General features: G+C 38.8%; 1 protein-coding gene across 3 annotated transcripts; it reads left to right on the top strand.

Moving 5' to 3' along the window:
• The first annotated feature begins 44,481 nt into the window (after positions 1-44,481).
• On the top strand, positions 44,482-70,577 carry SNX16 (sorting nexin 16). 3 transcript variants are annotated; one of them, XM_059862994.1, is made up of 8 exons: positions 44,482-44,553; positions 49,093-49,557; positions 53,686-53,772; positions 57,061-57,209; positions 61,798-61,867; positions 65,651-65,787; positions 68,692-68,808; positions 69,070-70,577. In XM_059862994.1, exons 2-8 carry the CDS (start codon positions 49,186-49,188, stop codon positions 69,173-69,175), a joined length of 1,038 nt encoding a protein of 345 aa, XP_059718977.1. In that variant the 5' UTR covers positions 44,482-44,553; positions 49,093-49,185; the 3' UTR covers positions 69,176-70,577. The 3 variants fall into 3 exon arrangements, with proteins under 3 accessions (XP_059718977.1, XP_059718987.1, XP_059718968.1); XM_059862985.1 differs by lacking the exon at positions 44,482-44,553 and adding an exon at positions 45,720-46,012; XM_059863004.1 differs by lacking the exons at positions 44,482-44,553; positions 68,692-68,808 and adding an exon at positions 45,702-46,012.
• Positions 70,578-72,089: the final 1,512 nt, after the last annotated feature.

The raw sequence follows: 72,089 nt of genomic DNA, 5'->3' as shown, positions 1-72,089 counted from the left end.
CAGAATGTTCTAAATGTACTGAAACAGAAGTCTCGGGATCTCTAGCTGGTCAGAGTGACCCCGAGATAGGTTAGAAACTCTCTTTTCCCATTCCAGCGCTTGAAGAAGGAGTCTGAACTCTTCATTTCTCAGTCTCAAGGTTGTTTATCTTATCTATAAAATTCTTTCAACCTGTCCAGATTAGGTCCGCTCAGCAGGACAGTCTGAGGCACACACACTGCCCACCCCCGGGGTGGTGTTATATACTAAAAACTACATATACAATATTTACAATTACTTTCCAAAACCTATCACCTATGTTAGAGAGTGAATTTCTACTCAAAACCAATCTAAAAGTGCCAACATCATCCAGAAGATGGAGGCCAAGAAGAAGGAGAAGAGCTGGACATGCCCAGATTCCTCCATCTTGCCCCCTGAACCACCATTCTAAAAACCCCAAAAAATCTATTTTTCACCCTGTGATAAATTCACTATCATTCTACTTAAACTTTCATGGCTTGTAATTCTTCATCTAAGGTTGGTAATTGTTTTTTTCCAAGGGCTAAATCAAAGGCAAAGGGTCTTGGGCTCTGTGCCAAGGTCCTTGAGCCCCCTGGGCAGGGGCTCGAGTCCTCCAGGGCAGCCAGAGGAATTTCCCGGGTTCCGACACTGAAGTATAAACCCCAAGTCGGTGGTGAAGGGGACATCCGAATCTCAAATACTATGGTACCAAGGCTGGAAAATGTGGCCAGTGTTCAAGTTTGTAGCTGGACTGATTTGGCAGCAAAGAGCTAGAACCAGCCAGAAGGTTACCAGGAGGAATAAACCCCACTGGTGCAACTAGAAAGAAGCTGTAGTCTGGCTGGTAGGTGTTTTACACCTTCCCCTTATACCAACGAAGGACAAACAAAGGCAGAAAATATGACGAACGGAACAAGGGAGGAAAGCAGGACCCCCCACAAATGCCGCTTTCCGACCAAGCCGAGCGGCAGCACAGGCGGGCACTGGCAGTGCCGAGCAGCGGCGGTGCCAGCGCTGCGGACGGACGGACGGACGGACGGACGGACGGACCGTGTCGCTGTGGCGGCCGCGCACCGCCACCTGCGGGACAGCCCCGCCACAGCGCCGCCTCCCCCGGCGCTCACCCCGCGGCTTCTCTGCGCCAGCCCAAGCCGAGAAGCCAAGGGCACTTTTCTGCGGCCACTGACCCTGCGGAGAAGGAGCTGGGGGCGATGTTCGATGAAAACTGCCTGCGGTCAGAGTGCGCTCACAGCCCAGAAAGGCAGCAGTGTCCTGGGCTGCATCCAAAGCACCGTGGCCAGCAGGTCCAGGGAGGGGACTCTCTTCCTCTGCCCTGCCCTTTTGGACCCCAACTGGAGTGCTGTGCACAATGCTGGTGCAGTTCTTATGCCTCAACATAAGGACATAGAACTGCGGGAGCAAGTCCAGAGGTGAGCCACAAAGTTGGTGAGAGGGCCGGAGCAATTCACCTATGACAAAAGGCTGAGAAAGTTTGGACTGTTCAGCCCGGAGAAGGGAAGGTTGTGTGGAAACCACGTGGCAAACTTCCAGTCTCTGAAAAGGGCCTACAGAGAACCTGGAGAGGGATTTTTTGTCAGGAACTGTCGTGATAAAACAAGGAGTAATGAGTACAAACTGAAAAAGATAAAATCTAGGCTAGATATTGGAAAGAATTTCTTTACTGTGAGGGTGGTGACATACTGGAAACAAGTTCCCCAGGGAAGTTGTGGATGCCCCAACTCGGGAAGTGTTTAAAGCCAGACTGGGGCCTTGAGCAACCTGGTCTAGTGCCAAGTGCCCTTACCCATGGTAGGGCAGGTTGGGAATCTTCAAAGTCCCTTCCAATCCTCATGATTCTATGATAAAACTGTACCTACACTGCTGAGCAGAGGCAGGACTGTTACCTCCCAGCAGAACAAACCACACAGGGTAAATGCTCATGTTACTCAATCTCCCTGTCTGTGATGTTGGCAGGTCCCAGGCAATGGCAGGCACATTAACCTCTTTGGAAATTAACATTCTCACTTTCTTTTAATGTCTGTGACAGGGGAGAGAGGAAAAAGAGATATTTTTAATTAAAGATGGATACAGGAAATACAAGATTTAGAGGAAATACTATATTAGTTGGCTTTCAAAGAGTCTAATTCCCCAGGATGATTTAACTAACTCTGCCAACCAGCTGCATGTCAGATGAAGACACCAGATATCTTTTCAGAGCTTCTTTAAGATGGGGGAAGGAGAATCAAGGAATGCAAAAATGCATACTTTATGCTATGCCATGTGGATTCTTGGCCATCCTGATCACCAAGGCAAAGCTTTCACCAGTCCATATGACTATCCTGCTATATCCACAGTTTGGATATAATGACTGTGTGAGATTTTTCCTAGTTGAGGCTTTATAAATGTCAAGGGCAAAAATGAATGCTGCAGAAAGAAATTCCAACTGTTTGATGCCAGACATAGTTTGAAAGGTGCTTCTTTCTGATGACATGCTGGAATAAAAACAGCAGCAGTGTCTGTGCTACAAAGAAAAACCATCTGCTCACATTCTCCAGAGAGCTGGTCCTTTCAGCTTACTATTACTAACTACTGGAAACAGAAGGAATTTTTATGTAATCAATCCATTCAAACAAACTTCAAGTAGTAGATATGAGACAGAGTGTCAGCTGAGCTACAACAAGCAGTGCACAGCAAAGAAATGCCCCACTTTCCTAGGAAGAACAGCACTGGAGTGTGCAAGAAGGCTGCCTGGAGGCAGAGCTGTCTGATGTGCTCTGCTCCTAGAACACCTCACATGGTTGGGTCCTGTTCTTGACCCTTCTTGAAGTACCTCATATCCACCATCATCATTAACAATTTGAAAAAAACCAAAACCCTCTAGCAGAAGTGGGCTGAGATGCTATAAACTGCACTGGAGCTCTTGTACAATGCTGACACAAAAAGCAAATGCAAATCTGGGACGTGTGGATGTGGTCCATCAGACACAGAGGTGACAATTCAGGAAATTAGGTTCAGCAGAAATCAACAATCCTGATGAAGAGCGTGTGTGAGGAGAGAGTATAGAGCAATAGAATTGACTTAGTTTCAAACAGAGGAGAGGGATAATGAGATTATGGGAAATTCTGTCATAAACACATCAGTGATAAATTGTTTTCTGTGTATCACCTACAAGAAATCAGCAATGTTGGCAAAGAAGAAAATTTCTATAAGGTGTAGGAAAAATCTGTTTTTAAGGAGAGTTAAGTGCTGAAGCAGCTGGGGAAGTTAAGAAAACCTTGTGTTCAGAGATTTTTAAGAAAAAATGCAGCCGTATTTGGACTCTTTCCACTTGGACTTGTTACAGTGCCAGTTCAGGAGATGCAGTGATATTCCAGATTTCTCTTGATTCTTTCTTATCAATATCTCTTTAGTCATGGGCAGATTAAAAAGCCATGACCATATTGCAACTATAATATGACACATACGAATGTATGAATATTAATACAGAAGGAGAACACATGCACATTATTTCTTTTTCACATTTCATGAAGCCAAAGATATTTCCACAGCTTCCAGTTTGACTCATAATTTTTAAGACTGAGAGAACAACCACCCTGGAATCAAAACAAATACTAAAGAAAAACAATACTAAATGCTCAACCATCTTTTTTTTTTTAATAGGTAGACATACATGAAACAAAGACATATTTACTGTTCAGGATGTGTAGTATTTTTACATCTGTATATTTCAAAACTGAGTAACACAATAATGTGCTTTTATAAACTCTTAAAGATATCCAGAGAACTATAAATATACAACGTAATACTTGTATCAATATTGCTTGAAATAGACTACTTTGTAGAAAATAAAAGATTTATCACAAAATGAAACACTAGGAGCCAGTGAAGGTACCAAAAATAGGAACCTAACACATCAGTATTCACTCTGAATTGTGTACAGCAGCTCACAGATGTCTTCTGCATTACAGGCCTTAAGTTTCATGTGGCTATAGAAAACAGATGTGCCATATGTTTAAATAATAAAATCCAGCACTTTGTGCTATTTGGAAATCTCAGACACTGGGCTTCAGCATATTGAAAATATTCTAGAAATTATCTGGATATGAAGAGAATCACAGAATGGTTGGGATTGGAAGGGACCTCTGGAGAAGTCCAAGCAGGCCTCCTGCTAAAGCAGGTTCATCTGGAGCAGGTTGCACAGGATCGCACATCCGAGTGGGGTGTGAATGTCTCCAGTCAAGGAGATTCCACAGCCTCCCTGGGCAGTCTGTTCCAGTGCTCTGCCAGCCTCAAAGTAAAGAAGTTTTCCCTCACATTCAGATGAAACCTCTTGTGTTTCAGTTCGTGCCTGTTGCCCCCTGTCTTGTCACTGGGCACCACTGAAAAGGGTCTTGGCTCCTCATCATGACACCTGCCCTGGAGATATTTGTATGCATCAGTGAGAATTCCTCTGGGTCATCTCTTCTTGAAGCTGAACAGGTTTCAGCCTTCCTTCATGAGAGACACTCCAGTCACCTAATTATTTTGGTTATCTTCCACCAGCCCTTCTCCACTAGTTCCTTGTTTCTCTTGAACTGGGGAGCCCAGAACTAGACACAGCACTCCAGGTGAGGCCTCACCAGGGCTGAGGAGAGCAGCAGGATCACCTCCCTCAACCTGCAGAAAATGCTCTTCCTAATACACCCCAGAATAGCCCTGGCCTTCTTAGCCACAAAGACACATTGCTGGCTCATGGACAGCTTCTTGTCCACCAGGACCCCAGGTCTTCTCCACAGAGCTGCTTTCCTGCAGGTCAGCCCCCAGCCTGTACTGGTGCATGGGGTTATTCTTCCCCAGGTGCAGTATCCTTCATTTGCCTTTGTTGAACTTCACTAAGGTACCCTCCACCTAACTCTACAGCCTGTCCAGGTATCACTGAATGACAGCACAGCACTCTGGGTATCAACCACTCTCCCAGTTTTGTAACATCAGTGAACTTCCTGAGGGTACACTCTGTCCCTTTCTCCAGGTTGAACATGACTGGATCCAGTCCTGATCCCTGGAGAACACCACTAGCTACAGGTCCCAGTCAGACTCTGCACCACTGACCACCATCCTGTGAGCTGTGCCATTCAGCAGTTCTCAATTCACATCACCTCCACTCATCCAGCCCACAGTGCCTGAGCTTACCTACGAGGTTCTGTAAGATGTGTAAGGTTACAGAAGCACCACAATGACAGTTCCACTTCATCCCTGCACCTACACAAGCAGTTGGCTGAGATGCCTGAAATATCCTGGGTATTTGTTTCCTGGATATGACCAATAGTGTGGGGCATTTAGACATCTTGCCAGGCAAATGCTTTCTATTCAGGAGCATCACAGCCTCTTCCCTGCTTTCCTGCAGAATTGGATATTCAGAAAATGGAAGATACATTTCTAATTTGCAAACTGACAATTTAGAGTCTGGTGTGGTGATGCATACTTGAATGCCTTGGTGTCACTTGAGACACACCAGAGTATCTGACAAATCCCTGAGGAGCTGGTATGCATTTCACAAGAACTCTATGGGACCCCTTTCCTTCTAGAGGCTGCTGGATACTCTCGATAGCTCAGACATCACTGGATGTTCAAGCATGAGCTAATCAGTCAAGCCCAAGGACAATAAATTTGGATTTCAGCCCTTTCAACTTATCCACCAGCATGAAATGTTCAAACCATAAGAGAAAATGCTGACAGAAATAGCTCTGTAACTCCTTCTTAAATCTTCTGACCGAGTGGAAAGACATGAAAAGGGGTAAAGGGGTCAGGGATGGTGGAAGCAAGTTGGCATTGCTTAGCTCCAAGGACAGACAGCACAGAATCTATTATTTGGGTAGAAATTCACAGTCTGAATGGCAAAACACAACATAACGGGGCCCTCCTCCTGTGAAGCCTCTTGAGAATAATTATGTGATCACTTTTTTCTTATTATTATAAATAGATTGTTACACAGCCCTGACTTCTCTAACCTCCATAGAAGTATTAGAAGTATTACTCCACCAGCACAATAAGAACACACTGGTAAATTATATTAATTCTACAAATAGTGTGAGAAATTGTGGATAACCAGAAAGGTTAATCCCTGTTTAATCTTCAGTTGCTGTGCTAGTGTGGTATAAATCTGATGGTAAATGGGGTGGCAGGAGAGCAGAATGAAGTGCTGCATGTAAAATGCAGTCATCTGAAAGTTTGCCTCTTCCTCTGCTTTAGCACTATATTCTCTCACAAATGGCTAGTGAATTAACAATAATTGGAAAATAAGCACTAAAAAGAATAGCATATTTCTGCCCTTTCTAGTATGCTCACTTCAGATGCAAGAGCATAGGGAAAGATTGAAATACTGCAGCTGAACTGCACAAACCATTTGTTTTCAGTACAAGAAAAAGGTTCCTCAAGGGGTGGCTAAAAGACTCAAAGGACATATTTTGTATACATCCAAACAACCCTTAGATTACTCTGTCCATAGCACTGCAACACCAGGCAAGGCAGATACTGAAAACAAGTATTTATTCTCTGCATTGTATTTTTTGTCTCTCCCTGCTGCTGATATTATTCTTATGACACCAGACACCGCATAATGTGACATTTCAAATGTATGGCACCATCACAATGATACATGAGGAAACATTTACAGAGCCTGGCACGAGAAGCAAGATTAATACTGAAAAGCAAATGACTTGCTTAGATTAGCTGCCATTTCTCAGTTTGCAGGGTAAATATTCAGTTTAACAGTTAAGCTTGGGAACACAAATAATTGATAGCTTTCAAGCAATGTCTGTAGATATTTCCACCTACCTGTTTAACTGCCTGGTTTTTGCCAGCAACAATGTTATTTTGTTGCAGGCATGTCTGGCTATATGACCAAATGTGTCTAATAATACACTGTGAATTCATTATGTTCTTTATGTAAAGAAATTATCTGTAAGATTTCAAGGAGAAGCTGTTGCATAAACACAATCAAAGAAATAACCCATGGAGGTCATTCAAGGGAAAATTAAAAAAAAAAAAAAAAAAAAAGGAATATTAATAAAGTAATGCTCTCTGCCCAAAGTATTTGTTCTTCTTTAGAACAATTTTAAAATCAACTTGTGAAAAGTTAATCAAGAAATACACTGAATGTTTCCACTAGGCTGCCTTGCCCCTCCACCCTTCCCACTCCCTTGGGCAGCATTCATTCAAGACACATCCTCACGCTTGGTTTGCCTTAAGCTCAATCATCTTAAAAGTTTTTCTGAAGGTCAAAAAGAAACAAAAAGCATGTATCAACATTAAGGGAAGAGGAGTAATATGAGTGTGAGTGCCAAGAAAGAATCAAAGAGAAACCAATCATGTCCTGGGTAGCAGAAGGAAGACAGAAAAAAAAAAAAAAAAGCTTCACTCTCCAAATTCCAACACTCCAAACAATCATTTCTCATAATATAAATCAGCAGAATAGATCATGCAAAAATTATAAAACCACCAGTAATATGTCCAATGATCTCATCACAGCTAATATGAGTGCATAGAATGCTTTGGTCTACATTTTCAAGTCGATAGCTAAAATGCACAGCTGCATTGCCAAGAACTAAGACCAAAAGATCAGTATTTTACAGTGATGAGAAAGAAGCTAGACTCCTATAGCCTTGAGCACGGCTAGATTAACTTTCTGCAGGTGATAATAGGTCTGTAATCTCCACAGAGTGGGGCTGACTCAGCACCATCACAACACACACAATGCCTTATTACAATCACAGCTAGGACTTTGAGATGTTTAGGAGGTTATCAGCCAAGGTCTTCCTAATGCAAGATCAAATCTCCACATAATTCCAGCCTTGGATCTAAAATTCCGTTTGGTCAAAGGTTTTAGTCTATATTGGTTGTAATAAGCTTTTGGTTGAGAAGCTTTTGTTCATGAGTGATTCTGAATGTAGATCTGTGAAGGAGAACAAGGACTGAATACTCTGTTCCTATTTGTTTCATACTCAGTCTCAAATTAACAAAATCCTGATGTAATTTCTGGGCTAGTTCTATTTTATATTACCCTTCATGGTATTTAGTTTTTCCTTAGCTAAAAAGACAAACTCAACAAACACTGGTACAAACAATTTTTGTCATTCTCTAAACACTCAGATCTGCCATCAAACATCAAGCTGAGTTTTGAAATTTTAATGATAAAGAAAACAATCTTTCCTTTAAATCACATATTTTAATGTCCTTTATTAAGTTCTGCAAGGTTTTCATTTTTATATTTTTAGTAACTGCTAAAGAGCTTATTAACTGACCAATTCATTGTGCAATCACAATAATATAATTTATTTCTAAAGTGGAACCTAGAAGCACAGTAAATCTCAGCCACAAATTCCTGTTAAGCCCTGACCCTGAAAAAGAAACCACATGGAGAAAAACTGGTTTTAGATAAAGAAGAAAAAAGATAAATTTGGCTGTTCAGACAGAAACAAAGCTACTTCACCTGGTCCTGTGTTGAAGGGCCTTTTGTGAAGACTCTACACAGAGCATTTTTCTTCCTGTAAAAGGAATGATCAATAAATATCAATTTGCTTTAAGAAAAATTCTCTGTCTATAAGCAATCTCTCACCAAGCTGACAACGCTTTTTTCTTAGAGTCTCAAAGCAGAGCTATTAGACTGCATTTTGGTGAGAGCTGTGTCCTTCAGGAACACTTTCAAAGTCAAGTGATGTCTCACCTACAAATTGCATCTAGGACTGGCATTGAAGGGATTTAAGTTGGTAATAAAGGCTCACATGGCCAGTTAGATCCTGCAGCTTAGATGGCTCCCATGAGCTCCTACCCCGGGCCTTTACTGGGGTGATACATCAAGACCTTATCTGTTCTCTTCTTAACTCAGATGACTTCCACATCCCCTTGTCAGCAGGTAAGAGTCCAGCTCTGATCTCGAGACTGACATGTCTTTTGAGATAATCAAGATGAGCAATGAATAAATGTAATATATATATATATATATATGCTTATTTTTGGCAGGTTGACAGTGTTTGGCACTGAAAAACAGAAGTGTCGTGGGAGGGAAAAATAAGGCCTGATTCCCTTTGCTTTAAAAACCCTGTGCTGTCCTGTGGGACCTCATTGGGGGCTATGATTCATTAGACTAAAAAGGCCATCCCAGATAAATAAGATTAATAAGTAATAATGCCAATTATGCAACTGTCTGGGCCAAGCAGTGAGACTGAAACAATTACACTGAGCTTTACATTATTGTGGAAGAAAAGACTTTATAAGTGCTGTCATTGGATGCGTGACACAGCTCACACTGCAGTCCTGTCCAGAGACAAGAGCACAGTGCCAGTCACACTGCCCAGTAGCAAAGTCAATCACAGACATACACCACTAAGAGCTTCATTGGAGAGGGCTGGAAGTACAGAGGAAGAGATTGAAAAAGGAATCTTCTCAAGACAGGGAAAGGGGAAGATTGGGAGAGAGAAAGAACATGGAGCAAGATAGAATGGACAGAATTGATAGAATGAACGTGGACTGCATGACAAAACCTAAAAAATTTGTCAGAACTCAAAGGTATGGTTTTGATACAAAATTGCTTGGTGTAAGTGAACAGATTGTATTCTGCTGCAGGATAGATCAACTCATCTGGACACAGAAAGCAAAACCAGCAGTCAGCAACAGAAGGAATTAGCTCTGTGTACATTGAAAGAATTCTGAAGCTGTTAGAAGTTATGTACCTCCAATCTGAAATAAGATGGGAAAACCCTCTATCTTCCAAGGTAATATCAAGGGCCTAATGTCTTATGTGTTTTGTAATCAATCACATCCTTAAAGCAATGCAAAATAACTGCTCAAGTGAATATCGACAAAGCTGTGCTCTTAGAATTGTAACAATTAATATCTTGCATGATGAACTGAAAGAATAATAAACACTTTAACAACAGACATCAAGACTGATTTGTTCAGCATAACTTGCTTGATGCTGGTAAAGCCAAGCTCCATGAAAAAAAGAAGACAGATTTATGTATTCTCTTGTATGAAAAATGTCAGAAAGTATTGGGGGAAAAAAGCTATATTCAGTCTTGCAGGAAGATGATTCACCATCCACCCCTTGTAGCCACTGAAGGCAGACACATTCATTACCCATTATGCTGAGGAGTTTTATTTTTCCTCTTTCAGTGAATAAGTGCTGAATTACCCATATCACTGAGCCATCTCACTAAATGTGGTGGCTGCTGTTTGCCAAAATAATCATGAAAAGTTTATCTGTGAGGAACTCCAGACATTTAAATCCATGGAAGCTGCCTCTGCTAATAACAGAGATTTATATTCCATTCTGAGAGGGGTGTACACAAATTCTAAAAATCACTAGTCAATACTACATGCAAGTATAAATGCTCTGTGAATACTTGTGAATTAAGCCTCTTCCTTTCATAAGAAGAATTTAGCAATCTTCAGGGACAGCATTGATGAAAACGTGAAAAGAAATCACTAGTGAGGATTTATAATCTTCTAAATTCTAAGGGTCCCCTGTTCCATATGGATTAGATTTTTAATTGATAGTCAGGAGCCATTCCAAACATCAAATTTACTATTTTAATGAAATATTTAATTTCACTTTTTGTCTAACTTCACATTATTTTTAATTTTCTCCTTTTAATCAATTTACTCCACAATAGCAAAATGCAACCATTAGGCTGGATTTTTTACCAGTCTGTATCTTCTACTCTAACTTGATGCTACCTACGTACTAATGTATTTCTGTAATTAAATTTACTTAAAATAATAGAAATCACTTAAAATGTACTGCTGCTGTCACCTAAACGTATACTCTACTGTGCCACACAAAGATCTGCTTATTAATGTATCTGTGGAGCTTGAGAATAAATAAATTTATATCAAGAATATTTTTATTGAGAATAAAAAAATCACAGCGGTGTTATAGAACTGTATGGAAGAATCCTCCAAGCTACTATATATAAGCCTTTCCATGTATTTTAATTTCTGTTTATACGTGGAGTTAACTGCTTCGTTGCTTGCAGAAAGAGGAACAATGAGGCAGGTTCAGTCACTCTATTGAAAATAATGGAATAAGATCTAGGCACTGGAACAAATTTGACCCATTTAGGATTTTCACTTATTGGATGTGCAGTGGACTACCATTTTATTTTTCAGCAAAAAATTTTATTAATCATGCGCAATAAGCTCTGATAAACGTAGCCAAGAAAGACACACAATAATTCAATGCTTTTCCAATTGTCCTTCACATTTTTGGACAATTATTTTAAATGTTTCAGTGGCTTTTATTCTGCTCTCTTAAAACTAGAACTTTACATACTAGTCCAAAGATGGTGGGGTCCCTGCCCAGGAAGTGGTTGAGGCAGAGCTCAGTGGTAACTCTCCAACCAAACTTCAAGCAGTGATGAAATCAGTTTGACTACTGTACAAGAAAGAAATACTTCTCATTTTCCTAAAATTTTAATGTAGCTGATTAATGCCAATTAGCTAAGTCATGTATTCCGTGTTTTCAAAAGCATCAGAAAAAGTAAGCCTAAATAAATAATCCATTTTGGCTTGGTAACTGGAATAAAGATAGGCCAGCCAGGTAGGTCAGATCATCATAAAGCAAAGCTCAGTCCAGGCTCAGTCCTGAGCATGCTGCAAATTACATTGTTTGCTTTGGCCTTCAGACATTTTTAGGCCATGTACCAGAAATGCAGATTTCAGTCATTTATCAGTCTTTTGTATTGAACTTCATCAATTGAACTTCAACAATCCAAAAATAACTCAATCTATTTCCACTCAGTCAGATTTTCTCATCCTTTATGTCAGAGAAACTGCTTGCCCAGTAAAGCATTCTATCATATGCAGCTTCCTTCTCCTCACAACTCATGTAGGGTCTGAACACAAAAAAAAACATTAACTGTTAAGCCATTAGTATTACATCTCAGTTTTCAGCTCACCACTCCAATAAATACATAACAACAACTGCAATAGATAAATGTACTACAAAAAAAAAAAAAAAAAAAGGAATTGATTTTAACGCTTTTCATCTTGTACTAGTCTGCTGAATAAAGATCTTGCATACTTTCAGAACACAGATTCAGGTTAAGATTCCCAAAATTGCTCTGCAGATATGAAAGAAAACTGACTAAACTGATTTCTATACAACTGCCCTTGGTTATTGGAAGTGAGGTGCTTGTACACCTCAGCATGCTGCCTCTGCCAAACCCAGCTGAACCCAATTTACAGAGAAAAAAATTCTATGCAGGAATTTCAGACAATTACAAGTGAGCAGCAGTTTTAATTCTGAGCATATTAAAAAACCTAGAGTAGATAAAATTCCCTATACAAATGGCAAGACTGAAGAAATTATTCAAAACAAAGTGTGTTAAGTACAATTAGAAGTTTAGGTGGAATAAATGCACAGTGTGACACAAGAATGAGAATGACTCACTTTCCTGTTTCACAATCTACTTTTCCTACCTTCTTGGGATCTGATTACAGATCTGATCTAGTAACGTTATTTTTCTCATTATTTCCCCAAAATCAGCATTTTTCTCATCATTTCCCCAAAATTAGCTCTAGATCTACTCCAAAAACGAGTTCCAAAAGGGTGTTTGATGGCTGAAACTGAACAGAGTCAACTCCTGTGAGAGCTCACCTCTGTGCTCCCACCTGGTCCATACAATCACTTCAAGAGACACCTCACAGGGGCACGATGACGTAGCCACTCCAACTTAGTATCCTAAAAATATCCCCCTGCCACAGCCAGGGTGTATCAAACTCAGAAACTCTGAAGAATTTGGTTCAACAAGTCAGACATGGTTTGTCAGGACATTTCAAATCTTTCATAATTCTTGCTCCTAAAACAAATTTTGAGTTTAATCAAGTCTCCGAGGGAAATACATTCACTTTCAACTAATGAACTTAATGGAACATTAACTTATAAGAACTAAGAAAAATCCTGTTTTCCTCTTCTTTTTTTTTTTTTTTTAATTCCATGGTGTTGTGAATAACAGTGCTTCTAACTAATTCAGTCTCAAGATAAATTCAAAATTTCAACTATACTCCTCAGAAATTAGCTGTGGTGACAAAACCAGCACATATTGCATGTTTTAAAATGCTACTGAACTTTCTGATTACAAAGGAAACATTTTAAGATTGAATCACATTCACCTTCAAAAAAAAAAAAAATACTCTCTGTGAACTGCTGCTATCTACTGGAAATTAAATAGAAAGGCATTTGGTTTATATATGACTAGAATAAGAGTCAATCCAAGGAAAATAAAGCAGCATACTCCCTACAATCCTACCCATAATATGTGCCTTGCTGACTTGATCTAATAAGAAAATAGTTTTAGCTCCTTGTGCTATTGCTTCATCTAGATTCATAGACTGATTTGTCTGAACTCCTGGGCTTTGTGGCATTTTCAAGTTTGTTTTTCTCTTAAATGGTCCCAGATGGTTTATCCCCACATATCACTGTTTCATCACTTCAATAAACAAGCTGTTATTTATACTAGGTAGTACAGTTCTTCAGACTAGGAATATGCCTCTTCTTTTACAATACCCTGAACATCAAACGTTCCAGCACGTGGCTGAGGTGACGCTTCAAATACCAGAAGATGCACCTCACTGAATTCCAGCTGTCACAAAGACCAGCATCAAGTTCAGTGTTACCATTGAGGCTTCTCTGCAGTCAATGGAGAAAGACAGACACCTCCAGAGCATGATTCATCTCTTCTGTTCCAGGAGAGAGAAAGCACTCACTGGAAGTGCCTGCCACTCTCCTTTTGAGCTGACCAACCAGTCCAGAACAGATAGCTAAGCCTCCGACACCTTCAGTTAAATGAGATGACTCCCACCCTGACAGCCTGAGGCTCTACCTAATTACCAAGAAAAAACCAGGGCATGCTCCAGGATTGTTTGATTGTTGATCTGGGATCCTCCAGGACTTTGCTTGGTTTTCCTTTCTGCAGAAATCAGAGCAACGAGATGAAAGGAGGAAGCAGCCTTGTGCGCTCCAGGGTCACAGCCTGAGCAGGAGCCAGGATGCAGTCTCTGAGAGCCCCTCAATACGATTAGCAATGGCAGCTTACAGCTGTACAACCTTTCCCTGCTGGAGGTGTGCCTGCTCAGCGTGGTGCAGTGCTGCAGAGAGAGCCCCGAGGCTCCTTGGAACAAGCCAGTCCAGAAGCAAGGCAGCTGCCTTGACCCAGCCCTGTGTATCAGCTTTTCATCACAGCTAATTAGCTCCTTTAATTCAGCACACTATCCTTGTTATACAGGCTCTACACAGTTCAAAGACAGCTTGGTTATATCTTCATTTTGGATTTAGCCAGAATGCCTGGGAGCTCACACAGATTTAACTCGCTTGTACTTTTAAAGGTGCCTCTGCAACTAAAGGATTGGAAACACATTTTCCCCACATGAAAATTTATTTTCTGGAGCACACTTCAGGCTCAGGGAAGATAAGGGAGGAGGCCAGTACAAGGACAAGCCCTAAACTACAGGGCTAGAGACAGTCTATCAAAACACAAGAAAAAGATATTTCCATATTCAGGAACCTCCACGACTCCCAGGTCAACCTGTTCCTAATACTTATAGGCTCAGATAAGTTTATAAAGTGGAGGTGGAAAACAAGTGTCTCTTTCTATTCCTTCAAAAATTTTGAATGCTAAAAATTTCAGTCATGTGTTACAACCAGGTATTATGCAATTTTTTTTCCTTTTTGATCTATGTTTCAATTAAGAGGTTTTGAGAGGGAGGTCCCTTGGCGATCTCCAGCAATGACAGAGTGGCCGCTCCACACTTAGGTCTGGGATAGCTGAGGCATGGGCCCAGAGTCACCAGAACCAGTGAGTTCTGTGCAGAGTCTCACCCTGCACAGCTTGATTTCTTCCAAAAAGTGGCATGAAAAGTACAATTACCTAGGACAGTCAGTGAATTCAGTGCACAGTGATGGTATATATGCTGTATGTCTTTCCCACATATCATCTCTTTCTTTTGTTGGCTTTAGCCTGTGTGTTTTTTGGGAAAGAAGGCTTCTGGCTCACAATACACTGAGTCAACAATGCAATGACTTTTTTTGCTGTTTTTGTCTGGGCTAGAGTTAAATTTCTTCACAGTGTGGGGCTATGTTAACACTGTTGATAATTCAGGGATGTCTTTGCTATTGCTGATCAATGCCAAGGCTTTCTACACCTCCCCCACTGCCCCAGCAGTGAGCAGGCTGGGCATACATGGGGAGTTGGGAGGGGAAATAGCCAGGACAGCTGACCCCAACTGACCAAAGGGATATCTGATACCATATGCTATCATGCTCAGCATAAAAAGCTGGGGAAAAGAAGGGGGAAGTGGTCAGATATTCAGAGCTGAGCTGTTTGTCCTCCCAAGTCACCAGTATGTGCCATGGAGCCCTGCTTTCCTGGAGATGACTGAAAACCTGCCTGCCTATGGGAAAAGTGGTGAATTAATTCCTCCGTTTGCTTTTCCTGTGTGCACAGCTTTTGCTTTACCTGTCACACTGTCTTTACCTCAACCCACAGGTTTTCTCACTTGTACCCTTCTGATTCCCTCCCCCACCCCAGCAGGGGTGAGTAAGCAAGAGCCTGTGTGGGGATTTATTGCTGGCTGGGTTAAACCATGACATTTTCAGAGTATTCACGAGCAGACATCAAAATGACATGAACTTAACTTTGATATATACATTTTCTCAGTTTCTGAGGGCAAGGAGCAGTTTAACACATCTACAATATGTAAGGCCAAATGCTCCACTTCCACAGTCATGTTCATAGTGTGAAGAAATGAGTTGTACATTCCTCCTTCTCATAACCCCCCAGGTAAAGGGAACTCTCAAAAGAAACAGACCCTCAGCATCACCTTTACAAAAGGCTCTAAAAACAGTGATGGGGACTGAGAGGAACACAATATTTCCTGCCAGTCTCCAGCTAGTATAGAAGATATTGCAAACTCATAAAACACTCAGCTTCAAGTTTCATATTTCCCCACCACCAATAATGGCAGCTGAGCAATCCTCCTTTTTTCCTCTTCCACACAGCAGAAGAGAATCCATTCCAGAAAAATTTGATCCTTTGTCCATTAGGAACAATAAAGAAATTTGCTAGAGGTAGATGTGGGCTTTTGATGGTTCACTGAAGTTATATCTGTGCAATAAAACTACCTAGCTTTGAATTCTGTATTCTGAAGATGATTTGGTATGATATAAAAAAGAACCAGTATTCTTCCATGGGTTTCTGAGAACAGTAATTCCACATTCTGAAAGCTTCCATTTTCACCCTCACAATAAACATACCAGACCACTCACTGGCATCCACTACTGAATATGCATAAGACTTCAGCAAAGTTTACCTTGTTGAAGCCTGATACACTGTGTCAATGAAATCCAAGTGCAGTTTATTTAGGACCTGCAAGAAAGGGTTCTGAGGTATATCAGCATGCTCTGACTCTCAGCACGAACAAACTCAGTCACTGAATAGAGTAACCCTGTCTGCTAATAGAGTCTTGGAAATAAATGTCAGGCATGCTTTCATCTGCACTCAAAACTGAACCAAGTTGTCTAAAGGGACAACAAACCCTTTCCCATACTCACCAATCTAGAATGAAACACTCACCATGGAACACGAGACTGGGGAAAAAAAATAAGCAACTAATTCCAACTCCGAGAGGAACTCTTTTTATTTTTCGCTTTGTTTTTAATTTACAGATTTTCACACATTACTCTCTCTGTCTTGTTTAAAATGTCTGATGGAAATTGGCTTCGGAGTTGATGACAGATCTCGATCTCATGGGACATAAGGAGACAACAGCTTGAGCTACAAATGAAAGTGCAATTAGAGTTAGTTACATCATGCTTTAATTTTTAGTCACCCCACAGTATCAATCACACATAGTTTGTACTGGAAAATAAACACCAAGGAACATGGGTTAAAAATGATGTAACCAAAAAGAAGTAAAAGGAAAGGTGTGATTACTGTCTTCAAGACGGATGCCTTGCTCCACACAGAGTGTTTGTCCAAATCAGATTCAACATACATAGGCCCTGAAGGAAACACTCAGCTGCACCAAATATAACTCAAAGTTTTTAAAATACAGAGAAGATTTTTTGAGAAAGGATATACAGTTTGTTATAGTCTCTTCCCTGTACAACTAAAATATTAGCAGATTTTTATTTTTAATTATTTTGCTGTTTGGATAGTTCTAATTCTAACTACCCTCACATAGCTCCCACTAATCATTTATTGAGGAAAAACATGTGTTTATCAATTCATATTTCCTACACAATAATATGAATCCTAGCTCCTCAATGTTCAGGAGAAATGCCTAAGAGCAAGCATTTTGTTTAAACACAACTTGGTTAAAACTAAACATAATGCAATTGCCCATAGGTGATGAGACAGCTAAAACAATCTCCAGCTCCCTTCTGAGCAGTGGGGGGAGAAAAGGGATTCAAAATGAAAAATTAGTTTCAGATTTTAAAATGAAATTATGTGAGCCATCCAGACATAGTGTAAACACCACTGAATGTTAAGCCAACCAGATAATCTTCTCCCCAGGGAAGAAAAAATAAATTCTATCTAAATTAATGTTCAAGCATGGGATTAAGTAAGTAAAATTACAGTCTAACCTGTGTTCTACCAACTTCAATCGTGAGCAGCCCAATTCTGCAAAGAAAGAAGTACTCTGCTTTCACACTGATTGCCAATAAATCCAATGTTTGCCAGGCCTGCATCTCGGGTTGTTATTTACACCACGTTCACAGTCAGCACTGACTGGCAAAGAGACCAGACCAGACCTGACTCCCAGCTGGGCTCTTTGGCTCACCATTGGGTTAGCAAGACAGAAACAGGGAAGAACTCACAGTCTCAATTTCTCAGTAGTTTCTGACAGTAGCTGCTGACTCCTCCTTTGCAGACAGTGGGACAAAGTCATTCCCAGTTTAATAGGATTGCAGAGTAGTTTCACATGCAACCCTGGTATGATGAAATCAAAGGAACAGGATCATGATGAAGTCAAAGAAACAGACCATAAATGAATCCTTCAGTGTGATAATAGGAACCTCAGCCCAAGCTCCAGACACACTGTGGCAGCAGAACTGCTGTAGGTCCATCATCCACTATTCACTGATGTGTGAAAGCATTTGTGCAGTCATGAAAGAGAGCCCAAGACAAAACAAAATGTTCTCAGCTGTGTGGTGATTATCCCAAGTGGCCTTGTGCTAAACACCCTTCACAAACCATTTTTACCACTCAAGCCTTCTGAACTCTCTTTCCTTGCAGGTGCCCCAAAAAAGGGTACAAGCACAGGCACACTCTCAGGATGCTTCTTACCTTGGATAATCCATGATCTTGGTTCAAAGAATTTAATGGCATATATCTATGCTCTTTTAAGCAGAGCTCTAAACACACACTTAGACTTCTGATACAGTGGGACCTAAGTTATGTTTAAACACTCTGCAAAATAAGCTTTTTCTAAAAGAAGAATGGAAGAAAAGATGAACTATCAACACTCCTCCTTCCTTTTAACAGACAGGGAAGGGGGCTCAGGACCAGTCAAAATGTCATTAGCAGAGCTCTTGGTACTAGTCTTACTGTCAGTAAGTTTAATAATTTTAGCATCAAAACATTTTATGTATTAGAAGAGTAATTTTAGCATGCAACTGGATAGAAGAGTAGGCAATAAGGTGAAATGCAATACTCCAACAGTAAGAAACCATGCCTCCATCACAGAAAAAATGTGAAAACAAATATAAATGTTTTACTATAAAATACACATTTTTTAAATGTTTTGACTACTGATCAGACAGAAAAAAAAGCTTTCAGCAGACCAAGACTGTAAGAATTCAAAATCATAATTAGGGTCTGCAAAATATTTCTAAAATATTGCTATTTCAAAAATTCTTAAGTATGATGTCAAACATCTGTGCTATTGTGTGTCAAGAAAGTGAGACATTCTTATCTGTGTAATATCTCAGGTAAAGAGAGGACCACATCCAAGGAAATAACTGACAAAACCTTCCAAATATACAAATTAGTCCACAGACATTCTTTTATTATTTTTTATTCCTTGCAACCTGTTAGTCAGGTTTTTCATTTTAAAATAAATTTCTTCTCCCTCCTTTCAGTTCAAGAAAAATGGACAAAAAAGGTGCAACAAAAATTCCTTCGCATTCATAAAATAAATCTTCCCCTTCAGCCAGAACTCATAAAAAGACATTTTCCTTATGTCAAATTTTGCCACAAAAATGTAATTCTGGCTCAGTTACTTTAATTTCTCTTCTCACCTGCTTGATCAATTCAAATTATACAACTGGCAAATATGAGTCTTGTTAACTGAGCTGCAGCTTAGTTAGTTCAAAGGCAGGTGGGAACAACAGGTATCTTCCAGGACATGCCCAAAGAAGAGGAGAAACCTTCACATTTTGTTGGGGAAAGTCAGACTACAAAAATTTTAGAAAGAATTAAACCAAGCAGGAATAATGTTCCATTTTGCCAGATGCATTCAACATTTTTAAACTGAATGGCAGAGTTGCAAGCTCGGGATTTCTCCCATGCTGCCTGCCAAGCAAGTCAGACCTTCAGCCCTTTCTTTTTACTTCAGTCTACTTAATGAATGGCAGCACAAAACAAAATCCCTGATTCAGTTCTGAGCCTATTTACAATCCATCTGTCCAAGAAAGAGAGTAGATCCTGAGTTTTTTGCTAATAAGCTAAACTCAAAATAAGCCCATCTCTGTCTTTAATATACAGACATTAGCAAGAGGGATCATTTTCCCAGGGCAAATACAACAGGGTTTTTCTAAATAACTGGTGAAGCTGCAATGAGCTTCTACATAATATATCATCAAATATAAACATCCACGTTGACATCCATATTAAAACTTCCAACTTGTAAAATCACAAGTTATCACTCATTTTTACCTCCAAAGAGTCAGTAGATCCCTAACACAGTTGCTTTGAAGACACAGGGCAGAGGCCTTACTCAGGTAAGAGGATGTACTAGTGAGCTAGGTGAAAAAAAATGTTAAGCTTAACCTAATTTCTAATAAAACTTCATTACAAGCAAAGATTTCCAGAATGAAGCATTTGTACTTTCATGTTGGAAGCATGTCTTAGATCTGTTTACCATGTCAGAGAACAGATGAAGAATGACCTAACAGAAGGGCTAAATGGCAAATTATATTGTATTGATCTCAGAAAAGAGAGACAACTATGTTTAAATCTTTGTTTCAGGCCAAGGAAAGCAGCTTTTATTTACCATTATGTACTTTTAGAGTCCTAAACACCTGAATAGTTTCTGTCCCATTATAACAGGTTTTCACCTTTGCATTCATTATTTTCTAGCAAATTTCAAGTTATCTAAAGTGTGCCCTATGTTCAACCAAGACCAAGAAGCAAGGCTTATTTCAGATGGTGCACTCAGAAGCTTTGCAAAGCCAGCTCATAGCTCACTATACCACACTCAGCCCTGCATAAGCAATTCCATTGACTTGCACAGATTTGTGCCCAATTCCTCTAGGTCTGACTAAACAATGATCTCTAAAATGCTCTTGAGCTGACCTCAGAGCTGCTTCCATTCATTATTTTGTACCACAAGAAGCTATTCTACTATCCAGCATTAACTTGAAATTAATTGCACAGCACCACAGCCAGCCAGTTATCTAAATATGCCTGACAGTAGGTAAGGCGTGAAGAACACACAGAAAAACTTCATCACCAATTCAGATTGATATAAAAAAAATATATAATCAGCAAGGGACTGCATGAAAATATAAGAACTTGGACCCATTTTGTGAGTTAATTCTCCTGTATTTCATTAGGAACAACTTCCGATTTCTTTTTCTCATATTTATTGGGTAGAGAGAACAAAACAAAACTTTTTAAATAGTATAAGTCTGTGCACAGAGCCCATGATCTACTCCATAAAAATCAGTGATTTATTTTTTTACTGTTCTTGACAGAATTATTCCAATGGCAGGCTCTAGCTAGCACCCAGACCATCTGGTAAATTTTGTCTTGGCTAGGGTCTAGGTATGGATTTCACTGGTGAAAATCCCCACGTGGATTTTTCTCACCATCTCCAGCCCATGAGAGCAGCTCCAGGAACATGGCAGATCCCAGGCACAGGAGAGCAGATTGCACAGCACACCCAGACCTGGCACACATCTTCAGGCAGAACAGACCCTGGCAAGAGCAGCCAGCGAGTCACCAAGAATGAACTGAAGAGCAGTCAATAAAAAGGGAGGATTCAGAGTGACCAGAAAATGGGGTGGCTCCAATGCAAAACCAGCACAGGTGGAAACTGTGATGCTGGTCTCAAGCCAGGCACGCTGAGAATGTGCTTAGAGATGTTGTGGAATAGACCAGGAACTTTGAATGAATCTTGACAACTCATTGAGTATATGACATGTTTATTAGATAATAAGAGTAGCTCAAGAGCAATAGGAGAAACATGCTGAAGGAATACTTCTCATGATCAAGAGCAAGCCAATGGAAACAATAGAGTGGCTCCTTTTATCTTATTTCAGCTTCCTTTCATCAGAATTTTCTTGGGTCTTAGAAGCATTTGGATATTTATTCTCCTTATTTGATAGATGCAAAGAGAGCTGGAGTTACAAATTCCTCTTCTATACTGGGATTTCAATTTTGTGCCACACATGAGTGTAGAAAAGCAAGTAATAATGAAAGACTTTGGAACAACTACTGTCAGTCAAAGCCTCAAATCCACTCCATGTGTGCAGTAGATTTGTTGCTTCTTTTAATTTAAGGGCAATAAAAAGTTTTCTTTTAGAATGAATAACATGCGAGGCTTTGGAGCTCTGCATCCAAACAAGGCTTTAGCAGTGAAAGCATACACTCATTTTTATGTTGCTATTATTACTATCACTATTACTGTTATGTGATTTTCTTTCCCAAAGCTTTGTTACCTGGGTGAGTTCTACCCTTATCTATCATTGGAAAAATTTATCAGTCCCATACCCATGGGAAAAGGAGAGGTTTTCTTTTCTCCTTCCTTGAATGTTATCTGCTCCAAGATGAAATATAACACCTGCTGTTTTCTATCAAATACATATGAATGGGGAAAAAAATAACACTATATTTGATATTGTATGTCTTTGTGAATGTCACATACTTTTCCATGTAATATACAATTAAGCATTCACACAAGAGAAACAAAACTAAAAACAAGGATCAAGCTAAGTCTGCTTTTCTAAGCAAAAAGAGTAGCAAATGTAGAAATAGGTCATTTTAGAATGCCTCCTGGCCCTACAGGTCTGCAGACAGGCTTCTGATGGGTGCTGGGGGCTCTGCTGGGAGTCACAGGCAGGGATTGTGTGATGCAATGCCCAGCCCACAGCACAGTGGGGATCCCAGCCCTGTGGCACCTGCACGTGAGCCAGCCTTTGGGCAAACACAGCCTCAGGAGTGCTCACTGGCTGGGGTGCTCACCTCACTGCATGTGTAAATGGTGGATTTGATGCTCTTGGAGGTTTTTCCCAACCTTAACAATTCTATGATTCCATGATAACACAATGCCCATAACCGTCTGTAGCAGGAAGGAAGAGAAACAATTTAACAGACACTTAAGCCAACTAGAAAGGCCAGAGTGATTCTGGACCTGAAGAAGAATTTTGACACATTCTGCATCCCATTTTGTCAGAGGAAACATGCTGGACTGTGCTGAGGATGCAAGCCTGTGCCTCTGCATGAACCCCACTTTCTTTAACATGCACAGACACGCTCTGGTCCCCTGCAAACATCTGCTGGCACTAAGAGTCCTTGTGCCTGACAGTGCCCTGGTGTCCTTGCCCAGACGTGTTCACTCCAGAAAAAACTGCAATCTTGAGAACACTGAAAGCATCCCATAATTTTCCTGTTACAAACCATACCCTCAGCAAGAGCACTTTGTTAGCAGAAATCAGCACAACCACACCAGCACATCCATACCAGCACTATGTCTGCCCTGAAGTCCTGCACCTTGACCTCTCTTGTCTTCAGCTTTCACTGGTCTGAGTTAGCACCTTTCACTTTCTCTTACAGCTTTTTCCTTCAGCCTTGATCATCAATTTCCCTGCTGCACAAAGGATGCTGAGGCAGGGTAATGTGCACAAAGATTTATTAGCAGGATCCACTGCTGATGACACACATCAACTCTAATAGACAAAGTAATCTTGAGGGAAAAAACAAAAATAAAAGCAGAGAAGGGCAGAGAAAAGAACAGGAGAGAGGAAAATGCAGAGAGGGGGAGGAAAAAACTCCCTGAAGGCCAGTCAGTAAGGGCAGCTGTGGGGTCCCAGGTGAGCCTCATCCTCTGGACAGTGTCTCCAGTGATGATGAAGGAGGAGGACTTTTCCCCTCATCCTAAATGTTTCACTGAAGCACACTTAAATTCCCTATAGACTGCTAGAGCTTGTGATGGTGTTAGCACAGACCAGAGTACACTAATAAGATGCAAGCACTGTACATCAACTGATTTTTAAGCTTTTTTCCACTTACATTATTAGATAATGTTTACTGAGCATTTGGATTACTATTATCTACTTGTTGTACAAAGTGCTTGTTTTCTCTAATATAAATTAAAGTCTATTCATATTTTATTGATTGCAATTATCTCATAGTCTTTCCTGATATAGCTCTCAACTCCTACTGAGGTAGCAATGCCAGAACTAGGCATCTGTCTGCAGATTAAAACAGAGCAGAGCTTTCTGATTTCCAGAGACTGAAACCAGAATTTGTACCATCCTATCCTTGAATTAAACTAGTAGGCTCACTACATTTCTAGTTATCACAGGCAGGGCAGGTTCGTATACAAAAACAGACTCCAAACCAGCAGGGGTATCTCAGCAAGGAGGCCAAGGACTAAATGCACATGGTGAGTAAATTATCCTCTCATCTTCCAAACTGCTCCCTCTGGATGGCATTAATGGCATGCATTATTGTGTGCACCAGCACAGAAAAAATTGAGGCATATTTCTGAACGATTAATGATCGCTTTATCAAGATGGAACAGGTGGACTACATGGGATGGCAGCAGCTAGACAAATAAACCAAATTGTCAAATAAACAAATTGTGAACTTAATTTTATTTCCAAGGATTAGCTCTAATCACTCCATTTGGATTCTGTCCTCAGCTTCCATTACAGCAAGGTAAACTCACAAGTGTTTGTGATATGTGCAGCCTTGCTGAGCCACTGACCATGCTTCTCTGAATAAAGACAGGATTCAATTACTAGCATTCAAATGTTAACAGGAGAAAAAAAAGACAGAAAATTACTCAGAAAGTTCCAGAAAATGCACTGAATGTCACAGACTGCAATCCAAGCAGTTACATGCTACTATAACATATGATTAGGTGACTAAATCCACCTATCAACATTACAGGCTGCTAAATATGGGAGGCCACCACTGAACCTGAAAGTGAAGACCCAGAGCAAGAGAAGACAAGGCAAACAAGACAAGTACTCCAGTCCCTGAAAAAGCTACAAGTGATTTACTGACATTGGCATGGGAGGGAAGAATACAGGCCCACTACCCTGCATCAGGATAGCGCCAGCCCACAGTGCACCATGTGGGAACTGTGACAGGCAGTGGGGCTTCCAAGAAGCCCACTCATTCCACAGATGAAGGGAAATGGGTCAGTGCAGTCCATTCCCTGGGAAGCACACCTGTGTTTCTCTAGCAATCCAGCCAAGCAAAGCACATGCCACTCCCGAGGAACAGGGCCTGAAATCTCACTTTCCCTTGATTCTTGTGTAGAAGATGTTGACTTTCAGTGTTCCCTGACTCTTGTGGAAGATGGGTGACAATCCCAACACCAGACTGAAAATTAGGACCACCCTGTGTGTCCTGTGGGTTTCCTTTATTCTCAGATGAAATGTCCCAGTGCAAGTGAATTCCAACACATGCTGAGGATGCTCCATTCCATAGGCTGCCAGTAGAGAGAGGAAGGAAGACTTCACATTAGGAAGACTACATCCTCATTCAGTGCTGGTGGCTTCTCTTAAGCCAATTTCAAGACACTTCCACCCTTACTTAGAATGCTCAAAATTTATTTCCAAAGTGGTGATATTTGTAAATATTGATCTCCTGGGTTTCTTCTAAACAACCCGAACTAAACCTGATACAGCAGTACTCCAGCAACTGAAAATGCTTAGGTGATAATATCTTTTTTATTTCATGAAGAATATATGAACTTCATTTGGAAAAAGAACAGAAGGCAGGACAAAAAATAGGTCAGAAGAGTAATTTCAGAAAATTGGTGACAAAAAGTGAGTCTTTCAGCTCCCACAAACCCCATACACACAAAACCATTAGAGCACACACTGTGGCAATGGAATAATTTGCCCTTTCAGGTACCTATAAAAACTCAATTGTAAAAATATTGAATATATAGTATGCTGTTAACTCAGAAGATTACTTGTGTGACGTCTTTCACAAAAAGCTGTAATTCATTAAAAAAAGAATATAGAAAATGGGACAACTGATTTATATTCCAGGAGGCTGTAGCTGCAGTTACAGACAGGATGGATGATCATCCTGTACTCTAAATTTCACCATTACAAAAGTTTGGTATGAACCAGAAAGTATCACCCAGCTAAAAACTTTTATAAAGAAGTCTTGAAAAAAATAAACATAAAACCATTTCCAACAAGCCTCCAGGTCCTACTGAGATGTGCACTCACCTTTGAAGAATCAATCTACACATAGTCCTCAGCCAAATTGTGCTAGTGCTTAAAACTAACAGACCCTTGCTAAAACTGTGTGATTTAAATTGTCCTGGGTTATCTTAAACTTCTCAGACAACCTCCTACTGCACAGCACCACAGGAGTGAATTGGTTTAAAGCACATGACATCCTCCAAGTACAAAGCTACTACCAGAGCCTTGTTTCTGACCCAGAAACTGAGACTGCCTTTTTGCTACAGAACAGATGGTAGCAGGAAATCAGCACTAAAGCATGCATCTTACAATTGGCATTTAGCACTGTTTGTAGTTTCTAAATGTGATTCCCTCTAAATAAATGCAACCAAAGCATTGTGAGAATTGTATTTTTGTCTTATAGATTTGCAGGTTAAATACCTCAATATACCAGCTTACTTTTTCTTCTAAATCTCAGGCCCACAAATTCACTCTGGGGAACAAGAAGTCAGGCTGGGTTTTTTCCATCTTAAACATTACTACCAGAAATAAAGGCTTGACAAGACAAATAACTCTCAGCTGTGCTTCCATAAATTCCCTACTTTTAAATCAAGCTTCTAGTTTTGAACGCCACATCAGGTTAATTTAAATCTTAGATGGTTCCCAGGGCAAATATTTAGGTTTTGGAGTTGAGTTTGGAGGGCTAGAGGTTATAGGAGCACAGCTGATGCAGGGACTTGGGGCCCTGATGCATATTGTCCTATGAAGGGTCTCTGTGAGTGGTCAGCCCCACTCAGCGCACTTCAGTCTCTGAGCATGACTTGTTGCCAAGTCTGCTGCTTAGTCTTCAAACTCCTTTGGCCCTCAGACTCCTGACTCACACAGAATCACAGAATCAACCAGGCTAGAAAATCATCTAGTCCAACCTAAGTGATGTAACACCACCACGTCAACTAGACCATGGCACTAAGAGCCACATCCAGTCTTTTCTTAAACACCTCCAGAGACTATGACTCCACCATCTCCCTGAGCAGCCCATTCCAATGCCCAATCACTCCTTCTGTGAAAAACTTTTTCCTAACGTCCAACCTAAACTTCCCCTGGTACAGCTTAAGACTACATCCTCTTGTCCTATTGGTGGTTGCCAGGGAGGAGAAACTGACCCCAGTGGGTTACATCCTCCTTCCAGACAGTTGTAGGGAGTGATAAGGTCTCCCCTGAGCCTCCTTTCCTCCAGGTTGAAGACCCTCAGCCGCTTCTCACAGGACTTGTGGTCCAGATCCTTCATCAGCTTCATCATCCTTCTCTGGACACAATACAAAACCTCAATATTCTCCCTAAATTTAGGGGCCCAGAACGGGACACAGAACTCAATGTGTGGCCTCATCAGGGCTGAGTATAGTGGAAGAATCACTTCCCTGGTCCTGCTGGCCACACTATTCCCAATACACGCCAGGATGACATTGGCCTTCTGGCAGGGGACAAATGCTAAGCAAAAGCAGGCACACCCATGCTTAGCTCTCCTTCCTAAGTGAACACTCAGCTCACGCTAAAAATTCACACAGCTCAGTTAGTATTCTCCTGCACTCCTCAGAGCTTGTGGGAAACTGCTTTAGCATTGGCTTGGGCTCAGTGAATTTGGCAAAGCCACTTTGGGATCAAGTGCAAGGTCTGGCCTACACTGGCAGCACATTCTAACCATTGCACTGAGTTGCATAAAGAACAAAGTCATTTCATGGGCGAGCAAGGGAAACAATTGCCAGACCTGCCAGTGTGGGACATTTCATTAAAACTAATTTCTAAGCCCTGTCTCCAAGTTTTTAGCAAACCCATTAATTGTAGACCAACTCTAAAACACTGCAGCACAAATTCCAGAAAGCCCAGAAATTCTGTGACATAACATTTTACCTGTGAAATGCTTCCAAATAAAGCAGAGTGTCTTGACTGAAGGGAGCCCCTTCTTAAGAGAAATCTGGTAGACCTCCTTACTTATTTTGATGCACAAAGCTCCATAGCAATATGGGTACATTTCTGAAAAAGCTTATGGCAAGCCATGTTTATTTATTTGTTCAGGTCTACAGGTTCAAATTGCCTCAGCTAACTTATTTGGAACTAATGCCATTATAAATATTTGTAAATGTCAGAGATTATCCTCTTGGTTGATTTTGTATTACTTCCTCTTCAGTGCTTTAAAATGATACAGTGCTGTTCTATTTAAAAGTACTTTCTCCAAGTACATGTGAATGCACCAAATTCAAGAGTTTCCTATTGTTTTCAAGTTTCTCAAATTGTGGCAAAAATCAACAACCTGGTTCCAGAAAAGAAGTTTCATTGTACTATCATTGCATTCACTTATGAAAAAAAAATAAAAATGCAATAAATAACTTCAGACTGCAGAACTGGTAACGTTAAGGTTCTTATTGTCTCTCAGGGAACAGACATAATTAAATATGTGAAACAGTATACACTAAAGATTTGCTGCAGTTTAACCCATCTACCCCAGAGTTATCAAAAGAGGAATGTGAATAGACCAGCAGCACTTAGTAGGAGAAAAGCCAACTGTTTGCTTTGAAAAGAAAAAATTCTCCCCACTATTTAATCTCTAAAGCCCCTTTTAGATAAATACTTAGAAAGGGAACATTTATGAAAATTAATACATAAATTACACAAAAAGCAGGCCAGGTAATAATAAAATCAATCTTGTCATAACCAACACCTACCATCATATAATGGATAGAGCTTCAGTGCATGTTATGCTCCATTTTTATTTTTGAGTTTTAGGTATATTATACTTTGCTTGAAATATAAATAAATAAGGGCTAGAGCTGTCTAAAGACACAAAATCAAACCTTATTTTAAGTACTAAAAATTGCACAGTTCTTGTGTACTTATAATCAGCATGACCCTTACTACTTAGAGAATGGAGCTATATACAAGATATAACAATAGGAATTCATGTATTCAAAGTTTGTTCATTTTTCTGCTTTTGCTTCCTTTTACATTCTTAAAAAAGGCTAATAGTCAAGGATGCATATCCCTGTAAATACTTGATAGCACAGTAAAACACAACATTCCCATTTTAATCCTAAAATAATGTGAGCAATAATCTAAAGAGCAGCCCATGTATTTTTCTTTCAGACCACTTAAAGAAAATCAGCTTTTACAAAAGCAAAAAGTGGCACTGGAATAAAGAAGCAAAGAAATTACTTTGAAAGAGCACATCCAGAAAAGCATTTCTATAATTTTCATTGGTCAAAAATTGCATTAATGTTTGGATTTATCAGCTAAGGACTAATTTTGGTAATAACACTAGATGTATTCTTGTAATAGGAGTCTCACTGTTTGGAAAGGTGAATGAGGTAAAAGACTGAGAAAAATCAGGGGAAGTAACTTTGAAATTATGTATTTGCCAAGACCATTGAGTGTTCTGTATTGAGCAAAACCTACTCAAGCAGCCTCACTGCAGCACATACTTCTTCCAAACTAGACACAGCTTATGCAAATCTTAGCACTCACACACTTTATTGTGTTCAGGAAGCCGCTACATAGTCCATGGTAATTCCATATCTATAAAATTTTCCCATTTGAAAATTATGTGTACATCGGCAACACTCCTAATCTAGATAACCAGATGTTAGAAAGAGTTTTTTGTGAATACAGTTAATTCCATTCTAAAATACAGATTATATTATGATAGCAAAAGAATTCTTTTCCTGGTATAATACATATCTTCCTTGGAAGACGTGAGGGGGTTACCAGAAAATCATTTAAAATGATAACAGAAAACAATACTTCTGACATCCAAAAATGATAAATATGCAAGACACAAAATAAATTCTTTATTGTCGCCTCGTGAATGAACAAGAACATGAGGGTTTTTAGATGCTGGATGAGTTCATAATATCTCCCTTACGGTTTATTTGAACTTTTCCAGAGAAGAAATATTATTTGCCTGGCCACATTTTATTACTTATAGCACAGATTAGAGAGTATCTTCCTTCCTCCCTGAGACATATTGCAGGTCTCTGTCAATGTCTCCTGAACACCCTTCTTTTGTGGGAGTCTTTCTTCAAAAATGGCAAAGGTGACCCCATGCAGATGAGGGATGAGCTGCAACAAAAAAACCTTAAGCATCATTAGCTATGGAGATCACACTGTTTTAGGCAAACTACCAAAGATGAGCAAGCAGTTTGCTGGAATGCTCAAAGTATCCTCACCAAATGTAAGGAGAGTTAGTGATACATCTATGAGAAATGCATAATGCAGGATCAGCACAAATGCACACCATGCATACCAATTCAAATTGCCTTCCTAAATTCACAGAAGAGCACCTTCCTCATTTGTTCCTCTGTACAGGAATTGGTCTATACAGACAATAACTGACATTAAGAACTTTCCTAGGGCCACTAGATTCAACACATTATGTAAATTATGGAATTCATAACTTTTCTCCATCTAAAATGCAATTATAATTCTTATTTGTGATGTAGCAACAGAAAATCCTTTCCTGCAAGGAGATGATCCCAATCAGGTTAACATGAATTTTGACATTGATTTGCATAGAAAAAATATTGGGACTCTGACTACTTATGCATGAAACAGCAGTTATCTGCCTCCAAGACATTTCCTACATTGGTACAGATCTGTCACCTTGCATGACTCTCCAAGCTTCCAAATTGAGCTTCTGAAGTGGTCTAATTTTCATATCACTGTTCCAAAGTCAGCAGCTATTACCCATAACTAATATAATATGACAACACTCCTCAGTGTCTCACTCTTCAAATGCCCTTAGTCATTTCCATCACTCAATATTTAGAATTATGCAGGCTGGGAAAATGTAGCTCGTAAGTGCAGAGTCTCTTTTGCACAGCAATTCCTCTCAAACTTTCAGTCTTGAGTATTCAGAGGTAATATGAGCCCTGTGGATGCAACTTCTTCTCAACAAATACATTTCAAAGCAATGTTTTCTTCTGTGGGGAACATCCTTGAAAATACAATAGAAGGCATTTTAGCCAAATTGCCTTCTGTTTGCCTGCTACCAATCACACTCAGTTCACATTAGTTAAGTCATCCAGTTTACCTGGATGCCAGCAACCCAACTAGAGCTAATCCCAAGCTCTGCAACCAATTTTGCCAACACAGCTCTATATTACAGAAGGAGAATAATGACAAAAAATGAAGTATAATTCCTGCTTGTGTTCCTCCAGGTGCGTTATCCTACTGACTTGTTCTTTCTCTCCCAGAATCAAACATTTCTTTTATGACAGCTCTTCTTCCATAGCACAGTGAGTTATTATCCTAACACTGGGCTTAAGCACATACAACCCAATTTTGTCACCCTTTGTCCCGTAAACTACACTGAACCTACAAGCACTTTTACCTGAAATGAGTCAGGTGACAGAACTGAACCCTTTCTATTTAGAGGGGGCTTAACCTGTAGAATCCATGCCACCACTGCCTGTTGCACTGCTCTGGCAGTATAAAAGGACCTTGAAATGGGTGCAAAAGCAAATGTCGGATCAAACTGGTGCTGTGCATGCATACTGCACAGTCATTAGCAAGGCACAGAATGGGAACGATGGGCACAGGTGGTGCTCCTGGGCACAGCAGACAGACCACAGGTGACTGATGGGTGGGCATGGCTAAATAACAGGAATAAAAGGAACCCAACAGTCAGTGCTCCGCCCCTTTATCAGAGGTTCAAATGTCCAGATGTAGATCCTTGCCGAGAAAGAGGGGAACAAAAATGCCCTCCAACAGCAGCAACTGCAACTCTCAGACCACCAGTGGGAGTCACTGAGACCACAGGAGCTTTCCTAATTCTTTCTATTACAAACTTTATAAATCTATCATAAGCATTAAGATATTACTGGGGCCCAAAGAAGCATGGCTCAAAAGTCAGCATGAGAAAGCTGACATTGAAAAAAAGTAAGCACCAACTGAGAAACTCACTCTGAAGCAAATTAGCTCGTGTTCTACCAAAGATTAGGTTAAAAGAGTTAAGCATGAACTAAGTAAAAGGCAGAAATGTAAAAGTGGCTTTGGGCAAAAAACTATCTCCTAAAAAGATTTGTTTCACATCACCTGACTTCTTGGCACCTTAAGGTGAGAGAAAGCATTAACAAAAGCAACATTTTCCCTCTACCCTGAAATCCTAAGACTGTGATTTTGTCAGTCACCTGAGTGATCAACTTACCTTCCCTCCATCATCAAGTATTTGACAGGGTGTTATTTTATCAGTGCTAAAAAGCCCTGATGTCTCAGTCCATTACAGAGAGTTTCTGAGAATAGAAGTCTTTTCAGTCTGCAGAAACATGAACAGAAGTGTCTAGAGAAACCTTTAAAGACTTTAAAAGTAAACCAGTCAATTTCATGTACTTGACTGGTGTCAAGTTTTTACTGTCACTGTCCTTGAAAGTATCCTCTGCATGGAGGATAAAAAGTAAAGGGTATTTAATTGTATCAAATGCATACTTACATGTGTCAGTGTATTTACTCTGCAATAAACAAAGTTTTTGGGTTTTTTCCCAATGGAAATAATTTACTCAAACATATTGAAGCATATTAAGTAGAAACAGAAGATAGTTTTCTCAGAACCAATATGGATGCATTTATTTAACAATGTCTTTTTCATTTTTGGGATGTTATCCTAACTAAAGATCAGGTAAGTTTTGTTTTGCTTAATTTTAAGGGTTAGAAAAGAAAGCAGGCAAAAATAGAAACAGCAAATTTTTCAGACTATACTTAACTGAAAACATAGCCAAAGATCATAGAAAATGCAATCAAGAACAGAACAGTTTTAAAACTAAGCAAGCAGACAGCATATGCAATTAAATAGGGATAAATTTAGAATGAGACTAGAAGCAAAAAAAAAACACCCTAAACTCTCCAAAATCTCAAAACATTTTCTGCTGAACAGGAAAATGCTAAGATAGGCCAATACGAAGAAAGAGATTAAAGAGAGCAATATACATTGCTAACAGTTAATATGACCACACATTTTTTGTAGCAAAAAGGAAAAGTTTGTTCTGTAAGTGGGACTAGTTAGTCAAGATCCAAAATTTTGCCTATAAAACACAGTTCATAATGGAAGTTGTTTCTGGTCTCTAGGAAAAGTAATTAAAAAAAAAAAAAGTGGAGACACTGCAGGTGATATAGAAACCTAGATTGTTAAATCACGATGAACAAGATCTAAAAGTTTTGGAAAATTGTCCATTTTTTCCCCCAGTGTGATTAAATTCAGGTAGTGCTAATCTTTCACTAGAAACTCTTTTTGAAAATAAATGATGGACAATTTATTACACCCTGCTCCTTTTTTTTTTTGACTTTATAAAATAGATAATAAATTTATTGTCTTTTATTTTAAAAATCCTGTTGAAAATATACAAGGCAGCTTGTTGCACCTTTCAGCACTGACTCAGCTACAGGAAGACAGCAGTTTTGTCACCCAGGAGAAGTGCTTGAATTATTGATCTGCTCTCAGTGTGGTTGATCCTACGTCTAAGTAAATAACCCAGCATTCATCAGCAAATCACAGCATGATCTATTCAGCACCTACCACTACATTATCTTTTAGGGACACCCACAGAGATTCCATTAGTCCTATTTCCAGCTTTTGAAATTTGCATTCAGAGACTTCTCGAATCTTCCTTTTCTCTATGGGGATTCTCAAATTCAGATACGAGACTTAAAGGAAAGCTCAAGTATGTTCGTGGAAAAACCTGAGGGGAGATAACAGATTTTTTCAGACCACCCAGAAAGCTGGGTTGCCTCATCCTTTTCTTTAACCACACTGACTTAAAATCACACATGACAATAGGAAGTTAGCACAGAAAAAGACAGTCTTCTAATTCCACACAGCTTTGTGAGAGCATTATTCTTTCACTGTTGGAAAGCAAAAGGAAATGGCACCCATACCCATTGCTTCTGAAGAGGTTGCTGAGATATGTGTAGAGATTCACACAATTGAGACTGATGCTGCAAATTGCAAAACAGTATCTCACTGAAAAACATAATGAGCTATTTCAGGAAGCCAAAGTGGGAACAGAGAGTGTTTCAGTGCATTTATCTTAGCAATCACAATTCAGACTTCAAGGCAATAGAAGCAGTAAAATGAGTATAATCAAAGAAACTCACTTGTCTAGGTACATTTAATAAAAAAGGATGGATGTGGTTCTAAAGAAAGAGTGCTGATCTGCTGGTCTTCACCAGCATATTTTCTTCCCTAAGTCCTGGTAGAGAACGGGCTATATAATATTCTTTTCAATGTGAAAAATGTGATTTCTCTGCAATACAGAAAATATATACAGCTGCTAGGGGAAGAGACAAAGATGGACCTTCACCCAGAAATCAATCATGTTAGTTACCTCTTTCCTCATTAGCAGCACTGGCTCTAGAACAAGCATCTGGTCCAGACACATGGATCTTTAACAAAACATGGCATTCATTTGTTTTTCAATTTCCCATAACATCCAACTATATAACCAAGAGCACAGCTCAGAGTAACCCTTCTCCTCTGTATTTTCCCTCTGAAAATGGAAAAAAAAAAAGAAGAAAGAAAAATTAAGGCAAAAAAGAAAGCACAGGGGAAGGGTCAAAAGCAGCAGCTGAAAAATTTCTATCTTGGCTGATAGAAATGTGATAGTTAGGTATCTAGGTCTGTAACACCCACTTCAAGAGATTTTGGTGCTAGTCTGGGCCTTCGAACACATACAGCACTGTTGACCTGAAATTCAACACTGAATTCTTAAGTAACATTTTCTGAGGGAGATAGAAAGTACTGCTTTTCCCATTTTCTTGACTCCAGAACTGAAACAGACACCTCAACAACTAATTTGAGGCCTCTGAAAGAAAAGTTATTACAGACAAGCTTTCAGTGCAGGAAGTCATGGAAAGTCCATGCTCTTAAGTAACAGGAAACACTGCTTTCTGCCTTCAGAGTGAGTTTCATCACTAACATTTTCAGCATGAATATTTAACATTCACTAAAAGGTCAAATTCTTCTCTTTTGCTTTCTTTTTTTAACAGGAAGAATACATAATACATCTTCTGTTCATCTCTGCTCTTAATCTTGTGGCTCTCATGGAAAAGTTTAACCCATATGTCATTTTCCTTGAGAGTTCTTACATGCATTTCCTCTCTGGCCATACAACCAAAACTGAGACCCAGCCATGGATGAATTGGAGTTCAACATTTATGTACATGGAAATCTACGCAAAATGATCCAAAAAGAATCTCAAAGAAAGGTTATCTCAGAAAAACTGAAGTCCTCTGAAAATGCTTTTGTTTAGTACAGGCTATCAGGGATATCCACTCTGAACATAACTTTGTTTAGATGGCTAAACAAAGCTAAGAAGAAGCATTATTCCTGAGTGGGTAGGAAAGATGTGACAGTAGACCAGATAGCACAAGAAACCAGTCAGCAAAAAGGAAAAGTTTTCCCACCACTCTACATCACTCAACTTTTTCTTAAAAGGACTGTCTGTCATGTTAACTACAATTTTCTCTGAGCAATGAAACCTCAACCACTGCTTATTCCTTGGTATCAGTGGGGTGCTATCACTCCAAGCAATCTTTTTATTTTTTTACATATAAATATCTAATGAATGAGAACAAAATGAATGAGAACAAAACAATCAATTCATACCAAATAGACCACTGAATAATGTCCTGGAGAAGACAACTTCAAACCACTATTGATATGGCTGGGAAAGGACTAATGATTTAGAATAAGAAGGATGCTTTATGATATTGGCAATCCTTTTGCCCTCTACTTGCCCCCACTACAATCTTTCTAAAACTTTCATCAGGGAAGGAGGTTAAGGAAAGATGGCTTGTAATGCAGTATCACATACAGTGCACCAAAAATTTCAGCTTCTAATCACATTTCATTTTTAATAGTCATCTCCCAGATTATTTATTTTTCAGACAGCAGCTTAAGTTATTTGAACAACTTTGTGAGCAATTTCCTTTACCCCATTTCTTCAGATATTTGCAGTAATTTCATAGGTACTACCTCTTTACATTATTTTCTAGCTCATCACTTTTACTATCATTTTGACTCAGAGCTCATTTCTTTGATGTACAATAATTTGTTGTGAGAGCACAGGATATCAAAGGACAGAAAGATCTTCATCATCTAATGTGCAGCACAATCTACATGTCAGAAAGAAATAGTAAGGTTATTATTTATGCTTCCTCTCAACCATCTCTCTTGCACAATAGTCAGATTGCTACATTCAAATTACAGCACAAAATTCACTTCACACCAAAGAAGCTCCATTTAATACCAGGCAAGGAGACTTGTGGTGCAAAATGTAAAATCCTGGATTCTACACTGTACAGAGTAAGAAAAGGCCAGCTCCCTTTGTCCCAAATTGTTCACTGCTCTTTAGATTAACCTGCAACACCATCCAGAACACAGCATTTGGGTCCTATTGGTAACATTTCTTTTTTTTTTTTTTTCTTGCTCTGGTTTATTTTTGTTTTTCTATTTCACTTTTTCTTTTTGGTGAAAATCTGTTTTAGCCAACCAAGACAGAACCTCTTTTTATTTCATTGTCAACCCATGCCCTGAAAGTTGGTTGATGCAGGTTAGCCTGGGTTTTAGGCTGCATGCAGCAATGGTATAATGTACCTGTCATTCTAATTCATGAAGCTGAAAGACAAAAATCAGCATCAACAATAAAAAGTGCAACATCAGCTTTTGTTGTTCTCTTCCCTTTTATGTCTATTTGTCTTGTTTGGTTCCCAGCAAAATGATATCAGAGCATAAACTTAGGGCAAACAATAGCTTTAATCCATTCCAAGTACATTTCTTTTTTTCCAAAAAAGGCATTTGATAAAGTCTACAATTCTAACTATATTACAGTTTAACTAGAAGAACTCCCTTCTAAAACCTTTTTATATATAAAGGAAAACAATTAGGGGATGCCCATTAAATGAAAACTTCTTACTTTTTATTGTATTACATATTTTTATAGATTTTATTTTAAAATGTATCTTTAAAAACCCCACTCAAATTTTCTTCTTTTTTTCCATATCTTTATTAAAAGATCAAAACAATCTGCAGTGCCAGTTGTGGACCTAATAAGCCAAGGTCTTCAAGCTGAAGCTTCACTATCATACAGTGAGTGAGAATAAAATGAGACCATTTAGGAACGCTTACCAAAGTAACACCATCAAAAATAAGAGATGTATTTCAATTATGCCAGTAGTATGCATTTGTGGGGATGTGGGTATTAATGCCTGTAGTGATGAAAGACAATACTGATTTCTGAATAAAACCTGACCATTCTAACACTGGCTTCATTCCATCACATGTCTCTTTTGAAATACCCATTACAGTTCTGACAGCAAATCTCCATCCAACATCACTTATCTTTCTTACATCCACCCTTGTTTTTTGCCACCTCACCCTACACTTGCAACACCAGCTGTTCCCATTACATCCAGCCACAGCAATGTTTTCATTCAAAAGGCATCCTAATGACTGCCTTCCTCATGAGCACATAAAGGATATTATTCACTTATACAATTGTCTAATTTTCCCCCTTCATTTAAAATTATTGAGTTTTGGGGAATGCTGCAATATGCCAGTAATCAGTTGTGTCTTTGCTCCTAGATGAAACTACCACTACTGCCTCTCAACTGTGGTACCCATGGCTCTTCTCCCCAGTGTTGGTGCGAGACATGGCTGCATCCTACCAGCAAACTGGAACCATCCCAACTTCTGCTTCTCTCCCATGCTCTTACACTCCCTAGGAAATTAAGAATGTGGGCAGTTCAGAAGGAAGGTATTGGCATTCCAGACCCTGGAACCATGTCCAGATGACAGCAAGACAAGTGGTGCAGAAAACACTGTGAGGCAGCCGTGCCTCACAGTTTCTGTGATTGGAGGTTTCCTACCATTACTCCTAAGAAAAGTCTGCTCCATGTAATCATCCATCATAAATAAATACTGTCTGATTATAAATTCTATGTCAAGGCCTCAGGTAAGTAAGTGATTGATCTTCCTGTGATAACCCTTGCTCTCTCTTATCAGCTTGTCTGAAATGGTTTTTATCATCACTTGTTTCTTCCTGTTCAATATAAAGTTACAAATCCATCCAGAAACTAATCATGTTTTTCAATGTCTCTGCAAATGTTTAGCACACCTGTGTGCTCTGCAAGATAGCAAGAACAATAACCACTAAACAGTAGCCTCCAGCCCTAGAATAGCCTGCAAATGTTAATGCTTAATTAACATGTCGGTGTGCAACATATCCTTTAATTGCAATTCACAAAGAAAAGTAGAAATAGAAAGAGACCAAAAGGCTAAACAGAAAATAATGGAAAGCAAAGTTCTTCTGAATAAGAAATTTTGTTCTTCTTCAAAGCCAGAAGTCCCAATTATCTGCAGCTTTTTTTACAATAAATTAAGTACACTTTTGTATAATATTCATCTAAAACTAACTCCATATTGCTACTTCACAAGAAAGAGTATGATTCTATTCAACTTCACATGTGTGGATATCAGGTATAGCAGTATTATTTCAAATTCTAACACAGAAGTAAAACTGCTAGAATTTTGGCTGGCTGAACAGAATTCGAGTACAATGGAGAAGCTTACTTAAGTGTGGCAGTACTGAACATTGCCACCCTGGCACTTAGTGAAGCACAGGGTGTGCTCATTTCCATATCAATGCCACACATGTTTCTCCAAGACAAAGCTGTTTCACACCACTGCAGCTATTTGAACTTTGGAAATAAATGGAAAGGTTTCTGTGTTATTGTTAAAAAACAATGAAACTTACATCCTTTGTGCACAGGATACAGTTAAAGAACACTGTCCGTTGTAGGGCTGTATTAGCGATTTTGGGCAAAAAGAACATATTGTAACAGAGCTGTGTTGAGCAGGACAGACAAGTATCACTTTAAAATCAGAACACAGAGTTGTACAAGTAATAGTGATGCCTTTCAGATTTAGAATATTATACTCACTACAACTTTGTTCGTTTACCTGGGAATCGACAATAAAGTGAAATTTAAGTGATTTGTTCAAGGTCACAGAGAAACACTGGAAACAATTAACAGCCTGTCCCACTTGTGTGTCCCCTCATGTTTTAACAAGACCAAGTTTCTTCTCCTTATCCCACAGAGAAAGAAATACTTTTCAGACTGTCACAAATCAATACTAAAATACACTGTACTATACAAAACAGTAAGCTGTAGAGCATTTGGAAGGAAAACCAAAACCTTCAAGAAAAGCTGTATCAAAGGACCAGAAGCTTTGTCACATCACCCTTAAAACCCAGGGTCCCATTATTGCATCCAAAAGGGTATTGCTGGAAAAGAACCTCATCTTCCCTGCAGTGAAGGCAAGAAATGGTTCAATGCTGTAAAACCAAGACAATTTAAAATCACTACTTTTAGCTAAGAGCAAACCAACTATTTTTAAACTTGAAGCGTCACAGCCATGTAAAGAACTCCTTATTGTATATGAATATGACTCCTCAGTCTAAATGCCTGTAATCCATAGCACAATACTTTTATTTAGATTGAAAAGAAAACATGTAGTCTACTAAATTAACAACAATTCCTTATTCTCTGCTCCCTGGGTTTTCCTTACAATGCTCTTTTCACAATGATTACAGGGAAGAAAAAAAAAAAAAGATGGCAAGAAAAAAAGTACTTTATTCAGAAAACAAAAAGTATCAGAAAGTACATTTAAAGATTACTTGTCAACTTGCCACAAGTTGAATTTTATTTCATCACACAACAGCAAATGAGAACAATTTTTTTCTCCCATACACTTTGAAGAGTAGATGCTTTTAAGAAAACAGAAATAGAAATGGTGTTGGTATCTTTTTGTTCTTCAGCAACAGCAGGATGGAGGGTCTCTAAGCTCACAAAATCACAGAAGGGTTGCTGATGAAAGGAACCTCTCAAAATCATCTAGTCCAGCCCCTGCTTAAAAGAAGGGTCAGCTAGAGCAAGGAGCTCAAGGCTGTGTCCAGTCAGGTTTTAAATATCAAGTAACTGCTTCTTTGGACAATCTATTCCAGTGTTTGATCACCCTCACAATAAAAATGTGCTTTCTCATGTTCAGATGGAATTTTCTCTATTTCCATTTGTGCCCTCTGACTCTTTTCCTGACACTGGGAGCCACTGAGAAAAGCCCGGCTCCAACTTTGCACAATCCCATCAGGTATTTCTGCACATGGGCAAGGCATCCTTGAAGCTGCTCTTCTCCAGGCTGAACAATTCCAGCTTTCCATTTGCAGATGAGTGTCTGCTTGGCATTGGTGAGGCTGCACCTCAAGTGCTGTGCCCAGTTCTAGGCCCCTCACTTCAAAAAAGACATTGAAGCGCTGGAGTGTGTCCAGCAAAGGGCAGCAAGGCTCATGAAGGATCTAGGAAATCAGTATTATGAGAAGCAGCTGAGGGAGCTGGGTTTGTTCAGTCTCAAGAAAGCTCAAGGGGCAGCTCATCCCTCTCTATGACTCCCTGAAAGGAAGCTGTGGTGAGGTGGGGGCCAGTCTCCTCTACCATGCCTGGGAGAAGTTCCCTCTATTCTGAGAACAGAGGGAACAGCCTTAAGCTGAGATGGGAGATTCAGATTAGATACTAGAAAAATTTCTTCCACTGTTAAGGTAGTCAGGCACTGGAGTAGGTTGCTCAGGGGAGGAGAAGGAGTCACGGTCCCCGGAGGTGTTCAAGAAGTGTCTGGGTATGGCGCTGGGTGATCCAGTTTAGTGTAAGGTGGATGGTAGGACTAGATGATCTCGAAGGTCTCTCCTAAAATTGATGGCTCTATGATTCTATTTATTAATGAAATGTCATTATTAGTAGTCGGTGATCATAACTACTTGTGTATTTTAAAGCTGAAGCAAGATATACCCAGCCAGGACAGGGGCCAAAAATGCTAATGGTAAGGATGAGAAGGAAGGAAGACAGTTTTCCAGGCATTACAATAACTGCTACTGGCCAGAAGCAAATGCTATAACTTAAATTATTTTTAAGTTCACATTTATAGTTCATTCGTCTGAAAATTCTGGCCATAACATTCATGACTTTCTCTACCCAGATGCAATCCCTGAGAGAAATATTTCTTATAATTCAAAGTAGAGCTTGCCTCTGGCAGAATTTTTTTAACTCCTTAGAGGCTTCTGCTTTCTTACTTGAGGACTCCCATCTAAGAGAGAAGCACAGCAGGCATACCTGAACAGAAAACTGTTAAGTCCCATTCATAATTCAGTGAATTGCCCAGAATAATACACAACAGCTGAACCCCACATGTGAACCTATTATTCTACAAAAAGCCTGCCAAGTCTACCTTTATTCCATAAATGGACCATTATCATTATACCACATTGGAACCAATTTAGGTGTACCAGGATATTATGAGTAAGGTTAATGACAAGCATCAGAAGATACTATACAGGTGTTACCAGGCTGAGAGTAGTCAGTTAGGTGCCATAGAGGTAATCAGTCTCCCACACCTGAAGTCATGGTCGGGGATCAAGTCTGTAATTCCAAACCTGACCTAGAAACCATAAAGATCTACAGCTAATAAAAAATGGACTTTGGGAAAGCCTAGTCCTCAGCATGCTACTTTAAACTCTGAACACGGACTGCAGGCTTCCAGGAGCCTACACTGCACAGGCAAGGTGCCCCACAGTGATTTCAAAGGAAACTTGAACACAGTCAGCCACAGAGCAGTGAATCACAGAGAGTCAAACCAAACCTGCAAAGAACCAGCCCACAATGGAATCCAAATCCTACCTCTTACCTCGCCCCAGGTCCTTTCTGGATATCTGAAATGGGGTTCTACAACCTCCCAAGGACAGGAGCTCTCAAAGGATGTGTGAAAAAGGTCATGGTTTTTTAGCTTTTCAAAAACCAAGAAAAGCTAACATGTGCTGACATCCCACAGGCACAGGAAGTATTAAAATACAACATCCACACACACTGATACACCCCCCCCCTGAAGTGGAGACATTAGAATGACAGGGGAACTGCTGAAAGTAATTACAAGGATCACAACTTAGGGTCTGGATGCCCACATGAAATTCCTGCTAGTACAAAATTCCCAGTTTCAATGCTTAAATCTACTTTCAAAACATCCAGCTGTACATTTCTAAAATAGTGCAGTTTTTATAATTTGGAAGGAATTAAAGAATTGCCTTTAGAAGAAGTTCCATCACTTCTAACACTCAAGGCTCTACAGCTGAGAAAGAAAATTGGCTGTTTTGTCATAAAACAAATATCCTCCAGATATTTCACAGCATCCTTATGGAGAAAGGTCTAAATCCCACTGGAATATAACGGGATTGAATGCATGCATTCTAAACTACAATGGAATTTAAGTACCTACATCCAATTGAAATGCAATTAGCTTCGAGTACCTAAATCCCATAACCTGATTGAAAGGCTACCTTTAGTGTTTCACAGGATCATGGGGGCAGGTGGGACTTTGAAAACATATCACATTATGACTCAACTAGAACAAGAGAAGCTGCATTTAATTCAGTAAGATTATCTCACCCTTCTCACCTATAGGATTATTTTCTTGGGTTGTATTCTTTTACAACAGAAGGTGGCATTGCTGAACTATTACAGTGTTACACAATTAGCAGATCCTACATTTTCCTTCCCAGCAGAGAAAGTGCTGGGAAGTTCACAGAGCTTGCATAAAGTTCACTTGCATTAATAGGCTTTCCTGATTCTGCAAGCCCTAGCCCCTAAACAAGGGTAAATTAAGCTAGTGAGCCAGCCAGCATGAGCAAAAATCATGCACAGATTTTGATCAGATTTTATTATATATAATAAATATATATACACCAATCCTTCGGAAAACGAAATAACTAGCAAATGGAAGCAGAACACACGTGACATCTGGAACCAATATAGGGGGGAAAAAAAGAGGCAGCAAATGCTTTCCACTGTTTTACTCATTCAGGAACTAGTTTTGTCGTCCTTTCGCCCCAATAAAGGCGAATTGCAGGGTATTGCCACAGGGTGGCTCATCGCGCCGGCGATGCGAGTCTCAGCCCCATCTGCTCACAAGCAGGCGGCGCAAAGCCGCTCTTTCTCCAAGCCGGATTGCCACAGACCGAGCACACAGGAAAAACAACTACCGAGAGAAAACCAGGAAGAGAAAGGACCCAATTTTATTTCACCTTAACACCGCACAGCTTCTCTCCCGCCAGTGAGCCAACAATCATTCCTGATGATTTTGCGGGCGGATAGAACCCTGTGACACGAAGGCAATGAGCCCACATTCCTCAGCAGCCAAAAATGCCACTGACTTCCTTGGAATGGCCAAAACAATTCAGCCTCACGCCTTGTTCCTATACCTGCTCACTGTGACTAAACAGATCTTGTTCTCTTCAAAGGGCATGGGACAGGACTCCTGCTCGCTCGATAGTGCCATTATGAAAACTGACCTCACTATCACCTCGGGCTGGTAAAAATTTTGTGTTAACCTCTACAATAAAACAATGTCACAAACTGTTAAGAAAGCAGACTGGCAAGCTGAAAAACGTGCACTTTTAACTATCAAATAATCCTAGAAGTGAAAAAATCCTCCTTTTTTTTGAAAAAGGAGCTTCATATAGGTAGGAAACTATTTACAGTTAAATTCAAACATGAATATGCAACTAAATTATTGTAATGATCAAATATGATTAGCTACTATAAAAAAAGTGTTCTGAAAAACTGGAAGTTAGAATTCCCTTGCTTATAACTTTTTTTTTTTCCTTTTCTACTGCTCTGTGTTAAGGAATATTTTCATCCTGAGTAAAAAAAAGTTTAAAGCTATTATATACTTAGCATATTTGGTTTGGCAGTGCAATTTTCAAAATGTAACTTAATCAATTTCCTCAGATTTAATATGCCATTTTAAAACCTAGTGCATTGTCTCTTCCCAGTACTACATATTTAAAATAGAATTGGATCCAAAAAAGAAGCCATTGCATGGCTTCTGAACTAGTCATTCACAAATGCTTTTTGAATGTATTAATTCTACTCATGATGAATACGAACTGCCCAGCCAAATCTGAGACTATTTCCGGAACGACTAGCATCCAGAAAAACCAATAAGATCAAAATTAATTCCAGACAGCCCGTGCCATGCAGAGGGTGCCGAGTTTATGATAAACAAGCAGAGGGGTTGTGCAGCACAAACCATAGGTGCAGTCTTTTCCAGAGCCATGAACACAGGAGAGATCTCGGGGAGCAGATATTGAATTCTTAAATTATGTATAAAGAATGTAAAACGCACGAAGAGTACTTTTTAACAAAAATTGTGCTGTGTTCGTCTTCTCCACAGCATCACACTGCTTCTAACGTACCCTAAGTCGCTGTGAGATAGCGAGGTACTGATTTATTCCCACCACTATTTACAAACAGTGCTTTCCACCTCCCATCGCCCAGGAAATTCCCAGATCCCTTTGATCGCTGAAATTTCACACGGCGCTCCACAACCACTCCTGTCGCGCTGCCCTGCGCACGCAACTCGCGGTTCAGCGGGGCTTATGGCAGAGCTAGGTGAAACCACATCAAGAGCCCGCAAATGCTTTGGCTTTCCTGTGGCCTTTGGTAGAGGCCGGGGGCTTTCCTACGCCCAGGACTCGGGAATGCGGAGACCCCCAGCCCTTGCGCGCCTTCCCTCCCTGCGCGGCGGCACAGCCACCCTCAGAACGCGACCGCGCCCCGCAGGGCCACACTACGACACACAGAACTAAAAGCCCCACAATGCTCCGCGCCCACGAACCGGAAAGCGAAACTCGCGTTAGCCGGCGAGGCACGCCGGTCTTTGTAGTCCCTGCGCGGCCCCGCCCCTCCAGCCGCTCAGGGCAGGCCCCGCCCCCTGCTCCGCCCCCCGCGCGGGGCGGGCCCGGCGGTGGCGCGGCGGAGCGGGGCGCGCGCGGCGGGAGCAGGTGAGCGGGGCCGCGTGCGGGCGGCAGGAGCGCCAGCACCGGGAGTTAGGGGAGCGGGCAGGGAGAGACGGAGGTAGTGGGCAGCCCGTGCGGGGAAGGCCGGGGGAGTGGAACCTCGTCGCTGCCCGTCCCGCGCCGGACGAGAACGGCCTCCGCGCAGCTGTCGCAGCTCCCGCGCACCTGTGGGGAGGCGGATGCGGGCGGTGGCACCGCGGGATCTGGTCCCGCTCGGGCGGGACGGTGGGTGCGGAACTCCCCGTTCCCCGGGGCGGGGCCTCGCCGCGCCTCCAGGTGTTTCTTCGGCCGGTTCCCGCAGCCGTGCGGAGGTACCCGGAGGGTTCCCGGGGCCTCGCCGGTGTCACGGGCTCGGGGCCGCCCTTGGAGTTACGTAAAGCGGCGGCGGCTCTCCCCGAGCGCGGCCCCTCGGCGGCGGGGCCGGGCCGGGCGCTGCCCCGGCGGTGCCGGCCGGTCTGGTTTGGTTCTGCACGGGTTCAGAACCGTCGGAAGCGGCGCTCCCTGACGCGCGTTTGGCGTGCGAGGTACCCGCAGCTGTTTCCAGTTCCGTAACAGACTCTTTGGGGCAGCAGTTACTCCTCTGTGTGTGAGGGGTGGAAAATAGCCACCCCCTCCCCCCAATTTTGAGTCCATAAGCAGATAAAAAATGTTGTTAGTTAACTTGGCTGAGGTCGGCACAAAACGATTATTTAAAAAATCATGAAACCTACGTTTGAAAGTTGTTTCTTTATATATTACACTTGTTCTCTAGCTGACTTTCCTCAGTAGCACTTAAACCCTAAACATCAGAGATCAGCTTATGTGCGTTATCCAAACAGAGATAGAATATATGTAACCAGATCACAAATAGTATTTCATAGCTAAAAGTCTTCTAAATCCAATTACAACTGTTAAGTATGGATTGTTTTGTTTCTAATCTATTATCCTGGAATCGTGTGGCTTACATCTTTCTCACTGAATATACAAGCCATTAATTTAAAAAGGTTTGGAACTGCGATAGCTGCAAGCTGCAGGCAAACCCTTTTAAAGTGGTTTTATTACAGCCTATTTGCCTCTCCCGCAGAAAGGGAGGTGGCTGCTGTAAACACCAGGATAAGTTGGTGTCATGCTCCTCTTGTAGCATGTGACGGCCGGGTTCCCGGGACTGTCCTATCCTGTTTCAGATCTTGCAGTTCAGCACTTGCAGCAAATGTTCTCTTCCTTCTCTTTTCGTTCTTAACTCACACCTGGGAATCAAACTAAACAAAATACAGGTCCTGAACAGGAAGCAAATTTCTTGCAGAAAGTCAAGTAAATAGCTAGACAAGAAAGTGCAGTGTCTGGGGTATCTCATAGGTATCATGAGCAGTTTGTTCTTAAAGCTGGTGTGTTGCAATGATTCTGCCGGTTCTGTGCAGCTGGGTGGGAGTAAACTGAGCACACAAACGCTCCTTGCTGCGCCGAGGTAAGTAGGGAGTGACGTCGTTTGTCTAAAAGGATTTTTTTTTCCAATGAAATTGTTTTCAGTTTCTTCTCTTGTGTGAATTGGCAGTAAACTATATTAGTAGATAAGGCTGGATTGCTAGGGTTGTGACCCTTGTTTGAGCATTGTATTTTTTTCTAATATTTAGTAGCCTTCATCAAGTGCAGATTGATTTGATTCTGAACCCTGTTGTCAATGTTTTACATACTAGGGAACTGTGATACTTCTACAGTTGAAGATGGATTTATGTATGTATTTAGGAATATATGTGTTTGTGAGTCTGGTCATATTTTTGTATATTTCTTCCAACTTTTTTTACAAAAAAATATTCAAGTTAAGTGAAGCCGTGTGCTATTTGCTCACTTGACCTGACATTTCTGTTACTCAGAGAATACTTTTCTGTTACTTTTTAAAGTTAGAGGAATCTGTGTGACACAGGTAGCATCAGCCCCTTTTATTTGTCTGTGGGCATGTTTACTGTGTCAGATTGAGTCAAGAATGGCCTTCAGAAGAAAACAGCGTCATCATCACCTTTATACTCATCGACTCGCAATTTGGGGTGGCCTTGCAGGGTACAAAAGAGACTAAACCAGAAAATGTACCCTGAGAGCAGTCTTAGTGTAGGACAGCTGCTAATAAGTATCCAGGCAGTGGTACCGAATTAGAGCTGGTCTGAAATGAAAGCTGCTGAAGCAGTGCAGGTGTTGGCCTCTCAACACCAAGGGCTTTGTCCTCAGGGTGGTCTGTGTTGAGCTCTCTTGCTTGCCAAATTGGTGCAGCTGCTCAGAAATTCGTGTGCAGTTAAGAGTAATGTGTAGTAAGTAAACAAGCTCAAGATAGTAAGTTCTTGACTGGCATTTCACTTTAAAGGAAGAAGTTCTTCTAGGAAAGACTGTTCACAATTATTGTAACTGGTGAAAATGTCATTGTGGGGTTTTAGGTTTGGTTTGCTTCTTTTCATGAAATGATGAACAGCACAAGGTTTGTTTGCAATTCTATGAACTCCTAGCTTAGCTTCAACAGATAGCCCCTGAGATGTGGGTTTATTTTCCACTCCAGGTTCACAGTCATGCAACAGAGGATAATCACTTTTTACATATTCATTGTTTGATTTTTTTTTTTTTTGCAGTCTAGATTCACTTAGGTTCTTCCTTTAACAGGAATTTAATCCGATACCTCCCAATAACATGGCTGGGTGGGACATTGTTTAAAGGCATGCTCTCAGTTCCTTGTGCTGGTAGTATGGAAGAGTCACTGAAGTGGCAAGTGAAAAAGTAGTTACCTTTTTTAGTGCTTCATTTAGATATTGTTCAGAGAATATTGCTAGAGAAAATTTATCAGACATTGCTTCACACCTTGCATTAAAGAAAAATCATTGCAGAGCTTATTGTTCGAGGCAGAAAATAGATTTTCTTACTGAGATGTGGGTGAAAAAAGGGATTTAGATCTGGTGTAGCTCCAGGAGAACATCATGTCTTGGAGACAGGTGTGACTTGCTTCTCTCACAGAGTGAGGCTGAAGCAGGTCAGATGTCTGACACGTGGCTTCACTCCCACGGCCAAGCACAGGACGGTGCTGCAACAGAAACTGCTGGATACTTCAAATCCCATCCCTGACCAGCTGAGTGAGTCAGCAGGGGTTTATGATACTGAGCTCAGCTCCCTCAGGTGCTGCTGAGTGTCCAGCCTCATTCCACAGTGAAGCAGAGATATTCCCAAGAGATGACTGCCAGTTTGAAATTGTTCTCCTGGTCAAGTTAACTGAGTTTTCTGACAGACAAATCTTTCAGATACATCTTTCTGATGTATCTGAAAGAATGACTAAGTTTGTTTTTTCCTTTACTCAAGGAATTTGTTGCAGAGAATTTTTCAGTCTTCCTCATGCTGGTTCATTTAAAATTTATGTCTTTATTCCTGTGCTCTAGGATTAATTTAGAGCAAGACAGGGAAAGCATCACTTCATACTTACAATTAGGAATCTCATTTGGTTTTACTGCAGTAGATGATTGATTGTCTGATGTGAATCAGGTTGGCAGTTTCCCATTTCACAGCTTCCTGCAGCCTCCTGGTTGATTAGTTTATTCCTGGGTAAATGGATCATGGCTAAAATCCTGTTAATCCAAAGAGGTCGCATTTAATTTGCATCTTGTAAGAGCTCTTCTTTGGGTACTTTATTAAAATGAGGAGATGGTGCTTTTTTGGTAGTTTGATACTGCTGTCTTAATTTTATTTTGCCTTTTTTCCAGAAATGTATACACATGCACACCAAAGACTCATTTGAAATGCTTTTGTTGAAGAAAAAATACTAAATTTTTTATTTCTTTTTTTTTCCTCCACACTTTTTTTTTCCATTTTAATCTTCTGAAATGGAAAACTACCTGCTGTAACAGCCCTCCTTTTGATGTGCATGCTTGTAAAACTTAATTGCTCCAATTCAGACTCCAGAAAATGTGCACATTTTACATTGTGACAAATGTCTGCAGCATTATATACAACAGAGTTGTTTGGAAAAAATATTTTGCGTTGAAAACAGATCCATTATACTTCAGTGAATGTGTAATATGTGAATATGTTTTCACCTAAGTTGTTTACTGTCATTTCTTTTGATTCATGTCATGTATATTGCTGCCTGTGTGTTTGGCTCGCATAGTCTGCAGTGGATGTCTTACAGAACCAATTCTAAGAAAACCTTCTGTACTGTTTAGATGAAACCGTCACTGAAACTACTTCTTCTTATATGCCAGAAAAATTGCTGACTCTTTGGGTAAAACCAACTAACATTTAATTCTTAAAGGACAAAAGGATTTTTCTCTTTTGTAATCTTGCTTTACCGCTTTGCCATTTTAACTTTAATAGCTGTGGAAGACAAAACTCTTGTAAAGCTGTCTGTCAAATGGTTGAGATATAACCTAAAAGCACCATTTTATATGAGCCAGATTCTTTGTGAAAATGTTTTACCATCAATACTGCGATGTACCATCTCAGACCTAATACAGATATTTTCCCAAAGCTCTGTTGCTTTGACTTAAAATAGACAGCAATATTTTCTGTCATTAATTGCAGGTACTGTTCCTGAAAACAAGAGCAAACATGGTTTATTCAGCGAATGAAGCTTAAATTCCTGGACCAAAAACTGAGGGCTTGTTTTCGTGAAGGATGGCAACACCATATGTTCCTGTTCCTATTCCTATTGGAAGTTCATCATCCAGCTTTACAAACAGAAACCAAAGAAGTTCTTCCTTCGGGAGCATTTCAACGAGTTCAAGCTCCTCAAAAGGACAGCTGGAGGACTCTGCAGTTGATAGTTTTAAAAAGATGAATGTGCCTGACCAGATTGGTTCCACGTCATCTGCGTGTAGCAGTCCCCTTGTTAGGACTAAATTTACAGGTCTGGATACATCCATAGAATACAGTACTCAGCCTGTAGAAGAAATTGAGCAGAATGAAGATTCCAGGACCTGGGAAGATCGACCATCCACACCCACTATTCTGGGCTATGAGGTGATGGAGGAAAGGGCAAAATTCACTGTAAGTTTTGGGCATAGTATAGTTGATCCTGTAATGACAAGATAGCAACTGAATGTGCTTTGCATTGTCTTTCAGGAATTAATCCTGCAGTTTAGGGATGTTACCAGTTTAGCTTCAAAGTACTTCCTGACAGGAAAATACTATTCTTGTTATACAGGTGGGAAAATGGGACTAGAAAGCAGTCTTTCCTGTCATTGTGTATGTAGAATAGGAGGAATTAATTCTGTTTCATGTATCAATTTCTGCTGGAAAAGTCAGGAATTCCTTGCAGCTACAATTCCTTGTGAAATTGAACTTGTGTAATTTCTGTGTGGTTAAATGTCTTAAGTAAAATGCAGTCTTCTATTTGACATGAATGATAAGAAACCTTGATGTTAACCCTTTGTAGTTATAAGTAACTGACAACATTTCTGCTAAAGTGCAATCATGTTGGTTTCACCTTCTTGCCCAGTTCAGTTTCTAGTAAGGGGAAATCTGTTCTGCAGACAGACTGGGGAGTTGCTTATGCCATATCTTGTACCAGAACAGCAGCCTAACTGGTTTGCATTGATTTTTCTCAAAGTGCACTGTAGCTGGCAGTTCATTTTTTTTTTGCATGCCATAAATATATCGATGTACTTCCACATTTGTTTTTGTGCATGTCGTTGAAATATTTCTTTGAGATAATACAGCAGTGCTTGTGGGACTGATGGCTGTTTGTTACTGATTATTAACTATATTACTTAAGATGAATGGTGTTAATCAGAAATAGGTAAGGAGAAGGAAATAGCATACCAGCATTTTTTTCCTTCTGTTTTCTTTTAGATTAGAGAAGTGCAGAATCTTTATAACAGTTAAAATACTAATGAAATCAAGATCTTTTTACAAAAAGTTAAGTAATGATGCTTTTTAATTATTTGAGAATCATACCCTGTCTTTTCATGAGATTTTCAGCTTCTAACATCTTTGTGCATGTTAGCATAAGAGAAGAGCAGAATTTTTTTTAATAGGTAGATTAGAAAAATTGTTTTAAATAATAACCTTCAAAACTACAACAGTTGATATTGTTACATATACAAGGATTAGTCTGCAAATACCACGGAATCATTTAGGTTGGGAAAGACCTCTAAGATGGAGTCCATCCTTTGATCATCACCTTGACAACCAGATGATGGCACAAAGTGCCACATCCACTCATTTCTTGAGCACCTGCGGGGACCGTGACTCCATCACTTCCCTGGGCAGCTCATTGCAATGTTTAACCACCTTTTCCAAGAAGGAACTCTTCCTGAAGTTCAACCTGAAGCTCCCCTGGTGCAGCTTGAAGCCATTTCCTCTTGTCCTGTCACTGGTTGTCTGGGAAAAGAGACTGACCCCCACCTGGCTACAGCCTCCTTTCAGGTGGTTGTAGGGAGCCTCCTTTTCTCCAGGATAAATGTACCCAGCTCCCTCAGACACTCCTCACATGACTTAGCCTCTAGACCTTTCACCAGCTTGTTGCCCTTCTTGTCTTTCTTGAAGACATTGCCAAGACGTAATCCAGTGTGCCTGTAAGGTGTTCTTCTGTATTAACAATGACAGCTTTGTCTCATTATTTTATGTGGAAGGCCAGGTCGCGGTACAAGTGAAACATTCTTCCATTGTAAAATGCTTGGATGCATTTTTGCTCTTCCTGATTTCACTTCTATTGCTGAGTTGGTTTCTGAGGCCACACAATTAACTGTTTCTTTTCAGTTGCATGTTCTGCATGCAGTTTGCTGTTGTGCATTAAAGCCAGCAAGTAATTAGTCCTAAGAATTTAAGTTGCTTTTGCAGTGCTAAATCAGTGACATTTAGAAGACAGTGGAAAACAGTGGAAAGCAAATTAAATCACTTGTAAAAGAGAGGAGACTCACTTGCTGAATTCTTTTTTTATTGTTGGTCGCATCTCTTAGTGTCGAAAAATAAGAATCTGATTAAGATGTATGATGTCCAGGCTTCAGGAGTTAAGTTAAATGTTAGTACATGTTAGAGAACACGGTTGCTGAAGCGTATGGGAGAGAAGACCTAGGCTGAAAAATATCTCCTTGTAAACATTTAGTCTTAAGTGAATTCAAAGTCCTGGAATGTTCAGTTAGCACTTTTTTTCTTTTTCTTTTTTTTTTAAGCCAAGTAGAAATGATAATGAGATGCTGAATCAGCCAGAGAAAGTTGCAACATACGGGTGTATTTTCATTGATGATTTTTTCTTTATAGAATAAAGCAGTTAATGATTGAGTATAATAAAATCAATTTGTTAAGTTAATTTGTGATTTTTACCCAAGATCTTGTATGAAGGAACTGAGAGGTTTTTTTGTAATATTCTAGCTCTTACTCATTAATTGCAAACCTTAAAAAAAAAGCCGAAAAACACCCAACCACTTTTTTTTTAACTTTGATAGGAAAACCATGCGTGTTTGTTTCAGGTTGCCCATAATTTTGAGGCCATTAATCACAAGTTGATTGCCTCCCTGTTACAGTTAAGTTCACTGTAATAGTTGAACTTTTTTTTTAAGTTATCTAATGTTCACTTGGAAATTATTCCTTTTTTTCTTGTGTACATGTTTAAACAATTCTTTTGCAGAACTTAGAGTAGAACACAAGAATAGAATACTGATTGGGAAATAAATTCACGTGCATATTCCAAAGTTTCTTGTTCTGTGTTTTACTGTGTACTAGCAAAGAGTCTTCACAATTTTACATTTATTAATTTTATTTATGATAATAAAAGTGCTTATGCTTTTAGTATGACAGTAAAGTAATAAAATATTTGGATAAGCATTTTGGATAAGGCGGAGAAATTATATTTTAATGCTGGTTTTGTAAGCATGTCCTACAGCTTGAATTTTAAAAGCTAATAGCTTTTTCCTCTGTCATGATCCATGACTTCCACAGATGATGTGTCTTGAAAGTGAAATTGTGTTTAAAACATAGATAAGAAAAGTACTTGCTGAAAAATTGCTTTTTATTTTCACCATAGTTATCAGTAGTTTCTGTAATTATCTGGAACTTAATATATTATGGAATACAAAATTGCTAGAAACAGTCTCAGACCTGTACAGAAGTTGGCTAGCACTGGGGTTATCCCATTGGGACTGCAGTAAGAAAAATACACTTGTCAGCTGAGACAACCTGCTGTGACAGCATGAAGTACTGGAGAAGATTTTAGTATGTAACAGATTAGAAAATGTTTTAAATAGAATTTGGTTAAATGAGGGATTGTTTATCATAATGATTCTAAAAATATATTTTTCTTTTTTGTGTTATATTTTTTACATACAGACTGGGAAAAATAACCCAGTACAATTGCAGAACTTGTCTTTCCCTACATTGGAGAGAGTAAGGTTATGACATTAGACACTGAAATGTTTTCTAGTTTAAGTTGTGTTGTTAGATTCATTGTGTTCAGGCATTGGAATATTAATCCTCTTGAAAAGTAACTGTAGTATTATCATAATCATCCTTATCATCATTGTTTTGTTTCTTTATCTGTTTGCTTTTAAATGGGAGTATGGTACTGCTGTGCTGTTGTCTTGCTGAATCTGATTCAAAGTATCCATTACTTCAGTTACACAGTGATGGTATCATCATTCTGGTGCAGTTTTCTAGTGAAATCATATTTGCCTGGAAAGACAAAACCTAATGTTCAAGACAAATGCAATGGAGGATGTAATTTTATTTTGCATCGTTTCTCCTTGTGAAACAAGTCAGATGAGACATTTTGAAACCATATCACACACAGTACCTGATGATTAACAGTCATCTTAACAACAGAGGCCTCCAGGATCAATGAGTAAAACTGTAATTTAGCAAAGGTTAAAGTAGATCACAGTAACAGACTTCCTTACTTTTTTGATAGCCAAGCCTTTTGTTCTGCTGGACAATACATTCACTCTTACAGACAGAAATAGTTATATGTATTTAGGAATTACAGGAACTCATTCCTTAAATTCTGAAATTAATTTAAACTCTTTGTACTGATATTGTTATTTATATTTCTTTTACTCTAATTAAGATTTCTTTTTTATTTATGGGTTTGTTTCATTAAGAAATAGAGGATCATTTCAGCCTTCCAGACAATGCAGTGTGAAGTTTTGCACATTTTTCTGATATTTCTGTCTTTCTACACAGGTATACAAAATACTGGTGAAAAGAAGTCCAGAGGAAAGCTGGGTGGTTTTCAGACGGTACACAGATTTCTCCAGGCTTAATGACAAGGTGGGAATTATTACCTGATAAATTCTCAGCTATCTTACTTCACTTCCTTCATGTCTTATATTTTTGTTACATCTTCTATTTTTTTCTGATTTTAATGGATATAAAACACATACTAGATTAATGCCTGTAAAAATATGATTCCTCATTTTTTCAAAGATACATTAAACAGCTGATGTAAAGAAGATGTAACAGCTTCATCTGAAGCTGTTAATGTGCTTCAAACTTTATACTTACTCCTATTTATCCCCTGCATGGAACTAGAGGCTTGTATTCTCTTGCAGGAATGATCCAGTAGTTATTTAGTTCATTTCTGTGTAACAGGCACTGGTTTTGTTCATCATAAAACTGAAGTTTCATGAACATAAATATGTTTTTTATATGCTGGTCAGTCTTCAGTTGTTTTCAGTGTCTTCAAAGTTAATACTGAAATACTATATCAGATATTTAAAGATGGAGGAAACAGCAGATGAATAGGAATTCTGGGTCAACAACATAATACTTTTAGAATACTTGAAAGGAAAAAATGTTTGTCTGAAAAGTACAGGTTTTTATGATTGGTAAATAGTGTTCAGCTATCAAAAGTAGAGAAACAATTGCACTTTTCATTGCCAGTTTAACATGCTTTCTGCTAAAATGTTTATTCATGTTTCAACATGAACCTTATTTCTTTACCCATTGTGAGGTTTTTTTTTGTACAGGTTATTACTTTGGATTTGTGTGCCTAATCAACTAAGAACTAAATTCAGCTGAAATTTTGAAAATTGACTTGAACTTAAAAATTTCTGTGGTCTTGGTTTGTCCTATTTGAATATCTCCTAGGCTACCCTTGAAACACCAGCGGTGTCTAAAACTAAATTGCTAAATGTGAATTAGTTCAGAGATTTCTTTCTGAAAAAATTCCTGTCTTAAATGTAGTCTATCTTACATTAAGGAATGTCTTGATATTGGCAAAAGCCTGACTTCTTTTGATACAATGATCTTGGTATTTCAACTCAGATTTTGGAAGTCAAGTCCTAAAGCAATTTGCATTTTGAACAGCTATGTCAGGTATAGGTCAAGAATTGGCTTACTTCCATTGATTTAATGTGGTTGTCAGTGGTTTGAAAAATCAAAATGCTGAAATATCTGTCATAATAAATATTTAAATTTTACACATGGAGCCCTTAGTCTTTGCCATCAAATGTTTGGCAAAAATATTTGGCTTTTACCATTATTTCTAGGTATTAGTATTTTTGCTTAAAGGAAAAACCTCTAGTTGTTTAAAATTTGTGTCGCTGTCTGAAGCTTTTTCACCCTTCAGTATGCATCTAAACCATTTAGTCTTTGGTCTGTAAGACATTATACTTTTTATAATACAGAAGTGTTGGCCCTAGGAGTTTAAACATACCACAATTCAGGAAATATTCAAGAATTACAAATTAGTAACATAATAATAGCTTGAAAATACATAACGAAGAACCAAGAAGTTCACAAATTCTCTCCAAGACTGTGACTCATGTGACATGTAATGTGTCACATGGTGATGTAGGAAGGAGTAGGAAGGGTGCTAGATCCAAGCAAGCAATCATGGCCAGAATAAGTTGTCTGACCCATGGGCTTTCCTGCTGTGTCTGAGGAGTGCTCAAGAAAGAATGCCCCAGGACTGTGCTGTTAAAAATTAGTCTACTGACAGCAGTGGGGTCTTACCTTCTTCATCCACGAAAGGAGTAACCTGCGGGTAGGTGTATTCTGTCCTTAGAATTAAATTCCATGTTCCATGTGACCAGACAAGTAAAAGTACCATTAAGCAGAAATCTGTGTGGTTGAACCATTTCCCAGCAATGGTGATCCGCAGTCTTCTGTACAACTAACAGGAACTCATTTTGTTACGTTCTCTGGGTTCTGTCCTATTCAGATACATTCTTATATATATGGTATTAATGATAACTTAACTTGGTAAGAGATGAAGGAATTTTGGAGAACCAAATATCAACTTAAAGATATAAAGAAGGGTCTAATATCAAGATGAAATTCAGTGACAGGAAAACATACTTAAATAATTAAATTCCGAAATAAAGAGCAAGGCTTTGACAATAAATCATTCTGTAAATAAGGAACCGGGATTTATCATGAGCTATTTGAATAAACAATATTTGTGATATTTAAAAAGCATCTCATGCTGTGAAACAATAGTTACATAACCAAAGGTGATCCGTTGATGTGGTTCTTCCTTCAAAGTGTGTAGAGAGATTCTATTTGAAGTGCAGTATCTGTTCTAAATTTTCTAAAACTTAATCTGGTGAAAGAGCTGTCCATTAGAATTTTCTATCACTGCAACATTCATATTAATATAATCAGTGTATGCAGAACATCTATGACAGAAGCTGCCTAGATCCTGTATTCAGAAAAAATGATGAAACAATTCTTGTGGCAGCTGAGATATCAAATTTTATAAAACCTATTTGCTTTTTCATGTTGGTTGTAAATCCTCTCCCGGATTTTTCTTCGTCAAGCATAACTTTGAAAAATTGTTTTTTATGAAAGTGTTAAAGTTTTTTTTATTATCAGGCATATTAGAAGAATAATTAGCACTCTTGGAAAGGTTCATTGTTGAATAGTTTTATGCTTTCATTCACTTGTATATTTTATTTCTGAATTCAAAGAAAAAAATCTGGGTATTTCTGATGTCAACTATCCATTGCTATTTAAGTAACTCAGAAATGCAGTTTTGCGTGTTACAAGGGGTTGAGCCATACTTGCATATTGAAATTTTATTATTTTGTATGTATAAAGAGCTACTCTTTACAAGAAATACCTCATGTGTGTGTTGAAATTGTAATTTATTCTTCTAGCCCCCCAAGAAAGAGAAGTTGCAGACTGTAATGGGGTTTTATTCTATATATATATGTATATGTAATAGTTATTATCCCTGAGTACTTTAGAAGAGATACCACTGAAATTATTATTCATTTGATACTTTTTGTTTTCAGTTTTCTTAAGTTTACAGACTCAAAGGCTTTAAATAGCAGACTCAGACATTAAATAACAAAGCAAAGGTTTTCATTCCTATTTTTATGTGTTAAATTTGAGGAAAAATACAAAGCTCTCTCTTGCATAAGACAGCAAGTGACAGAACTTTGTCTTCAATTTAACTTGTAATTTGGATTTTCCTTATTGTTGAGACTTATCTTGTGCTTGAACTTTAACAGAAGTCAGAAATGTCTTAAAAATCTGAGTAATGTCAGTGCCTGTGCAAAATTAGTATTTTTCTCAGATTTTTAATTTTTCTGTCTTTAATTTCAATTTCAGCTAAAAGATATGTTTCCAGGCTTTCGGTTGGCCCTTCCGCCAAAGCGCTGGTTCAAGGATAATTACAATCCTGACTTCTTGGAAGATCGACAGCTGGGGTTGCAGGCATTCCTCCAGAACCTAGTAGCTCACAAAGATATTGCTAACTGGTAGGTGATGAACCTTTGCTTGTTCATTTATGGCTTTTTTTCTGTCCGTACTCCTCTTCTAAAACTCTTAGACTCCAGCAGTGTACCTTTGGGCAGTGTGATGAGGGATTTCAGTAACATTCATGCTGTGCATTTTGTCATTATGTGAATTATTCAGTGTCCTTTTAATTTAGTCCCATCTTAGCATAAAAAAAGTGGAACTGCAGTGTTTTGTACAGGGATAACTAAAAACTGTAATATTTAAAATATTAGAATAATCCCATGTTTATTCCTAAAACATTAATTTTCTGTGTTTAATGCAGAATTGATAATATTGTTTATTTAAACTAGGTGTGTTAGGCTTTCATAATGGAGAGTATCTACACTATTAGGCAATTAGTTCTTAAAATGTGTATTAAACTACAGTTTTTCTTATTAACATGATGTGAAAGGAATTTGCAGATTCCTGTGCATAATTAAATGTAAACCACAAATCAAGAAAGTCTTAATAGTTTAAAAAACATAATGTGTTTAAGCCAGCAAAGGGCAAAGATTTCTTTCAACAGTATCTTTTTTTTGTACAAAGTGGGAGATTCTTCCAAAGCAAGAAAATTAATAGAATGTAATTCTCACAAATGAAATGTACAATAATTTTATTACAAACCAGAAGAGAATTTAAGTAAGCAACTTGCTAGAGGCAAAGCAGTTAGTTTTAAAACCTTTGCCAGCATCAGAATTAAAAAAGGTTTTAAGGCTGCTGTACTAGAGATTCTTTGAGGAATGAGTGTGAGAACCTGTCATCATCTGAAACTTCATTCAAAACAAGGAGTAAAAAATGTTCTAAAGCAAACCTAATTCCCTCGAGACTTTTAAAGGAACAAAATTTTAAAATTGCTAGGCTATGGTGTGGGACTGTGAGACCATATAGTGCTCATAGCTACTTTGCTTTTTAGTAGAAGGGGTGTTACTACATTTGACATGTTTTTATAAGGCAATCAACTGCTGAGTCTGGAAAATACGGATCTGTACATCAGTCTGACTTTGGTACTGCTTGTAGTAAAAAAAAAAAAAAAAAACAACGAAGTGGTTAGCAGGTAAATAAAAATAGTGTAATGTCGTCTGTAGAGACAAACGAGTAGTTATGACAGGGCTCGTATAAAATAGTTAAAAGACAAGGGGGAAAGGATTGATGGTAATTTAGGAGTGGTACCGGTGGAATGTTAGATCACAGTTGTTGACACTGATGTTCAGGACATCTTGAAATTATCTGGAGAATGGAATGAACAATGAGATCACAAACTATTGTAGAAGGATCCTGAGGTACTGAGTGACTTATATCCATTTTTGTGTCTTGAAGTAGAAAGTGACAGTAAGTACACGCATACAGATTTATGAACTCTGCTGGTTTTGCAACTTGGAAAATAACTATTGGTAATGATACCACTAGTTTTCTGAATCAGTTCAGTACTCAGCAATAGTCAAAAAGTTTCATTGAAATCATTAGAGGAACTTAAAAGGGGAAAAGAAATTATTGCTCTGGAAATCTGAACTATACTTCCACATAGTTCAGTGCTAAAACAGAGCATTCTGTCTCAAAGGAGGTGTCTGCTAGACGTACAGAGAAAGCAAGCAAGAACATATGAAGCTGCAGAAAAACTTCCCTGCAAGAAGATTTCTCTTTAGTCTGTTGTGTTAGGTGAGCAAACAGGGTGTATGAAATCATCAAAGGGGAGAGGGAAGGTGAGTAAGGAATGTTAATATTTTGATGATTCATAGTCATCCTGGAGCATGTCATGCTGAGTGGCAAAGCTTTGTTGTGAGATGTCAGAGACAAAGCTTAAATGGTTTTAAAAAGAAATGGGGCTCAACTTACGAGTTTCTGTGTAAGTAGCTATTAAATATGATTATATGGGTGAGGTATGCAGCTGAGAAGTTTAAAAATTTCCTAATAATTAAATTAAATAATAATAGGTGTGCTAAAAAGAATCAATCTCCTCCCTAAATGTAACTTTTGTTATGCTGCTGGAGACACACTAGTGAATGGAATGGACTTGCTTAAATAGATCTGAAGTCTTTATGCTTCATATTGTTGCAGCTAGTTCAGCATTTCAGCTGGCTTATTTGTATCTCAGTGATGGACCATATTGGACAAAATAGTGTTTGTCATAGTTTAAGGCAAAAAATTCCAAACTCAAACTTTTAGACTCTGTTGGTTATCACGTACAAAAAGGAATTAAAATGTTTGTGGAATCAGTTTGACTTTTGGCTAATGAAGACATGGTTAACTGAAATGTGGTTTCTAGAACTCTTGTCTGTGTAGGGCTCTGCATGAAGACATAATTTTTAAATAAATTTTATAACCTATTGATATGGTTCTAATGTTTGGATCTGTGGAAGGTCTGAATTCCTTAAGAAGTGGTTAGAACAAGGGACAGATTTTACCATCTAATATATTTACCCACCTACCAGAGAATAAATTTACTATTAATGGGAATTAATACTTGTACCTCACATGAGCAGTGGTGAACATTTCACCCTGTTTTCTCCTTTAAAACTCACCATTTACTTCTCCAGTTTTGCAATTAAGTCAAACTGCTTGAGTCAGACCTAAACCAAAAAAGCCTTTTTTCTTTGTAGAGAAGTCTGTTTTATTTCTCTTTATGTACTGTATTGACAGTGGGAAATTTGCCCTTCAGGGATAGGAGACCTCATTTGGGATACCTATTTTTAATAAAACTAGATTCACAAAGTATTTTAAAGATAAAATGGAGGATAATATATGCAGGTGGCTAAATTTTTTGGTATTGTTTTATAGACTTCTCTTGTTTTATGTTGTATTGAAGATTGTGTGAAAGATCAAATTGAAATCCACCCACAGAGTTAAATCGTGGTCAGGAAAATTTCATACAACTGGTAAAGAGGGTGAAAGAAGTTTAACCTGCTAAACAGAATCAAGCATATATAGATGACAGAGCTGTCCTGTCTCCACCCTGTATAAGAAGCCTGGAAGGGAGGAACTTGGTCAGCTTGGAGTCAGGGATCCCATGTGCTGCACTGGCCCTTGCTGCCCTCCCTGGTGCTGGCACTGCTCCTCCCTGGAGAGGGATCCCAGCCAGAACGTGTGTACAGCAAGCTCTGTCACAGGACAAGAGATCCCTGTGGTACTTTAAAGGCACAATCTTCCATTCATGAAGTGAAAGGAAGAGGTGTAACACATGGACAGGAGAGCAGGGTCAGAGCAGACTCTCAGAGCAAAGCTAGGATGTGAATAAATGTTCATGCCATGAGGTGCCTATTTTAGGTAAAGAAACAACAAAGTAAATGTTCAGTGTATTTTAGATCAATGTTCTTAAGGGTATTTTTTAAACTAAAAGTGATGGTATAATGAATGAGTAGTGTTTGGAGAAATTTCTCCTTATTTTGCTTGCCACACCTAAAGCTGGTTGATTAGGATGGTAGCTGGATGAAAGTTTCCTTCCTTGTGTTTGTGCTTTGTGAAAACCTCAAATGCAGAGAATGAGTGGAAAACAGAAAATTACTGCCTTTTGCCCTCACTTTTTCCATGAGGCCCAGGTGGGAAGAAGAGACAGGAAATTAAGTTTAGTTTCCCAGTTTTCATTTTTGTGCACTCATTGTAGGAGATGATTTAAAGATTTATACTAGTGAAAGCAAGCACAGCATTGCTCCTAAGTTACTACTCGCTAATTAATCATGAATAGTGTTCTGGTTTGAGATTCTTTGAAGAATGAATTCAACCGAGCCAGGAAAGTCTTAAAAAGGTGGCTGAAGGGAATATGTTTGGAGATGTTCAGGAGTTCTGTGAAAAGTGATCTAAATTTGGAAGACAAAATGAGACAGATGCTTAAAATACTCTGTAGTAAACCACAGGATTACACCTACTTCTTTCTTCTGGCCTTTGCAAAACAACACACAGAGGGGGGATGGCAATTGTTACACAAGTCCAAATGGAATGCATTAGTTTGAAATGTGTATTTAGAGATGGCTATGTAGTAGATCCATGCATTGTCTTCTATTATTTTATAACTTATTATTTATATAAAAATACACACTGTGTATATATATATATAAATTATATAATGTGTATGTGTCAATGGATTATGTTCTCAGCAAAATGGAGACAGGTGAACATGTTTCAGTGCTCATGGTTAAATCCCCTGATACTTCCTGAAGCGATCTGCATATGGATTTTAACAGCACACTTTTCATCCATTACATAATACTAATTTTATAATACTTATTTTTCTCCAGGAGAATTTTTCAAACCTCTTCAATACCAAAGTGATAAACTTGTCAATTGTCATGTAGCAACAAATTCAATGAAAATTTTTTAAAAATCATGAAAAACCATGTCTTAAAACTGCTTATTCATCCTCATAAGTTACATTCTAAATACTGTCCCTGGTCAACACATACAAGTGAGACTTAATAGTTTGTTAACTATTGATTGTTAATTGTTGTGAATACTTAGGAGTATAGTTGAGGATGTAAATTTTGTGTCACTTAAACAAATACCTCCATTTTGTGATCATTTTTAAGTGTTTTTGTTGGGGTTGTACTTCAGTAATTCACTCTCTTTTATTTGCTAAAGCCTTGCAGTGAGAGAATTTCTTTGTCTGGATGATCCTCCGGGTCCTTTTGACAGTCTAGAAGAGAGCAGGGTAAGTGCTAAGTAGTAGGACAGAAACATAATGCAAAAGGCAGGTGTTGTTAGAATATTGTAAAATCTGTGTAATGATGCAGAATGAAACACTTCTGCTTCTGTTCTTTCACAAAATGATGTGTTTCTAGAATGGGCAAAGTCTCATAAGTGGTGCACACAGATCATCTTTGACTGCTCTACTTCATCCCTGTCCCAAAATATATATCTTCTTTTTTTGCCTTTTCTGACCCATGGATGAAGTTTGTTTTTTAAAGCAGTTACTTATATAAGGCACCTACTGAATATAAGGAGAGATTTTATAAGTTTATATTCAGCACATTGTTACAGTGCTTAGAGCTCAGGTCTTGCAGGGAAATGTTTCTTGCTATAAAATCACAGAATCATAGAATCATGGAATAGTTTGGGTTGGAAGGAACCTTAAAGATCACCTACTTCTAACACCCCTGTCATGGGAAGGGATGCCTTCTCTTGTAATGAATGCAGTTAAATGATTAATTCTCACAACCAAAAATAGTGTTCTTGCAGAAAACTAAGCAGTGTCAAGTAGTGTTGTAAACCAGCAGCCTTTCAACATTCATATGAGCACACTGAACAAATAATTACTGTGTGTTTCAGTCTGTTTTCGTAGAAATAAATTTTACTGACATGCAGAGCAGTATCAAGGTTGTCTAGAGCAGATGATCTTAGTTTTCTTACTTTATAGAATAACTGCTTTCATATTGTACATATATTGTTAGTCTTGCAGAAATTATGAATGTTAAATGATGCTCATTCAATTAAATTTATATTTGCCAGTTGGTTTTGCATGTAAGTAGGATTGCATTGTTTCTTTTTACATTACTATGTGCATGTGAAAGATTTGGTATGTTTTTTGTCAAAAGTTCATATTTGATTTCAATACAATCCCTTTTCATCACTGATATTTAAGCTGATGATTTGTTTTATTACCATAATTATTTGATCAGATAATTTTAAAAATGTAAGTGCCCTCTTCATTGAAATTTCAGTCATGCATGCTGTGGTTATTCTGCTGTTATTCTTCCACTGGAATTTAATCAAACCATTAAAAAAGCTGTGCTGCTGTAGTTTTAGCTATTACCCATTTCTGTGAAATTCTTGAGATAGCTGTCATAAAATTCTCCAAGAGATACCACACCTTATTTACAGAGTGACTGAGGTTGGAAGGGGCTTCTTGAGATCATCTATTCCAGTCCTCCAGGTCCATGTCCAGTCAGGTTTTTAATGTTCTGCAGAGGAGACTTCACAGCCTTTCTGTCCAGCCTACTCCAGTAGCTCACCCCCAGCACAGCAAAGAGGTGCAGCCTCTCAGGTCTTGTGGACCTTATACAGGAAAAGCACTGAGTTTCATGTACTTATTCCTGGAGTTCATTTTTAGAGATATCTCAAAGATTACTTCTATTTTGCCTTTTTATTACCATCCAAAGCATTGCAGAAAAAAAACTTGTTTTCCTGATAATAGAAAATATGGATATCTTCTATTTGGTTTATGTCTATTCTGTTATCCCAAGGACTTGCCAAAACACATTTATCTTTTCCGGGGAGAGATACAGGTACCTGCTCCATTAGAAGATGAGTAGGCCAAGAAATTATCTTTTTGTTTTGTTTTTGTTTTTGTTTTTTGTTATATCCTTGGTAGTTGTTTCCACAGATCTTTTCCCAGCCATCTCTGTTTCGTGATCTGAAGAAGGAAGCAAAGCTGTCTCCTGGTTGTCCTTTCAGAAATTCAGGAAAAATTAGTCCAACCTGGGTATTAAAACTGTCCCAGACTCCAGGTGTCCAGCTCTCTAAAGAACAAGACAGCTCATTACACACTGTTCCCTTTCTCTGCTTTGGTTCACTTTTCTGCCATTGCAGCATCCTTCAGAATATATTGATGTTTCCTTACCCAGGTTCAAACAGTGCCTGTGTTTGCTTGGGAAGCTCATACCCAGATTGCAGATAGAGATGAATTTTTCCCAAAGGCTTTATTCTGTTCTCAGAACAATGAAACAGTTTTCAACACTTTTGCAATATTTTTATCTGTTTTATGTGTAGGAAAATTTCCATGTGCATACATCTAAAGGTTGAAATAATAAAATTAATTATATTCTTAAGGAAATAATGTCCAATTTTCAGTTAGGGTATCAGCAACATTGAATATTCTTACCAAGAGCAGAAAAATTTACTTAATTGGCTTGGCTGAAATGGGATGACTGCTTAACCACAGTGATAGCTAAGGCAATCACTATAAATGCTGTGTCAAGAGTAAGTTGCATGATACGGGCTCTTGGCTCTAGTAGACATGAATAAAGCTATTGCTTAATTCATGACTGGTCTTCAGGTGCCTGTCAACAAAGATAGATTTGCAATCTGAGTCAATAAAATATACTAAAATTCCATGGAAAAAACAGGGTTATTGAATTGAAAACTCCTCATTTGTTTGTATTGTATATTTACAGGAAAACTTAACATTTTAGAGATCATGAGTCTGCTTCAGTTAAAGCAAAGGACAGTATATTCTTGATGTTTGTTGCCTGTTTTAAAACTTCAGGACAAACAGTATCTTAATAGAATTGTTCTTTACCAGACTTGTATAAAATGTTTATATTCAGCAGAGACTGAGTTGGTGGTTAGTTGCAGGTAATATCAAGCCAAGAAAGCCTCCCATGTGGGGCTCTTATTTATAGAGCACATCTAAATTATTAAATCAGAATTGCACATTACTATTGGAAGAGTTGTGCTTTCCAGTAATAGATGAGGAGGCTCTGTGCCAGCTCTTCTGTCACTTCCTGCATTCCAAGGATGTTGCATTGGACACGGGCTCTGCATGTTGGGTTTTGTGATTGCTCACTGACAGATCCATCAGGGTGTGTGATACAGGCGTGCCATGCTCAGCAGAGGAGCCCCGCATATTTGTCATGGCTGAGTAGTTAGTGTTCACAGCATCCTATTACTCTTTTCCAAAATTTTTTTTACTGATCTTCTGATTGTCATGATTTCATATTTGTAGCAGGTGTTTGGTACAGAACTGTACAGCTTTGTCTTTATCCTGGGTAAGGAAAGAATAAGTACTTAATCCAAATATTCCTCACGTCATGGGAATATATAGATACTTTGAAACTGACTTCCAAGTCATGTGGAAACAAAACTTATGATGAGAAAAGGAAGCAGGGAGTTCAATTTATGTTCCATATAGGCAAAAAGGTTCAAAATCAGGACCTACTCTTCTGAGGTCTATCTTGTTGTGAGACAAACAATATTGATGGTGGTCACACGACTGACACCAAAAATGGAGGCAAGCATCAGCACTTTATTACCCTTCAGTAAAACTCATACCTTTTCTCTGTGAATTCCCACAGACAGCAACACTTAACTCCTTCCTCTCTCCATAGCCAGCCAACCCACTCTTTTATAACACACATCTCTATTGGACACAGCTGCACCTATTAAGGGCAAGCCTTCTTCCACTCTTTGGTAATTAGTACAGCTGCAACTCATCAGGGAGAGGTTTCCCACAGCACCATCCCCATTCTCTTACAATCCATTCTCCCACATGATATGATTAAAGTATTTGCATTGCAGTTTAGCATAATAAATTCATCATTCAAAGCAAAGCAGTATTATTAAGATAAGAATTTTTTTTATTTGCGTAGCTTTTTAAGGTAATCAATCTGAAGACAAGCAGCTATAATACTGTTACAGGTTGATATTTCTAAGAGAAAAGTCAATAAAGGCAGTCCACTGAAGTTAAATTGAAGATGTACTTCAATTTGTCTTTTAGGCTTTCTGTGAAACTCTGGAGGAAACAAATTATCGCCTACAAAAAGAACTGCTTGAAAAACAAAGGGAGGTTGAATCACTGAAGAAATTACTCACTGAAAAGCAACTTCACATCGATGCTGTTGAAAGAAGAATTAGGTATGTAGAAATTTTAAGGGTTTTAGAAGGTTATCTCCATGAAAGCATTTTCTCTGTCTACTCACAAGCACCAGCTTTAGCTGTATCTTGGAAACCATTTTCCTACATAACCACATAGAAAGCAATATTTTCAGTAAGCTTTTTCTCATATGCTGGTTAAAAGCTATTTAGTGCAAATGTCTGAGAAGCTTGTCCTATCTTTTCCCTCTAAAGTAACTGTGATTATTTCTTAATCCTTTAAGTCCTGTAAAGATAGAGCAAGATTTTGTTCTGCTTTTGAAATGTTGGAAATGTGAAATGCCCTGCTGGAGATGAGTGGGAAAATTGCTTTGAGTTATAAAATTCTGTCTGTACTCAAAGCTTTGACAGAGCATAGTGATCAAGGAGTTATATATCTGTAATAATTTATTTTGTTCTGAATTGCTTGGAATGAGATAGTGCAGGTACCATTTAAATAGCATGGGAGGTTGTCCACTTAAAACCAAGGGAAAACAATACCTGTCTGCTAAATTCTGTAGCAGGAGCTGAGGAATTGATGTTGTGCTATCCAGTGTCCCATTAGAGCTGCTGAGTCAGTATTGCAGCATTTCCTTAGAAAAAGAGTGAATTCCTATGGTCCCATTAGAACTTCATAGAATCATAGAATTATTTAGGAACCTTAAAGATCATCCAGTTTCTGCTAGACCAGGTAGTTCAAGGCTCCACCCAACCTAGCCTTGAAGACTTTCAGGGACAGAGCAGTCACTTCTCTGGGCAACCTTTTCCAGTGCCTCCCACCCTCACAGTAAAGAATCTCTTCCTAATATAAGATCAGATGAAAAAACATTCCCTCTGCATGTGTGTCAGACCAGAGGCAGTGAAGGAATTTATTAAAAAAAAATAATTAAAATAACTTTTATTTTAATACTGAATGGGTTGCTGAGTCCAGCATAACCAGGTTGACTAATAAATCACACCTTAAAATGTTTTAGTGAACTACCTTTGGAAAAGACTTTAAATGCAATTATTGTGGCTGACTGAAAATTCTGATCAGAATACCATATTCAGTTTGTTGCTTACTCCTGAAGACAATTACATTTGGAAGATCCTTCCCCTGTTTGATAAGAAAGTTATGACATACCTTAAATAGTGAAATAGTCAGGAAAAGTTAAGTAACTTGCATTTGGCTGAAACATGATAAGAAATTCTGTGTGACAGAAAATAAAAAGGTGTGAATAGCAAAAAGGGACTTGATATTTTAGTGTTTTCCCTGAAGATAGATTACATTTTTTTAAATACTCAAACACACTGCTAGTTTCCCAGACATATAAAATTATTGAAAGTCAGCTACATAGTGTCTGAAATCTTGATGAAAATAACTTCTGTGGCATCTGGCTGTAAAAATAAACAAGATCACAAGTTTTTTCAGTAAAGAACTTCAGCTTTTCTGATAGTAATTGAACCCAAAAGAAATGTGTCTGTCTTTGGCCTTGCTGAAGTAGAATTTTTATTTGATGGCCCAGAAAGAATTTAGCATCTTATGCCTACACACTCTAAAGGCCAGGTACCTACAATGGATGTGAGGCAGAAGGGGACAGGTGGACAAGTCCTGAGACCTGCAGGATTATTATTATTATTATATTATTGCTGGATTTGGCTCAAACATAGGCTGGTAGTCGTGTTACAGAATGCTGTTAAGGCTTTACATAAAATGCATACATTAAAATAAAATAATAACAACAGTAGTTAGAGCAATTTTAAAAGGGAAAGAAATACAGTAGTATCACTTTAAACACAAAGTGGATCACAAGCTTTTGTTTCTAATTCAATGTTAAATTGATGTATGTTTTCCACATAGAGAAATGGTTTGGAAAAAGGATTTCTTTGGTTAATCTACGACCATATTCCCATTTGTAGCTAAGCTAGCTGGACCATTATCTTGTGTTGCCATTAAGAAGAAAATTGTCTTTATCACTAATGGAAAAATGTATTGCTTTGAAACTTAGTGTGTGGTTTTGTAAAGTTACAGTGAGAAACTTGAGAACTGTTGAAGAAATCTTCTTGTCATCCTCCTGTCTTCCTTTTGACTATATTTTGGTTATAATTCTTCTGCTGTTTAGGCAACATGTGTGTGGCTTAGTCTTAATGTAATTTTTTACCTTAAGTCATACGCATTTCTCTGGGACTTGAATTTTGTGAAGTTACTAAATTGTCATGCAACCAGAGAATGATGAAATGGCCTGGGTTGGAAGGGACCTGAAAGATCATCTAATATCCAACCCCCTGCCATGAACAAGGACACCTTCCACTAGACCAGGTTGCTCAGAGCTCCATCCAGCCTGGCCTTGAGCACTTCAAGGGATGGGGCATCCACAACTTCTCTGGGCAACCCATTCCAGTGCCTCAGCACCATCACAATAAAGATTCTTTTCCCTAATATCCAATCTAAACCTACCTTCTTTCAGTTTGGAGCCATTCTCCTTTGGGGAACAGTCCTGTCACTACAGGCTCTTTTAAAAAGTCTGTCTGCATCTTTCTTTGAGGTTCCCCTCAGGTACTGGAAGGCTGCAATTAGGTCACCCCCAAAGCCTTCTCTTTTCCAGGCTGAACAATCCAAATTCTCTGAGCCTTTCCTCACAGGAAAGGTGCTCCATCCCTCTAATCATCTTGGTGGCTCAGAAATTTAGAGGACTGAATTTAGTTTAGGAATAAGTAGCTGGAGCAAATAAACTGTTTAAATAGCTATCCAGTGCAAGCCCTGCCATCTCTGCAGTAGTCAAAAAAATGGGGCATGCAGAAGTGAGATTGAAAGGTTACTTCCAATCTTTTTGCAAGAAACTGCCAGGGTTAAAATGAAACAAACAGTTCTTCAGTGACAAATGTTTGCTGTATGGATTAGTGGTACTCTGTTCTTATCTGTTGTAGGGATTTATCTTTAGGAAAAATGACTCGTCAAATGTCAGGAGAAGAAAGTGAGTGCAGTGGTGAGGTGGAGTCTTCTGCAGTAGAAGCAGACCAGGGTACCCTGGGTGAGGACAGCTGGTAAATACTATTATTTTACTTGTATTTTAGTTGCTCTGAAAGTATGTGTTTTGAAATGTTTAGTCTTGTATTAATTCTACACAGCTGAGAAATTCAGCATTTTACTGCACCTCTCTGCTGCATAAAGGCCGTCAGGATAGATAATTTTAGATCTGGAATAAGCAATAAGTTAAAAAAGCTTTGTCAATGTTTTGTGGATTGTCTGCCTAAAATGGCTGTAGAAAATCATACCAGTTTGCATTTATTGATCTGTCTTTGCAGCTCAGACAAAGAGAACCATGAGCCATGCTGGAGTGGCTCTTTGGCTGGAAATTCTGTCCCAGAAATTGAAGTTGCTGAAGTAGCCTATACCACGGATGAAGAATAGCTGAGCAGCAGCAGCTGTTACCTGGGAAAGGTTCATGTTAAGGGTGTATCTGTGGGTGGGATCATAGAGGAGCTGTGAAGAATTCACAGCAAAGAGCAAGAATGCACATATCGAATGTTTACATAAATCCTTACAAATTATTAATGTAAGAAATATATCCAGTGCTGCTTTGATTTCAGTTTTTATCTAGCCTTTATATATTTAATATATTGAAGTCTAATAAGGGCTAATATCAGCTAAAGTTTAGATAGTGTATATACACAATTTGGCTGACTTTCCTAGCAGAATGAAAAAAGTTTCACATTAAATCACAGAACACATCTCATTCATATGTCATATATTACCACTGTTGTGGCACATTTGATGTGTTCATCTGTTTGGTATTTGTGTTTTCTTATAGCCATAAAATAATGCTTGCTGAAGTAAAAATGGACTCATTTGTGTATAGGAATGGAGAATGTGCTGGTTTTAAATTCAAAAGTTGAAGAAAGTTTCTCTGGAAGTTTTATGCAATGCAATAGGAAAACTTCCAGTACCAAGAGCAAAATAATTACACAATGGGATCATACTTGGACATTGTAAAGTGGTCATTTTTGCTGAAAGAACTGATCTGAGACCCCCAAAACACTGTGTATTTTCATCCCAAGATAGCATGCTGTAGTACTTTTTGTTCAGTAATGCTGCTTTGAAAATCTGGGATACCTTTATTATATACACGTAACACGTAGCAACAAAATCTGTAAATTTGCCTTTTACTCAGAACACTACCTCTTACCACCTTGCTAATGCATTCATGTTTGTTTAAAAATATTCCAGATTATATGGAGGCTGTTGAAAGACTTGTAAAGAAGCCATATTTTTTTCCTGCGCAGTTCATAACTAGATTGAATCTAGTCGCAGTGTGTTTTTGTTTCAATATATTGTACACATGGGGATGTTGGTACCTATGTTGTATAGCCTATTTTTCAAAATGTATTAAGACAGGAGATGCACTTTATAATTAAGACTCCATTGTGCCAAGTTCAGTTGGCTAATTGGTTGAGAAATGGGAGTCGCAGGGAGAGGATTATGTAGTGCCTTTTTGTATTTTACTTGTTCATTACCGCAGAATTTTGTTACAGTGCTCTGGGTCAGTTCTGTGGAATCTTTGATACAGCATTTTTCTGTTCTTCACTTATTTACTGAAAGTGCCTTGTTTTATTATGCTTTTCCAATCGAAAGAATATTGTTTTGTTTTAATTTTTTTTTCCCTGTACCACCCACATTGTTGTTTAATGTTGTCAATATGCAATGTCTTTGTGCTGGAGTTTTCAAAGGGAGCTTTGTACTTCAGGCTATGCATACAATGACCTTTATGCAGAACTGTATAAACCTTCCTGGTGAAATAAAACTATGGACAAAACACCTGTCTTTTTTTTTTTTTTGCATTGTAGAAAAAAACAAACATTTTATGCCTTATTAAGTAGAAGGATAAAATACTGCTTGAATGAGATATTTCTTACCTCACAGATTTCCTGCACTTACTCAGCCTTGGTCTGAATCCTATTTTTACCAAAAACTGTCTGCATGAAAATGAATGAGAATGCTGTGACACCAGAAACCTTACTGTACTTCTGTTGAAGGTAAAAGTAAAAAAGGAACTGATTTTTTTTTTAATACCCTACATCAATCCTCATAGATGTTGAGTGAACTCAATAAAGTTTTGGCACATTATTGAAAATACATTAAATCTTGTGTCAGATGTCACTTATATATTTGGAAAGATCAAACTTTGTCTATTAAAATATTGTTAGGTTTACAATTATAAAGATTATAAAAATATTGAAAAGGTGTTTGGATCATACATGCCTGGGATTTCTAAAGTACAGCAGGTAAATCTGAAAATCTAGACATTAAAGAAAGCATTAATACAATTTACAGTTTAGTCATGAGAGGGCAAAGGAATGAAAACTTCAAGATTTAAAAGATACTTTGCTAACCCAAGGTATTTAGTATCCTATGAATAGGCATTTTGGTTTAAGGGGACCTTGTTGTAACTAAACTGAGCTGGAAAAAGTGAATTTGTTCAACAGCAGTGTGATGTCACTTCAGCTCTGTTACTGGTTAATGAATGGTTATCCTTCCTAAAGGACACGCAGAATTTGAGGTGGACAGCCCATTGTGGCCTTGAACATCTTGATCAAGGTTTATTCCAAGTCAATCCCATAGTGAATTTTTTTCTGCTGCATTACTTGCATCCATTCTGGCACTATTTTCCATGTGTTTCCTTCTTTTTTCACTCACTGCTGCAATTTCAGTACAGAAGAAGCCAAGTTTCCAGTATTTCATTTGAAAGAATTGACAGTGGAGTTCTGTGCCCTGCTGAAAGTGCAGAGAAGTATTCAAATTGGAATTGTAGCAGAGTGAGCTAGTTACAAGAATAACAACAGTAACAGGTTGTTCTTTTTTGTTGTAGGTGATTGCCTTAATAGCTCATCCACTGATGTACAACAGGGTTTTCCCCTTAGTTTCAGATTTTAATACATAGTGCATAGTTTAATCTTACTGGGGCCTTGTTTTTCTTTAATACTGCATCTTTTAATCCTGCAGGATTTTTCATCCTCCAAAGCACATGCAGTCTGCCCACACCACTTCTCTGCTTTTGATTGGTATACTGCTAAATCAATTAAAATGCTGACTTGTGTTGAATCAAGAATGAGTCCTTATAAACTCCCACTCCATACCTTTCCCACTGACAACCATTAGTTGGGTGTAGAATATACAACACAAGAGTTTGCAGTCTTACAGTTGAAGTGAAAAAGGACCAGGAAAGCTCCTGGTCTAGATGGTATGTCTGCCCCAGCTGAGTTTTACTCTCTGCAGCGCATTAGAACACTAAGCAATTTGATTTTTTTTTTCTCTTCAGTTTCTATTC

The sequence above is a fragment of the Haemorhous mexicanus genome, chromosome 1 (genome assembly GCF_027477595.1).
Source record: "Haemorhous mexicanus isolate bHaeMex1 chromosome 1, bHaeMex1.pri, whole genome shotgun sequence".
Lineage (NCBI taxonomy): Eukaryota > Metazoa > Chordata > Aves > Passeriformes > Fringillidae > Haemorhous > Haemorhous mexicanus.
This window is presented reverse-complemented; position numbering and strand designations above follow the sequence as displayed.

Coding starts and splice junctions, on each gene's coding strand:
- SNX16 (XM_059862994.1), top strand. CDS start 49,186: ATGGCAACACCATATGTTCCTGTTCCTATTCCTATTGGAAGTTCATCA. Junction 49,558..53,685: donor AGGAAAGGGCAAAATTCACT/GTAAGTTTTGGG, acceptor CTTTCTACACAG/GTATACAAAATACTGGTGAA. Junction 68,809..69,069: donor ACCCTGGGTGAGGACAGCTG/GTAAATACTATT, acceptor CTGTCTTTGCAG/CTCAGACAAAGAGAACCATG.